General features: G+C 39.8%; 2 protein-coding genes across 3 annotated transcripts; one reads left to right on the top strand and one right to left on the bottom strand.

The window, feature by feature from the left end:
* Window positions 1-12,116: 12,116 nt before the first annotated feature.
* On the top strand, window positions 12,117-22,397 carry hlfa (HLF transcription factor, PAR bZIP family member a). Its single transcript, XM_033644102.2, has 4 exons — window positions 12,117-12,508; window positions 13,474-13,818; window positions 20,797-21,011; window positions 22,110-22,397. Exons 1-4 carry the CDS (start codon window positions 12,394-12,396, stop codon window positions 22,323-22,325), a joined length of 891 nt encoding a protein of 296 aa, XP_033499993.1. The 5' UTR covers window positions 12,117-12,393; the 3' UTR covers window positions 22,326-22,397.
* Window positions 22,398-37,515: 15,118 nt separating this feature from the next.
* Window positions 37,516-66,259, bottom strand: mmd (monocyte to macrophage differentiation-associated). Of its 2 annotated transcripts, none has more exons than XM_033645158.2 (7): window positions 66,083-66,259; window positions 48,646-48,727; window positions 48,329-48,489; window positions 41,936-42,010; window positions 41,741-41,842; window positions 40,263-40,332; window positions 37,516-39,346 (listed from the first exon to the last, which is right to left on the bottom strand). In XM_033645158.2, the coding sequence occupies exons 1-7, from the start codon at window positions 66,118-66,120 to the stop codon at window positions 39,143-39,145; spliced, it is 732 nt and encodes a 243-aa protein (XP_033501049.1). In that variant the 5' UTR covers window positions 66,121-66,259; the 3' UTR covers window positions 37,516-39,142. The 2 variants fall into 2 exon arrangements, with proteins under 2 accessions (XP_033501049.1, XP_033501050.1); XM_033645159.2 differs by lacking the exon at window positions 66,083-66,259 and adding an exon at window positions 49,854-50,309.
* Between the last annotated feature and the right edge of the window lie 5,830 nt (window positions 66,260-72,089).

Genomic DNA, 72,089 nt, shown 5'->3' with positions numbered 1-72,089 from the left:
AGAGGGCTAAATTAAAATGGCCTGCTGTGCCATGTGGACATTCTCTACCTGTTTTCTGCTTTCTGACTCACACTGCTCTTCTGAAAGAGGCATAAACATGGAAATACACTGACACACATGTCCATAACATCAACACAACAGGGTTTTTTTTTGTTTTGTTTATGTGATAGGAGCAGAGGATCGGGGAGAGACATGGAAACAATGCAAGGAAAACAGAGTTAGAAAAGGAATAAAAGAGAGTAGACAAAACAAGGGAGAGACAAACGGCGAAGAGAGACAGAGGGCATGTGCTTGGTAACGTGTCAGTCCATGCTGACAGCATGTGACTCCAGTCTGAGACCAGAGCACAGCAAGGGGGTGTGTGTGTGTATTGTGTGCCACGTGAAGGCTGGCGAGGTGACTAGGTGACATAGACAGATACACCAACAAAAGGAGATGATGCACATCAAATGACAACTCAGCATGGAAGACAAAGTGGGAGAAAATAGACACACATGTTTGACAATATGATGAAACACAGCTCTTTCATTGGGGTGAAAGATATTTTTACTCATGGAGACCAAATCTATAAATAAATAAGGATTACAGAAATACAGAAATAAATACACTGAAAGATAAATAAATAAAAAAAATGTTATTTATTCTGTCATTTATTAATGTATGCTTTTTATGGGGGAAATTCAAATGCATTAATGTTTTGCAAGCATTTTTTGTTTGTAGGTATCGGGGTCTCTTTTGGCAAACCTAGTACAAACCATAGTTCAGATAAAACAAAATGCATGTTGTTTTTTGAAATTCAAATAATATTAATAATTGACCAGGTCATAGAATATTTTGGTCTCTACATTTATGTTGAGTAAATTGTCACATGAAAAATCTTTGGCAAATGATTTTTGTACAATAATAATGCTAGCGTTGTAGTGTTGGGTTTGTGCAAAATGAGTCCTCGTATGTTTATGGAAGCATCTCCCCATTCATTTATTCAGATTCTTCCTTAATTAGTCACCTGTCTGTATAAATAGATCAATTTAATTTGATTGAACAGGTTAGGTCTACATATCTCATAAAATACAAAGTACACCTTTAGTGTTCAACACAAGGAAATGCATCACTTTATGGATAGAAACGCCACTGCAGGAAGTCCATTTTGAGTGGCTTTTTTTTTGCCATCCAGTCTTGTTGAATATGTGCACGGAGCAGTACAGAGACAAAAACAGGACCAATAATGCATGGCGACCAACAAGTTGTTGGCCTGTCAGGTGTGACAAGCCAACCATACTTGAGGCAAATTCTGGAGTGGAAAAAAAAAACGTAAGGAGTTTCACAAACACATCAGAGATCAGGGAGGTTCTCAGAGGAATGTGTGGACTGCTGGTTGACTAAGTACAAAGAGCTACATGTATGTGGAAATGAGGCGTTAAGCTATTACTCACAAGATCCATTGTGAATCCTGCACCCAACCACGATGAGCAAACATGCAGGCTGGATCAATCTCTGCATGCACTTCATGGATGCTGAAATCAAGTAATAATCATTGTCATCAGATCCTTGTTGTTATACAGCACACACAAATCTGAATATACAACATAACCAATATTTAAGATTACCAACAGCCATAGCAGCGGCTAATGGAGGCTCAAACAAACAGTCACAGCTGTCACTCAATTTGTTTTCCCTCTGGCTAATTCTGCATTTTTGGTAATTAATGCTGAGAGCAAAGTCCCATTTCCAAAGTTCTTTATGAAATTGAATTTCAAAATCGCTGTAAGTGCCTTGCTCTCGCCAGAGCTGCCAAATCACTCATTCAAGTGTCACTCTGCTCTAACAAAAATTACAGCGTTCTCAAGAATAATCATTTAATGGATGGAAATTCTGCTCACCTCATTTTGTTCACTGCTGTGCTTGGTTCAGGCAATCTGGGCTTGTTTTTTAAGTAGCAATGTGTTCTTAAAATGAACAGATTTTGGGAGAAATGCACTGAAAGCAAAATATCCCTTCAATAGCAATTTTTAATCTCATCAGACTAAACATTTCCTTATTTTGGGTGAACATTTTGACTAATTCATCCATCTGCATGTTAAACAATGAAGAAACCCAGCAGAGCATTATCCATTACTTTTCAATCGACCTCTATAAATGGACTCACAGCACATTACAGGCTCCAGGAATATACAGTATCTGTCAGCTACTTGTTTCACCTGCAGCCCTCTCGAAGTGTGTGGGCACCTGAGTGTATGGGATGTGAGTGTTTAATGCAGTGTGTGGGATGTGGAGATGAACAACCCTACACCTCAACATCTCTCACCTGCTGGCAAGAGGAGATGATGAGCAGGTAGGTGGAGAGTCAGCAGGAAATTTTGCTTCTGCTTCTGCAGAAAACCTGAAGCAGAGGGTTGTTTCCATTTCTCATTCAGTGTGGTTTGATGTAATTATTCTACCATACCGTAAATATGGATTATGTTTGGTGGGGGAAAAAAGGGAATCTGTGTCTCCAAAATAAGTCAAAAAAGCAAAAAAGTATGATGGTGAAGTTTTGATTTAGTAGCACATTAATTGTTGATTGACACATAAAGCAGATTGTGTTTGATAAGGAAGTTCTTCTTTTTGGCTGGCAAGGTTACCAGGAAACAAACATGCCATGCAGCCTTTGTGATGTTTCATCCTTTTTCTAAATCAAGGCGTTGCTGAAGACTTTCCCGTAAAATGAGAACTTTTTATTGTTATCTCATGGCCCAGTTTTATTGCTAGGGAGAACTGTCGCTGTCGCTTTAACAACAGCAAATCCATATCAAAACATCCATTTACAAACTTGTGCAATATAATCCAAGTCTTATGTATCCAGCCCTACGCTCAGTACTCCCCAAACACATGCATTTTCATTTTCAATTGAAAACATGTCAGTACAAACAGTCTAACTGTGCATTCACACCAAAAGCGTCATGAGCGTTATAAGCCACTGGCAGCCATTCATTTTCAATGTACGCTTGCTACGAAGGGCGTCTGGAGCGTCGGCAGCAGCGAGCAGCGTGATGCCAGCGACCGGAGCATCACTGTGAAATTGAGAGAAGGTCAACTTTATGCAAATGAGCAGCGCCGCTGCCGAAGCAGCAGCGAGCAGCAGCCAATTGCAGACCGTGAATATTCTCAGATGAAGTTAAAAACGTGGTGAAAAAGTACCTTAAAATAACTCAAAGTTCACTTTTTTTCACATGGTCCCGAACACCAGCCTCCTGAGAGAAAGTCCTGTGTTTGTTTGAGCCAACTATCACCCCTACCTTCTTACACAGTCTTTGGCTCTATATACTACTTCCCTCTTCACTCACATCAGTGTATTGGTCACGTGATCACAGTCTTCCCAGTTACATGGGTTATACATGGATTACTGTCTCATGATTATGTGGGTTATATATGGATTTTTGGTGGATTACTTTGCGTATAGGTTTATGTACAAACAGTGCATGAGAACGGCCTGGTTTGTGAAGTACTGTAAATTAAACGATGACATGACTCCTATTCCATCCCACAAAAAAAATCCTGTCCTGACTCAGTCCAGCAAGAATGCCCCTGTCCCATCCCATTCCCTTACTGTCTTGTTAAACAATAAAGACTTTTTTTTTTATATTCAAACTTCATATTTAGCCTATATATGAATACTAACCATATTCAGTCAACTATATAGAATAGTGTAATGATGAGATGACCCCTGCCTGCTGAAAGAGCTACTTTGTATATATTTCTTAAACATTTTTATATTATCTTTTCTATATTTTTATTGCAATTTTTCTGTTTTGTACATATGATCTAGACTGTTACAGTACTTTGCCTTCAGTTTTATTTCCACTTAAAATGTTTATTGTAGGCTATACACCAAACAACAAGGCAAATTCACTGTAAGTTAAAACCTACTTGGTAATAAACCTTATTTTGATTCTAACTGCTGTAACCACATAGCAAAGAACTAGCATGTAGTCTATTAGCTTGATGCTAACACATCATTACCAGAATTACCATTAATATGCTAAGTGAAATTAGCATCGTGAGTGTGGTCATATCTTAACAGACAATCCAGTTTACTTATTATGCCTAACATAAAACAACATGTATGCTCATACTTACAGGCAGGTATTTCCCATGTTCCATGGAAACAAACTAATAACTGTTGACTTCACATTGCTAACTTAATATTGTCATTATGAATCCTGTCCAGCCTGTTCCAGTAGACATCTGCAGGAATCCCGCATGACTCCCGTGACCCACAGGATTCCCGAAAAAATGTAAGCCTCTACTGAGCATATGACTGATTAAATGAGACTTGGGTTATACTGCTCAAGTTGTGTGAGAGTTTGTAAACAGATCTTTTGATACAGTTGCTAATGTTAAACACAGACCCCAATGACTTCCAGTCATAATGAATGAATGTTCTCCTTTTTCGGATTCTCTGTTCCTTGTCGAGGCACGCGAGAAAAACAAAGTTTTCTTTATGAATTACAGTGAGTAATTGATACATAAACGGTCATTATGTGGGTGAAGTATTGCTTTCGAGACCAAGAGAGCTGGTATCAGGGGTCGTCAACATGGGGTTAATATTGAGTACATGAGCAACAGGAGTGGACAAAACAACAAACACATGTCTCAGTAGATTAGGTGAACCTTAAAATGTTTTAAATGAGACTGTTGAGTCATATCAATGGTATTTTTTTAGTTGTGTGTAATATGATAACATCATTCTTTTATGTCTCTTGTCTTTTTCTCTTCATAAATGCAATAAGTAGTCAGTTGGTCAAGTCTTTTGCTTTGATTTAATGTCCAATATAGGTCTAAAACTAATATAATCTGCATTTTGTGCAGTTTCATCAACATCCATGCATATGTGGTGATTATATGAGTATTATGGAAATAATCTGCAAACAGCCTTTGATGGAAGCATCAGAAAGGCCTGAGTGAAGGTCTGACTGACTGAACAGGCTGTGTAGTTTCAGACTCAGGACTCTGCTGTTACGAGCGAGGGATAACAGCCTGAGTCCATGTAATTGCTTTGCTAAGTGTTACGTAACAGGAATGGTTCTGGTACAGATTCGGGATAATTTCAGCAGCAGCATAAGCTTAAAGCCTCTGTGCTGCTGGATTATTCCACTATATTTCATCAAGCTTATTTGTTTCCCCTCCTCCTACTGTTATCCCATTTCTCATAAAGAGAAAACTTTGTATCTGATATTGTTTGACTCATTTATGTCATCAGGTCAGGGTTTTGCTTTGTGTTATTTTCCTCACTCACAGTTGTTACTGTTTATCTGATTTTCACAATGTCAGAGTATAGTCTAAACACAAAGATCATGTTGTTGAGAGAGTGGGAAACTTTGTAAAGCAGAAGGACGACAAAGGACATTTTTGAGTTAGAGTTAGAGTTATTTTTTTTTCTTTGCCAGCTATCTGTGTTATGTTAATGAGTGTGACGCACCTGTCCACATACTTTTGGGCTGTGAGGCTGTTTTTCCTGGTTGGGTTAGACGCTTTAGTTCCAATGATGGGACTGTCTAATGCCTCAGCATACAATGATATATTAAACAATAATGTGCTGCAGCTTTGTTGCAGTGGTTTGGGGAATGCCTGTTTCAATATGACAGTGCACAAATCCATGGATGAATTACCAACCATCTGTCTGAGTAATGGTTCTCCTTTGCATTTTAGACCCATAGAGGCAACACCCCATTTTCCACTTAAATTGACAGATATTTTTTAATCATTAATAATAGTGGTTATGATTCATTTAAGTTGGTAAAAAAAAATGACAATCTTTGTATGTGTGCCATTCACAGCTTTTTGTGTTTCTTGATCACTTTTAGCATCAGTGTGTTAAATAAGTACATATATGCATTGTACTAGGCTGTACTAATTGGAAAGTTCACATTCTGGCAATAATTTTAGTGTCCTGCTTGACAATTGCTGTTCACTTAACGAATGCTTGACAAGCACTAACGCCACAACCAATGGCCGACGGTCAGCCATTGGTCAACAACGTCAGGCCATCTGTGAGGATCTGTTGCCCTAGTTTGTGTGGTGCGGCCCCCTTTGGCTTTTTTAGCTGATTCAGCATGTTGAATTGCCATTGGAGCCTGTGTAGGCCGTTGGTGAATGAAATCACTCTGACTGGCAGTTCAGCTCAGCGCACAAGAAGAGAAATAGAAGTGAGGAAAGTAAACAAATGGCATCAGTCAAGAGGGCATGAAACTGAAACAAACTTGCTGTATTAGGCAAGATTATTTTTTGAAGTCACTGAGCTCTTATGCAGAAATGGTTAGTAATTGTTGGGGCACAGGTAAGTTCCTTTGTTCTTTAAACATTGGTTAGTGTTGTTAATGTGCTAACTGGCTAACTAGCATCTTGAATCCGTCCTGTTAATCTTTTGCTTTCCCTTTTTGAATGACGAACACAGACTACCGCCGCCTGATGATATGGAGACTTATTTTGTGTCACGCAGGTGCAGAATGTGCATACCAGTTGGCCGTTGGCTGTCATCTTTGCAGTTTGTTCGAGTGCAACTTTTTGGCCAAGACACAGGCGACAAGAGGCAACGCCTTCGTCGCCACCTGCTCTTTGATGTTGGTTTGGTGTGTCTGGGCCGAAGCTGTTTCACCAAAAGAAAATTAAAATTGATTCCAAAGGTAGAAGATTAGGAATAGAAGGTAGAAAGGTAGAAGAAAGACATTATTTGTCATTTGCAAACAGTGTAGTGGCATGTCATGTTAGCTGTATGTCATGTTTAATGACATGCACGCTTGCTAACCAAACAGGTGAGAGCTCACCTGTTCCTGTCGCTGTGTTTGATAAGGACTGCAAATGTGTACATGCAATCATACTGTGAAGACTCACCTCCCATCTGGGGACAGAATTTTGGTCTACATATGGTTGGCCATTTCTTTCAGGGTTATGCATGCTGGGGTTATGGTTTAAAGGGCGGGTTCCCCTAAACGACAAAAAGTCATGTTTTGTACATAATAGTTGTTAACCGTGCAGATAGTTTTTTATTGTTGTTTTTGTTTTTTGCAAACTTCACCGCAACAGAGATTGAGAATATCTCCTTGATTAAAAAAAACTGTTCCTGTAGAGGCCTCCCGAGAGTGTGTGTGTGTTTGTGTTTGTAAGACGATGATGAATGAACAACCACACACTGTACTGGACAGCATTATATGTGTTTTTCCTGCAGGGTCTTTATGTGTTAAAGCTAAAATTAGCTCAAGAATTGTGTCTTTTTCTCTTAGAAACCTAAAGACACTGCAACCCAAGCTCACAGAAAATGGTCCCATCTCATAATGTTCCTGTGCTACTGCAAATCAAATGTCCCCCAATAACAGTATCATCTTCACAGAACTTTCTGCATGTATTTAAAGAAAAATCCTGCAAAATATACAGTTAAAGTCAGAATATATCAGAATATCTCAAAACTAACACATTAACAAATGGACCGAACTGTCCATAATCATGCAAGGACATTCTCCTTTAAAACTGTTTCTTTCTTTCACTTTGAAAGGATTTAGCCACAAAAAAGATTTTCTTGATCTATCTACGCAGCAAACATCATAATAAAACAAAACTGTCCAATCCTGACACTGAGTAGCAGCTAGCCTCTGTTAAACTGTGTAATCCCCTTTGCTTCCACACATAAGTCTTTGTAGTCCGCCGTCACAGCTTGAAATCACATTTTCATAGGGCTGGAGTTCTTTGAATTTTCCTTTTTATGTGTCCTTGACTAACTCCTCTACAGTGATTCAGGGCATGCTGCTCTGTTCAGCTGACCGCGTTTATACAACACACGTTTTGTTCAGCTTATACGTCACAAACGCCCCTCTGCAGCACTTTCTCACAGTTAAAAACACTTATGATTCTTACACATCCTGCATTAAAAAACATAACTGCATAGAGAGTTGGGGGCGGGGGGGCGGGTGCTCCAAAATATCAGCTATATCTGCAGCTGACTGGGCCCCTGTGACCCATCAGATACTCTGACCACCTTAACCTTTGGCCTCACTGCAGCTCTCAGTCAGTCTGTCTTTAAGAACTCCTTTTCAGTTTCTGTTGTTGAAGACCCAAAAAAAGGTTTTATCTTGAGTGAGTGGCTGAAAATTTAGAACTGCTCAGTGTGCACCCCATAAGTGAATTTGCTCACCATCTCCCTAAAACATCATTCGTTTTTAAGAATTTTAAGATAATTTTTTTTTTTTTTTTTACTGAGGTTTATTATCTGGCTAAGGCTCAGGGCCTTGGAAATCCTTCTAGGTGTGAATCAGTGCAGGACAGTGCTATTAGATATTCTTCAGGACTTGGCCACTTATCAGCACAATGAACAGCTGGAGCTGCAGCAGTATTTGTAACATGCCGCTCATGAAGGCAATAAAGGTACTTTAAAGGTTCAGTGTGTAGGATTTAGGGGCATCAATTAGCAGAAATGGTTTATAATATCCATAATTATGTTTTCATGAGTTTATAATTACCTTACAATAAGAATTGTTGTGTTTTCATTACCTTCGATTAAGCTGTTTATATCTGCCATGTTATTCCACAGTAGCCTAGAGAGGACAAATCAAACACTGGTTCTAGACAGGGCAACTTCACGTTTTTACATCAGACACTGTAGTTCTCCTACACGCTTGGCACACAGGGGAAGTTTTGGTTCTGCAACCTCACCACTAGATGCCAATCAATCCTACACACTGGACCTTTAAACCTTGAGTGCCTGATTGTTGCAATTTGCTCAAAAATCGTACTCCTGATCGAAGTCATACGTCAGAAAAAGGTGCTCCTTATAACACATTTTTAAGTTTTCTTCAGTATCTAAGAAGGCCTAATCCATTGATAGTTGTCTGTACATCCATGGGTACAATATTACTAGTTAATTCACTGTACTTTTGATGGTGCCAAGTTGACAAAATGTAAAATAAAAAAATAAACTAAACTGAATAGGGCTAACGTTACAGCTCACAGCATAACTCACTGAATCCATGACAATATTATTCTTTGTGTGCGTCCCCCAAAGCATAACAGAAATTGTGGCTCTAATACTAACAGAATTTTTACACCCCATAAAATAAAGACAGATAATAATTTTGTTCTGTATATTGTTTATCTGAGAAAACTTGGAGAAAGCCTTGGAGTTGTTACTAGATGTCTATCTGGTGTTTTATATGCAGCATATCTTGTTGTTTTGGCATACTTTGAAATAAATGGTTAAGATCATGATGACTAAGGATTAACCTTGCGTACTAAGGCACGTCCAGGCCGTCCACATGTAGAGTCTCATTAAGATGCATGATTCAAAAGGCAAAGTCAGAAGAGAGCAAGACCGTCTGACCTGGTTGAATTCAGGGGACAGGAGGATGTTTTTTATTCAAACAACTTAAACTTCTTGCCACAAAAAGAAATGCAAAAAGAAAAAAAGACTTGCTCTGATGTCTGGAAAAACAAGATCATTATGATATAGCATAACATTTTCATAAGCATGAGGTAAGTTTGAGATAAAAGGATTTGTCCCAGTCTGGTCTGCACAATCAGCTCCTTTCATAAGCCTCTTTTCATACATCTTATCTTACAATTAGTTTTTCTTCAGCTCGTCATTCAGATCTGTTTTTGTGGGATTGTTTGTGTCAAACAAGTGATGCGGATGATACAGACGAACTAATCATTAATACAAACAAATGGGCAGAGCAGAGTGAGGATTTTAACTATGACTCAGCCACTACTACTCTAGAAAGCATGAATTTCCATGTGCAACGATCCGCACAGATAGAATTGCAGTCTGACAACACCCATTGGCTAAAAGTAGGTCAAGTTTAGATTCACGTCATTCTTTGCTGTGGCTCTACAGTGTATTGTGCCCTCATTGCTCAGATTTACAGTTGTATGCAGCAGCCCTGGGACACTTACTCTGTCACGACTGTGACAAATACCTAAACACTATGCAAAAATTGCACTCATTTTGAAATGTGTCATATCTCAGTGGTTTTGGAAAGTTTGGGTTCATTTATGAACATATCTCAACTGAAAGAGAAAACTGTACCAGCAGGGAACCAATCTGTGTCAGTGGCACAACATGAAGCTGCTTTATTCATAAAGAATAGGACACAGTGTACCTTTAAGAGCAAAGTTTGCATCCAAATGAGTTTTAGTTGAAAGTTAATTTCACAAAAATGTACTCTTACACAGAGAAGCTATTAAATTATTGGTTGTATGTGTTGTTTTATGTGTTTTAATGGGTTTTGGTTTTGTTACTGTTATTTCCAGTTAATTTTAAGACTGGTTTTGACCTGAGAAAACCAGACCAGGAAATACATTTAAATTAACATAGTACCCAAGCGCAAGCTGACAAAGTATGATATCAAATTATATAGTATTTAAATCAGTTTTAGAGGAAATGGCCCACAGTCATAATTTGGGGGAAATTATGGATGTTTTAGTCGGGCTGAGAAAATAACTACACAACATAAAACTAAATTTTGAGGTCTAAACACAGCATAACTAAAGAGATAGTCTGTTGAGGGGGCTGTCCATTGCCAATTTTTAATGTTTGGCATGCCTACTCTAAATACCATGTGGTGCTGCAATCGCAATAAGATTACACAGGGACAGTTGAAATATGAAAGATTTTGGTACAGTTTATGGCAAGCAGTATATATGGCTCTGTTTAGACCTGGTGTTGACAAGAATTTGGTGATCTGAACACAGGTGGACAGTCAAGACATATCGCTGTTCACACCTGTGCCTATCAGGCGTCTCCAGCTGACCACTTATGCTCAGATTTCATTACTGACCCGCAGAGTTATTACATCAACACTTTTGTGGGCTGCTCTGTAGCATGCTTGCTAGTCACATTAGTGGTTGTGTCAGAATTCAACATGTCTCCTTCTATAGGGCAAAACAAGGGATGGTCCCACAACACTTGGTCCAAGTTATAGAGCTTTCGGCACACTGTCACCAAAACAACCACCATGTCCTTCCCCAACGATGTGGTCCTTGTCAGGGACACATCAGGAGGCATCAGAGGTTATACTACAAAAGACATGTGGTCAAATACATTCCAGACCACTGCAACAAGTGGTATGAGTGATTAGATCACAATGCATCTTAGTGGTCATTTAGACTTGTATTTAGCACTGTCTCCTTGTGATGGGATCATCCAATATGTTAATACCAGGTCAAACAGGGTCTGTGATTGATGTGTTTAGGGGAAGCAAGCATACACTACTCGGTCAGTTTGAATCATTTCATATATCCATAACATCCTTCCACAAATAATAAGTAAACCTGTTTGATTCAATAGTAGAGGTACATGGTATTACCAGCTCTGGAACATTTTGACCCTGATTTGATATTTACCCCTGCATATTCAAGTAAGAGCAAAAACTGTTGAAGAAATGCATATATGTACAGAAAGGGAACGTTCGGCACTAGCTTGCATCATGTTTGGATTAACCTGCTTGGAGGCCTCCAGAGCAAAATAAATTAACTGTAGGCCCCTTGTGTCTGTCCTCCCCACCCCCATTCCCAGGTCTGCTGTGTTGCATTTAATTTGCAGTCATTTCATTGGACACAAATGATTATATAAATTATACATTATATAAATTATAGGCAATGAAAGAAAACTGCTATGTTAGAATATGACAATGCTACTGTTAAAAATTAGAAAGGTGTCACATGGATATAAACAAAAAGTATGAATGGAAAAAGTACTAATTGTCATAAGTGGGGAATCAAATTGCAAGTAGGCTAAAACAGTGAAAACAGAAGTTGACAGCTACAGACTGAGTGTGGGAAGTTTTATTATCATGCAATATTGTGTATCTCAAAGTTTTATTTAAGGATAAATTCAAATCAAACGAAATAAAAACATTGTTACTTGACTGGACTAAATATTTTGCATTGTTTATACTTATTTTGGTCACCTCAGACGGTGAATCGGTCGCCTCACTCTTGAAAGCAACATTTCCGACTGTCAATGAAGCCAGCATGTTCCAAACGGTCGCCCATGGTAATGGAGTTGTTTTGTTCCCACGTCACTTGAACGCACCGCGATAAACGTCGCCGCCCTCCCGGTGCTTTGACGTCACCGGCGTCCGTCTCCGCACATGGATGGAGAAGTGTAGAGGCTCAGTCAAAGCTCCGCTCCCCCCGCCCTCCTCCCCCAGCTATTTGCCAGCCAGCTCTGCATACAGGCAGCCAGCCGCTCACCGTCCTGCTGCTGCGCGGAGTCCGGTCTTCTCCCTCCGAGCTCCGGTGTCGTTTCATCCCGTCTGAGAGGATCTATAAGGGGCCGGATAGCGAGTTCGGTCGTGTCTCTTTTTGGGGGGGGGAAATACAGTCTTGTCTTTGCGAGCGTTGTTCTCCAGTTGCCCTTCAAGACATATGGAGAAAATGGCCAGACCTCTTCCTATAAACCCAACTTTCCTGCCGCCGACACACGGCGTACTGAAATCCCTGCTGGAAAATCCGCTGAAACTGCCTTTCCATCATGATGAAGGTACGTGTTTTAACACCTGGCTAAACTTGACTTGAACGCCTCATGTCTGTTGTGTTTCTCCGCTGGCTATTCTCATTCTGGAGACATTGATGGGTTTTGACAGATAAGACACAGCTAAGGACACAGGTTAATAAATCCCCGGAGAGTGACGCCTCTTAATATTAAATGATTTTTGTTGAAAAAGAAACAATATAATGTCATTAGCTCGCGCGCGGCGGATATAAAACATAATGATTATTTGGGCTGAATGATAGTTGACTGACAGGCTGACATGAACAACGTCTTAAGCAAACAAGCTATTTTAGCTCATACTTTTTATCTAAATGAGCTAATACAGACACGTTATCGTGTGTTGTTATTGTGACTGCGCTGTTTTTAGCTTTGCAGGTGCGTTTATAACCTTTAAAGCCCCTTGTCTTCAATGGGATTTATATTAGTGATAACATATGTTGTCGGCAGAGGGCGTCTTTTCTGTCCTCAAGCTGTTTTGGATGTTTGCATGGCACTCTCTGTGTTGTTGTATTTATTGAGTGTCATTACATTACCTGAACATCAGTGGAGATCTCATGTTTAATGTAAAGGGTTAGTTCACACTGATATAAACCATACTGTGTTTTTATAGTTGCAGTTTTTTTGTCTTGGTTGGAAAATAGTTTGGGCTTTGCAGCCACCACAGTACAGTTGAGGATAATTTTAATTTAATTACCTTAATTTAGTTGGTAGAGGCCACTACATTGGAAAATGACACAACAATATTCCTTGAACAGAATGATTTAACAGCTTTCAGTACGGTAGTTTCCAAAGAAAATGTAAAAGTTCCCAGTTATTTGTTTTTTTTTGCCTTTAATAAATTAGTTGGACTGACCTTTTAAACCCCAGGCACACTTCCTATTTATACCCATGCAATGACCCGTGATCCTCCTCTGCTGTGAGACAATGAAATGACTGTTTGCAAACATTTGCAGGTTTTGGGAAAGACAAGGAGAAGGAGAAGAAGCTTGAAGATGAGAGCAGCGCAGCCAACCACCCACAGTCAGCCTTCCTCGGGCCGACCCTTTGGGACAAGACCCTGCCCTACGATGAGGACAACTTTCAGCTGGAGTACATGGACCTGGAGGAGTTCCTGTCAGAGAACGGCATCCCCGCCAACACAGCCCAGAGCGACCAGGCCCAGCAAGCGGCGCAGCGGGCGCAGGCGCCGCCACCCGCCCCACCCACGCCCACCGTAGTGGACCTCAGCAGCCGCGCCACCACCTCAGTTCACACAAGCATGGCGCCTCAGACCTGCCTCCGCAGCCCCAGCACAGCAGGTAGGAATCACATGCAGTGGCACCTGATGTGCACCTGAAACCTCACCTGCATGCTTGTTCACACCTCCTCTGCGAGAGGGGAGACTCCTGCTGTTTGCTCACTTGCTACACACACATACACGCCCTCCACCATTAGAGAAACAGCTAGCCCAGAGATGCTAAGAGAGAACAAGTTCTTGTGGTTTGTGTCTCCGTAGGCATTGCCACCAGGCGCTGATTCGGATCTGTTTCTCATCTAGCTCCTGCTGTTTTAGCTTCTGCTAGTTAGAGCTTTTGACCAGATACACACTGACATACTTAAGCTCTGATTTACAGCCCTGATCTGGACTTTGGAGTCCCAGAGTACTGTCTAAACAGGCTCAAGTTCAAGGATGCAGCACAGTCTCACAAAGCTCTGACTGGCAGATAATACTGCCAATGAGTCATGTTTACTTTGTTTATTTGCTGTTGTTATAAAAGTGTATATAAGTTTTTCCTCTGTAAGAGTTGGTTTAAATATTCATTTTCATTTCCAAGGATTCCCTTTAGGGTTTGGCAGCTGCTGATTAAAAGCGTCTCACATTAGTCAGAAATGTAATTCATCAATGACTACATTCTGCAGAATATTATTTAGCCTCTGTCCTGCAGCATAGACTCAATGAGATTAATTTCTGATGAATGATAAGGCGTTTTAAGATGTCTTTATATGACACTTTGATTTGGGGCTTGTGATATAAAATAGGATCTCCATAGAGCCATCTAATATTTTGAAATTTCAACAGAGGCAGTGGTGTGAACCTAAAGCTTATAGAGGCCCATTCATTTCATCATTTCAGCTTTTCATAATGTATTATTGTAATAAACTGACATTAAGTAGGCAGTTAGTATGTAGACTTAAGCGTGAGTTTGCAAAACAATTCACCAGACACCACAATGATTTGAATCATTTAAAGGGCCGACCCTCACTGTAAACATAAACAGAGCAAACTCTCCACAGGCAAATCCCAACAGGGCCCTGGAGATAGTTATTGTTTCAATTCCAAATGGTACACAAAAAGGCTCCTGATGCTGGTAGAAGATCTGACAATATGTGACAGATAAACAGATGGAGTGTTGTACCTGTAAACGCTGAAGAGGAGTCCTAATGAAAAGCACCATGCATTGTTCCACTGGAGAGTGAAGAGTTTTTTTTCGACCTCAGAATCAGCTGCTTATTTGTCTGCTTGAATACATGAAATGTGTCCTGGGTCCTGTTTTGGGTTGAAATCATCTATGACTACAGCAGCCACAAACACAAACCATCCCAAAATGACAGCCATTGTGGGTGTAGTTGTGCCAAATGTTGGCATGGTGTTTGTAGATCTCCACAGCTGGTGCACCGCTGCCACACAAACAATTCCTCTCAGTGTGTTTTGTCCTAAAGTTTGAAGATTAGGAACCTTAATGTGTTCAATCTGAAGTACTAAATACATCATTCTTGATAAAAGTCCAGACAATATTATTTGCATTAGTGATATTATGAATATTATCAAAAAAATGAAGTAACTAAATTGTCTAAATGCCATTCAGTTTAAGCGAGAAAAGCTACAATAAGCAATCAGCCAACTGTCCAGACCAAAAAAAACAGAATATTCAACAGGTCAGACTGTATTTAGTCAGTCAATTAAAGTCAAAGGGCTTTTACAAAGGTTGAAATGTACAATAAACAATTAAAATAGAAAATAAATAACTGACCTAACAGATAAATATTAAAAAAAAAAAACTTTAGGAACACATAATATAAACAGAATATGATGACAGACAATTTACAAGTGACCTAACATGTAAATATCATTCTAATATCATTCTAATATCATTAATCCATACCTTAATTTCTGTCTGTTCCTTTAAAAAAAAACTTAATCCTAACATCAGGTTAATTGGACATATGATGCCTAACAGTTCTGTTCCTGCAACCACAGAGGTGTGGGCTAAGCTACGAATGTTAGGCTCAAATTTGAGAATGGTGTATCTGAGGAGGTGTATCTGTACAGTACACTATATTCCAGCCTGAGTGCACATATGCGTAATTCAGACCGTGTGTGTGTGCGCGCACGCACGTGCGCATGTGTGTTCTGTTTTGGTCTGTCTCTGTCTGCATCTTCACATTTATCTCTCACGTGAACGCGACTGGGGTTTCCTGCAGCGTGCCGGGCCATGTGACGGACACATGCAGGCGCCGTGTGCAGCGCTGAGCTGCAAACAGGAGCTTGTCACGGCATGAACCTGCCTCCCTCCCTCCCTCTCACTTTCACTGTCCCCTCCCCTCTCTCTCTCTCTCTCTGTCTCTCTCTCTCTCCCTTTAACACTCTCCACTTCCCGTCCAGTCTTCCTCTCCCTCCCTCGCCGGGTTCGGCTCCGACACAGCCTGGACTCGGAGCCAAGGCACAGGCTGTACCCAGCAGAGATCACATGTACTCTGGTGTGCTTCTGTCACGTGCATGCAATATTGTTCCAGCGAGCCGAGCACCGTCTCGTCTAACCAGCCACTCCACCACAACCACCACCACCACCCACAACAACAACCACAATCCCTTTGTGCCTGCATGCAAGTGATACAGCGGGCAGCTGATAACATCGTTATCGCAACCAACTAAGCTATAGGGCTTAATGTGGGGTTCATATAATCGTCAACATGTAGAAGTTAGTGTCAGAGAGGGCTGTTGATGAAGCAATCAGTTTATTCTTACCAGATTTGCACTCTGAGAAGTATAAATGTTTATCTTCCTATTGTAGTAGTTTCCTTTGGCCCTTTTTCTTGCAAACAGAGTAGCTTTCCTCTCAAATGTCTCGTCATGTGGCCTGCAGACAGGATCAGCACGTCCTGCATGACTGACCAGGAGGAATTTTTATTAGAGGAACTGTATGTCGTGGAAACAAAACTAAACTTTGTGAGGTTGGTTGATAAATTAATTGGAGGACAGGTTAGGCTTCTGCAGATGATCAAGTGTAAGGCCAGTTTATTATTGTCAAAAGTCTCTTTAAAGGAACAAAACCAACAATATGCTCATCCATCTCTTCATGTTCAGATTTCATTCCCTATTGAAGTCGTAAATCTTTAAAAGCAGCTCATTTAGTTTCACTTTTGTTAAAGTCTAGTTCTCTCCTCAGTAACTTCCTGGTCAGTGTAGTTTTTAACACATGTTGCACAAACAGGAGGAAGTAGTGCTTTTGTTGGGGACTTTTTACAGCTGCGGATTAATACACAATTTTAATTCTAGTGAGTATTTGGGGCAGGAGGATGGCGTATGTGGGAATGAGCTGAAATAAACTGCAGTTTGAGTGTTTATGCTAACAACCTTTGAATACACACACACAGTGCTTGTTAGTTGGATCAGTGCGTTGTTGGTTTTGGTCTTTTCATTTGATTTATTGACGGTAAGAAAGTGTATCACTTCAGAGGTCATGTGAATCAGTTTGACCCTCTGACGGATGGGAAAAACTGTTGCATTTGTCTTTCGGGGCTGTAGGGCAAAATATGGTTTGTCCAAGCACATTCTCGGAGAGGCGGAACTGGCTGCTGTTGGTCCCGTGTTACGCCCAGTTCAGAGTTCAGCAGCTCTGTCCCTGCACACAGATATGACCAATAGCTCAGCTTATCACTAACTGTTGTATTATCACCCACACAGCTACATGATAACACTCACAGTAACTCCGGTACGATCATCTAGCGCAACACCGACCTGCAGCCAGCGGTGTGTGTGATTAGATACATACTGACACGTCGAGTTAAAAACAAGTTCTGTGGGTATTTGATCAAGTGTTTTTGTTGCTTTCAAACAGCTTTTTGTAGGTCAGATCAGGACTACATTTCCTGGTTTGTTAATTTTAGGTTTCCTTGTTCAGGACGGTTGGAGGAGGAGGGAGGGGGACTATTTTGTGAATCCACAATGTCTACTTCCTCTCCCCTGGAATGTGTTGCACATTAGTTGAGGACATTACATGTCAATGAACAAGCTTGTACAACTACTTTTAGCCCTTGACCATGCTGCTGTGTTTTAACTCCACTAATTAGGACTTTAAAATGACTCGTAAAGGTGATTAGGGTGATGCTGGCTATTTGCAGGTTTGAGTCTGACAGATTGTCCAAAACAGTGTCTAGTTTTAGTTTGTAAGTAGCTTGCTGTCTGGCTGCGCTGTGGGTATGAATGGTGCAGGGACAAGTTTGGTGGTACATGTCTTAAGCTTAGGGATGGATTACCAGTGTCAGGAGTCGTGTGATTCATCTTATAGTCAGACATTTTGACGGCAGAACATTGTTGTTGTGTGTAGGGCCGGGTATTAAACGCTGGAGAGATTGGTTGATTAAAGAAAAACTCTACTAGCAACAACTTTGATAACTAGTTAGTCATTTAAATAACTACTCAAACATTCTCAGGTTCCAGCTTCTCAAATGTGAAGCTTTTCTTTGATTTATACAATTTAAAGTTAAATATATTTGCGTTTAGTCCTTTCGGTCTTTGAAAACCTTTGACCGGCCGCGTGCTTCCCTTTGTGTGCAACAATGACCACAATGAAAATGTTGTTTTGGAAAAGCTAAACGATAAAGACATGTTTTGAATTTTGGAAATGATTATACATATACCTTTCTAAAATAAATCTTGACTTTTGGACTTTACAGCGCTCTGGACATATCGGAAATGTTTGGACCACACAAGTCAGAAACAATCCCTACGCAGCCCCAACTGGAATCGAATTCTACAAAAGTGTAATAATGTTAGTGTAGCCTAACATTTATCTGCAACTGTGCAGAAATACCAGGCTTAAAAAGGAAGAGTACACATGAAAAAATATATAATTAAAAAAATTGTGTGCAGTATTTGAATGTTGATTTAGAATTAGACTGTCAACATTATGAATGAAGCTTCTAACTATTAGTTACAGCCCTATTATCAAACTGTCAAGCACCCAAAGTCGGCGATAAATGTTTGAACACATTCGTAGTCTTGTTTACGTCAGTGCTTAAATTATCTATCAGTTAGCTGATAGATAGAAAATGAAACAATATTTTCAGTACCTTGGCTTGTGGTTGGCCAAAACAATACATTTGAGCTCTGCGATACTGTGACACATCATAGACTAAACAATTCATCATCTAATCAAGAAATAGTTGGCTCAATTATGCCAGTTTTAGACTGACAGTTTATGTATGGCACTAGTTATTGTCAAATGAAAAAGTGTTTTGTTGATATTTAATGTAAAATGTAGGATGAAAGCATGTCCATCATTACCAGCTCTACTTGTGTGTCGTTAGGTGTAACATCATCTGTTGAGGCATATATTTGAAATATATGTTGTTATAGTTAAGTTTTCTTTCACATTTCTGCTCATTTTATGATGTGTTCATTAGCAGTTATAATAGTCCCGCAATTTACGAACAAACACTTCAGTTTTCCTTGTTGTGGCGCTCAGTGAAGGTTTTCATGTCTGAATGTCTGAGTGATGAAGAAGCCCATCACTTCCTCTGGGCAGGACACTGTCTCCTGATGTTCAGACTGAACACAGACTTCCTGTTTGCTTTGTACCCAGAGAGCAGTCAGAGCTGAATCCGATGGCCACTTCTCAAATCTCCGCCACGGCCAAAAGCAGAAAGTGGTTTGACCGCGTACACTCTGACCGAAGGTCAGTGGCACTGACTGGCTGTCATGGCAGGCACACAAGTACAGAAATGTAGGTCATGATGTACAGGCTGCCAGCAAATCAGCAGCTACTGAATTCCCGGTTGCTGTGTTTCTCTTCGAGCCTTGTTGATCGAGTGGGGAATGCAGGTGCGATTTGTATGACAAATCAAATAAGGGCTAATGTAATGAATCGCAGAAACTGTTCCACTTGTGATCGGCAATTGAACTGAATCACCCTTCGCTGGCTGGCCCGCAGCCTCAGATCAATTAGAGAGGCTTTGCACAACAGACAAATAGAGGTGAAGGCATGTGACGAGACAGTTTAAAGACTAAAGCTGGTGGTTTGAAATCAGCTGACAGGAGCTGCTGATATCTGCAGAGTTTAAGATAAAACAGTCGGTGAGATGACTTCTCACTTGTGTTCTTAAAGCTTGTGTTAGAGCACCACCTGCTGAGCAGACAGGACAAACATTGCTCTGTACAGTATAATGTGGTATAAACTGTATCAGTGTTTTTCTTTGTTTTGTTTTTGTTTTTTCTAGAAAAGTAGTTACCTGTTCTCTTGATGTACACCAAAACTGGCTTGTACTAGTTCTGACAGGATCAGCCCTTAAACACACAAGCTCAGAGGGAGGAAATGTATGGAGTCACAGGAGAGCCATTAAAAAAAATCATACATTTGTAAAAGAATAAGAAATTGTGCATATATACAGAGGAATAAATAGAATAAAGAAATTTGAAAATACAAAGAGAAAATAATCAGTAAGGAAATAAAAAGATGTAAAAAAAAAAAAAAAAAAAAAGATATATTAAGAGAAATAAAATAATACATTTTAAACTATAAAGACAAATTATTAAAAAAAGTAATTTATTTTCACATTTATTCTTTATATTTATATTTTTTTCTCACTCTTTTCAGATTTATTCTTTTCAATGGCACTCCTATGACTCCATAGAAAGGCAGCACTCAGCTCCCCCTCAGAGGCTTCCTGTTCGGTACAAGAGGCTCTCTTCAGTTACCCATTGCTGCTCCTACTGTGTCCTCTGTCCAGCTTAACGGCTACACAGAGCAGATCTGCTGATAAGGGCTCACCCATGATGTTGCATAACCAATTACCCCAAATGGAAGTGCCACCTTGACCTGTAATGGTTCCATTTCTGTCATTAGAGTCCAAATGAGAGGTGTTTAGAGTTTGTCTCCTGCTGACTTTTCCCCTCTCTGCCCAAAAATAGAGGTTTTCAACACTCTTTACACCCTCTTTTTAAGAAAATAGGATGATTTTGTGCCCTTGCCAGTAGCTAATGTGTGTATTTTTTTTTTTTTTCTGTCCTTCTCCAGCACTGCCCTCAGCCCGCGACACCCCCAGCCCTATTGACCCAGAGTCCATCCAGGTGCCCCTGAGCTATGAGCCCGACCCACAAGACCTGGCTCTGTCTAGCGTGCCTGGCCAGGAAATGTTCGACCCCAGGAAACGCAAGTTCTCCGCAGAGGAGCTGAAGCCACAGCCCATGATCAAGAAAGCCCGCAAGGTCTTCATCCCAGAAGACCTAAAGGTAACCTGTTCCATCTCCGTCTGTCAGCCGGAGTGGGAATGTGTGCAGCGTTGTGAGATTAGATCTTCTGTTTTGGCCCATATGTTGGGGCCTCTTGTTATGTAAGCAGGTGAGGGTCTGAGGTAAGTCAAGCCCTGAGGGGTTAGGGGGAGTACTGATGCCAAACAAGCTGCATTCTTAAACATGGGAAGAAAACAGTCTAAACAAAGCTTAACAATAAAATCATGTGTTGTATCTCAACTCATGTTTTTAGCTAGCTGCTGTCAGTTATCCCCAACATGATGCAATTTGTTTAATTCCTTATTTACTGTAAAACTGACCAATACAAACATGGGAGTCTGGTAGAAACTTTAACAGTGACAGAAAATGGAGCCAACAGACCAAAAACATCAGGCACATTACAAAAACCACATGAAAAAATGGTCATACTGAAAGATACGACGACTGCGCTTTTAAAAATGTCAACTTATATATGTGGTGTTATTGTTTTACTTTTATGAACAGTTTTAGACGCTGCTTTACATCTTTTACAAGAGTACTAATCAGCAGGGAGAATCCTTGTTAATGTTGTTACTTTCATATTTAAAACTCCCCTCAAAGTAAAGACAGTAAGTATACAGCAGAGAAAAATCTTTCTTTAAAGCAGCTTCAGTTGAAAGTTATTTGATACATGTTGCTCTATATTTAGCAGCACGTTGTGTGTGTTCAGGTTCAGATGAATCATCTAGCATGAGACGAGAAAAACCTACACTCTGACGTGATACAGCAGTGAAGCAACATGATTGCCTTTTTTATTTTTAGACATGTCTAAAGAAATTAAGCTTCAAGGCTTTCAACAGAGGGTCCGCGGACAGTCTGCTGTAAACGTATTTACTGTTGATCATGATTTAAACTGACAGCGTAGGATCAGCAGAAATTTATGTCTTGACTTTGTGACCCAGCCCGCTCCTAAAGGCCTCCATCATGGTACATACTAGACCTCAAGACCAAGCATCAGATTCAGGGTCGATGAGGATAAACAAACAAATCCTGACTGTAATTTTTCGATGAACACTCCACTGTTGTATTCAGTGCTGACCCGTGTGCTCTGCTCTTCAGGACGATCGGTACTGGGCCCGGCGCAGAAAGAACAACGTGGCAGCCAAGAGGTCACGGGACGCCCGGCGGCTGAAGGAGAATCAGATCGCCATCCGAGCCAGCTTTCTGGAGAAGGAGAATGCCGCTCTCCGCGTGGAGGTAGCAGAGATGAGGAAGGAGCTGGGCCGCTGCAAGAACATTGTGGCTAAATACGAGGCCCGACACGGGCCCCTGTGAGCCCCCCCCCCCCCCCAAAAAAACAACCACCACCACCTACCCAACAACCAACTCACACCCACTTCACTCCCCTGACCCAACTTTCCTAGAGTTTGAAGGACAATGTGTCTCTCATGGTGGCACTGCCCCCTGCTCCTCCTCCTCCTCCACCACCCCCACCCCTTCTTCCTCCCTGACACAAACCTTCCGTCTCACCCTCCACCCTCCCTCAACACACACCTGTATGATTCTGGTATTGTAACTGTCATTTTGACTTCTATCATAAGCTTCAATTTGTCTGTTCCTTCTTTTATTTTTCTGTACACATTGTTTGACTAAATATATATATATATATATATACATAGATACATATATGTATTTACACACGCATACTTCCCACTTTAATGTACTGTGAGGAGTTATGAGCCAACCCACCAGCTGAGTCCCCTGCTACCTTCCACTTTTGAGAAACGATGCCATGCTGTTTTGTTGTTCACTTTCATACCAATTTTATACGTGAGATCAGGACTGAAAACTGTTGTTTCCTGTTTCCCTTCTTCTTCTTCTTCTGTGTTATAACGTGGTGTGTCTGAGAGCCTGCTTATGCCCCACAAATCTTGTGTTTTTTAAACCCTGTAAATGTTTGTTTTTCTCCCATCAGCAACTTGATCTTCTCTTTGACCCTTTTTAAAACTCTTCTCTTGATGTTCATGTTGTATTTTAGTTGTCAGCGCTCTAACACTTACACAACTTCCCTTCGGCTTCTTTAACAGCATTCTCGGTATTTTAATGTTCAGATAGCACTTTAAAAATACTTTTTTCCTGTGCGGTCGTGGCATAGATTTGCTGTTTTATTTGTTTTATTTTTCTTCATCAACTGGTCACTGAGCAATAATTCCTGTCCAGAACTAAACTGACATAACTACCTACATATTCCTCCCCCCGACCCCCCCCCCCCCCCCCCCCCACAGGCTGATCTCCCCCCTCTCTCCACCTCGCATTTCAGCTCACCTCTGTTAACTAAGATAACTTTATATAACCTCTGCACTAATGCGTGTCTCACAATCTGATCCAGTGCAATGTTTCCACTCACTCAAAATTTTCTCCGCCTCATATTTATCTACCTTTTATTTCTCAGATGGAAGATTGTTGTTTTTTTATATATATAAATATATATATATGTATTCTGTTAATATAATTGTTAGTATTAATACTACTCTTGACATTGTTGTTGTTTAGCTTCCTCCTTGTTTTCAGATTTAAGCATGATTTTCCTTTCACAGAACGAAAAAGCTATTCGCAAATCTTTTTTTTTTTGCAAAGTTGTTGATAATTCGTTTTGCTTCTGTTTAACTTAGCATGATTAATATGAGTGTTTTTATTTTAGAAATCAATACAGATGTCTGTAGTCTCTCATCGTAGCTCTATGTTTGCCCTCTTTTTAAAGATGGCTGTATGAATGTAAAAGATGTTGACAACAAAAAGGTTGGATGGTGTTGTCCAATACTGTGGTTAACCCAATCAGTTTGTTTACTGCAGACCAAACGATTCACAACAGAGATGATATATTGGTTACAAAAGATATGTTTATATAAACCTATTCTATAAGTTGTTCTTTTTGTACAGTATTTTTCCTATACATTACTGAACTATGTATTTTAAAGGCACAACAGATCCAGAATATTATTGAAGAATACAAGTACATAACTCAAAGACAAATGCATATAGTGGTATTTTGATATTCTATATTAGCTAGGATGTGGTAGTTTCACAGAGATATTGAACAGCACCCAAACCTCCTGGGCATTATTATTATTATTATCACTATCACTATGAGTACTATTATTATTATTATGGCAACACTCCTGCTTGTGTTGGCGCCGCATTTAGGCTCCCATATCATAAAAATCCCATTTAACTCTGAGGAAGCAGATGCTGAAAAATGCAGTCTGGGAGAGAGAATGTACAGTTAAGGCACTTTTTAAAACCCATCAACTCAAACACAACAAGGAAACGCACGTTTGTTCATCATGTTGAGTGTTGTATCTTTCCCATGACACGTCCCTGCATCATTTAATGAGTCGTCCAGACTTTTCTTTCAATTCTTACGTTTTTGAGGCTTTTTTTTTTTTTTTTTTAAACTGCGCAGCTTGTGAGTTTCTTTCTGATCTGATTTGACGGGATGAAGTTACTATGAAGGAAGGGAAATGGTTACTATTGCTGCTCTGTGTGTGATTGGTTCCTTCTGCTAATGCAGTTGTAGCGTGTCCCTGAACCTGAGTGATGGACACTGGGAGGCTTTCTTTGTTTTCTCTTAAATGAAGGCTTACAGTGGAGTTTCCCCAAATGTTAGTTTTGTCGGAGTGTAGAGCTGCATGCTGCTTTTTGCCCATCGGTCTAAGACTAGGATGCGACCAGTTCATGTTTTTAAGGGCTGACGTTGACATTTCTGATCATTTGTATGGAAGTCCAGGGCTGCAAATATAAAGATGAACGGTTAGACATTTTGGGATATTATCTGCTTTCTTTCTGTCAGTCAGCTGGGAATATTAATACCACTTTCATATGTGCACAATAAATAAAGTCACAGTTAGCAGCCGATTAGCTTAGCTTAGCTTAGCTTAGCAAAAAGACTTTAAACAGAGGGAAACTGCTCTGACAGATTTTTCAAAAGTGATAAAATGATTTTTATTTTGGTAATTATATGCATTTTCAAACCTAAAAATAAAAATGGAGCTGTTAACACATTTTTTGACATACATCATGCGCTCACAGACAGCAAATGAAATCTCTATTTAAGTAAATGATTTTATTTTAATAGTGGCAGCCCTGGACTTCCATATTTTGTGTTCATTCTTGAGGCATCAGTATCTGGTTTGCTTCAGGGTGGAAACAGGATTTCAAAAACCCAAATGAAACGATCAGAGATGCCAATAACAGCCCAATCAAACTGGTCAGATCCCAGTACAGACCTGGTTGACCATTAGTGATCCAACCCAAAGGTGTGTGTGTGACGGAAAAGGGTTATTTTCTAACCACAAACTATGGTCTTAGTATTTTTGCGCTTCAAAGGGTGTTGGAAGACTGGAACGATGCCTCCTAAATCTGTGGAGCATCTTTTTATGAAATCATATATATGTATGTATAATAGGAAAAAGCCAATAATTAATCCATGTGTATCCCAAAAGTACCTCACCGTCGAGTGATTTCACTACCTCACCCGGAAACGTTAACCATACTCCTGAGTCTATTCCAGTGCCTTGAATCCACTGACTGTTCCCCAGTCTCTCAGCAATGTAAAGCTCTCATCACTGCACCAACCGAATAGGTTCAGATCTGCACTGAAGGGCTTCTTAGTGCATCAAAAAGTATATATATTATACTCACTGACAACTCTCTTCATTTCTTATTTTGGACATTGCAATAGACTTGTAACCATTGTATTCATGGCAACACCAACGGACTGTTTCAGAGTGTTTAAAAATACAACTTAAAGGTGTATTCGGTCTTGATTGTCATTGAATGGATGCATAACATTTATTTGTGCTGTTCAGCCCTCGGCCTCTCCGTCTCTCTGTAATTTGTAGTGTCTAATAAAATCCCAATTCTTTTCAGCCGTGTCTCATTTCTCCGCTCATGCATGCAGAATGATTTTAGAAATTACACATTCCTAAAATGGTGATGGAGAGCCTAATTATCACTAGAGCTGGGTACCTCTTTTAGTATCAGCCAGAATGTGTCTGTAGCATCAAGTAAAGTCTAGTTACTGTTTTACATAGTTCCTAATCTGGAAATTTTGCAAATCAATGACTTTTTTTAACATAGGCAAAGTTTTTGTGTGGCTTCTTTGGGCATTTGATCAGGTTTTAGCAAATTCTGATAAATAAAAACATCACATATGTTACATTCAAACTAAGGTTTTTTTTTCTATTTTTTTTTTAAAGGCATCATTTTGTTATTTGAATGGAAAAGTGGGTAATGTTTGGCAGCTTTAGGGCTTGTATCAACTGAAATGTTTTGCTACTTAGCAGTTATTTAATAAATGCTTGGTCAGATCCTTAGTCTGGTTTACTTATTTGTTCATATATTTTCTGAATTAAAACAGGAACCTGGGCAGCTTCACAAATTTTTACTTTTTAAAAAGTTAAGTTCTTGTATGGCTGCTTCATCTAACAGATTTGTGAGAGAAATTTGGCTTCAGAAAGATTATTGTTTTAGTATTGTTTCTGAAAGTCAGGCATCATATGAGTAAAGTATATGGGTAAAATAAATAAATTTGAACCTCAGTATATTATTACTGGCTGGAATGTGTCTCTAGCAGTATCAAAACGTGTCAAATACCTAAAGTTGCCTTTGAACGCTTGGTCAGAATTTGTAATCTTTTTTAATTACCTCCGCCAAGGAGGTTATGTTTTTGCCAGCGTTTGTCTTTGTTTGTCTGCAAAATCACTCAAAAAGCTATGAACGGATTTTGATGAAATTTTCAGGAAAGGTGGATAATGGGACAAGGAACAGATGATAACATTTTGGTGGTGATCGGTTTAAGCAAAGTGGATAAAATAATAAAGCACATCTTGATTTCGGACACTAACTGAAATTCTGTCTTCTTCTCCTCTGGCAAAAGACAACAGCACTGCATTGTGGTATACGGGAGTAAAATGTAGGGTACATCCAGAGATATTGGATGAAGGGAGATACCCAAATGTAGGCTTATCCAATGTTAAGAAAACTGTTACTCTTCCTGTCTCCTAAGTGGGCATGGTTAGCTCTCCCTCCAATCAGAGCCTGTTCTCCCTCAACCCCCCTCCCCACCACCGTGTTGAACAGAGGCTCTGTGGATGTCTGTGTATGCAGATCGAGAAGCAGGTGGAATGAAAATACATTCTTCCTATTATTGCAGCCTATTGCTGCACAAAGCTTGGGCATTTTTTATTTATTACTAGCGGTAAATAACTGTTTGTAAACTAACTGTGATTTTACCGCCTGTTTATCAAGATCACGAGATCTCGCGAGAACTTGTTTTCTGAGACGGACAGGGCTCATGATCTGTGCGGATGAAAAATGCAGCTTTAGTGTCAGAATGTTGGTAAGATGTGTGGCTTGTGGAAAATGAACCCAATATTTACTTTACTGACTACTGGGAGAAAGAACTGACCATAAATTGTGATCACGTTCATTTTCCTCATTGACGACAATACATTCAGAGCTGCCGCAAGTCTCCTACGGGGGCGTGGCGCAGACGTCACTGAATCAGGAAGTGAACATTAGTATTTTCTCTGTGTGTAATTAATATCATGGTTATCGTAGATTAGCTGGGCTAACCGTTAGCTGTTAGCCGTGTCTGTAATAACTCACTAAACTCACAAAGTGGCCCGTGAAAAAAATTTTTTCTCCAGCGCATGTCTTAGTTACAACATGACTGAGCTAATTGGAGTAGTGTCATGTCGTATCCGACAACGGGAGGCTTTTAACGGATGACGATCCTGATGTTAACATTGCTGCTAGTGTTAACGTTAGCTGTCCCTGTCAGCTGCAGCCACTGATGCTTTCTAGACATCGTGATTTCCCAAAACTGAATAAATACCACACATAGCAACACAAAACTGCTTTGCTAGCTCAATCATGTTGTAACGGCTGGATGGTTGATGCGTACATGCTGATTCGGGTGCTATCAGAGCCGATCCGCGCATCACTATGGCTTAACGATCAACTCAGTCAATTAAAACAACCCGTCCTGTGTTAGGAGTGTATGTCGCTGACAGAAAGAAAGAAAGAAAAGGGAAAAAAGATAGAAAAGCAGCGTACACCTCACATATTTATTTCTCACAGTTGCGCACGTGTGGCTGGCATGCAGAAGCACCGTCTGTGTGTCTGTGTGTCGAGGGTGTGAGCCGCAGCTTCAGATGCTCAGGTAGAGAGGCTGTGTAGCCTGGTGTGTATTTTCGCTGATTCGGTTCTGCAGGTTCTCTGCTGGTACACTGGAGACGGGGATCAAGCAGTTTGTCTCACTCGGGATAGATTGTGCTTTTTTGGTTCATAGTTTATGATTGACGTGCGATTTATTTGCGTTTAGAGGGAATAAATTTCCGTTATAACGGAAACGTGGGCACAGTTATCTAACGTTATACAAAATACACAGACTAACTAACTAACTAACTAACTAACTGATTGACTAACATAAACAACTGAAAATTGAAAAAAAAATTAGCTTGCACCGTTAGCTCCGGTAAGGGAAAGCATGAGGGAAAGCGGCTGACCGGAAGTCACGCACAAAAAAACGGAAGTTGATCACTATTTACTTCCGTGTTTGAAAATAAGGTGGATAGTGAATGAAATTAACCGCGGAGAATTCGAACAACACTACAAAATGGCGAACACACGATATAGTGCACTATATCCGTGATGGGGAGCGATTTCGAACACAGCTAGTGTCTCCATGGTGAAGGCATATATAACCTAATAATGATAGTGATGCAAATAACCTAACTGTGATGCAGGCTGCAAAATCTGACGCAGAGGGGGAGGGAATATCACTTACTTGGCGGAGGTCTGCACTCTCTGAGTGCTTTTCTAGTTTATTCTATACTTATAAAATTCTCACACATAAGAGTATTATAAAGTGTCGAAAATGGCAATAAAGGCTTAATTAGATTCTTAGCCTTGCTTACAAAGTCTACGATCAGATATTTCATGATTTAAATAACAATTCTGCTCATGGGATGAAAAAATGAACTTCAGGCACTCATGCGTGGAGCAGAAACAAATGCACTTGAGTTAAGTTAAAATGCCTGTATTCCACAAACATGGCTGCTTACATTACAACACCGACTGGTGTCGACCCTAAGGTCTTCATCGGGGTGCAACAGGGTGTTTGCTTGACTCTTGTTCACCCTCTTGTACCCTGAGGAAGACCTTAGGGTCGAAACCAGCTGGTGTTTTAATGCACACAGCCATGTTTTAGGCTTAAATACAGGCTTTTAAACTTAATTCTGGTGCATTTGTTCTTGCTCAAGCACGTGTACCTGTATCCAGTCAATGTGTATCAGTCGGGTTCACACAGCTAGTGAACACACAAAGCATCAGGAAACGTTTCTGCTAAAGAGCTCAATGGTTAAAGAAAAATAATCTGACCTTATGGAACAAGTTTGTTTTGGTCTCACTCCCTCTGATTTCAGCTGTTTCTTTTTTCTTGATTTCATTCACCAACAGGCTCCGCCATCTCCCACTCAGAATCAACAAGCTGAAAAAAAAGCAGACGAGGGCCGATGAGGGCCAATGGTGCAGGACATATCGCAAAGACTAGGGTGACAGACACTTACGGACGGCCAACATCTGTCGCCCCAGTCTTCATGGTGTTGATCGGCAGTTCAGCTCAGAAAATGAGAAGAGGAACGGAAGTGAAGAAAGAAAGTAAACAAAGAGCTAAAGTCAAGAGGGCATGAGATGAAAACAAATTTGTTAATATTAGGTAAAACTATTCAAATATTAACTATGCAGTCTAAATAGCAATAACATTTATCCATGTTTCATCTACTTCTGTATAATCATTATCAATATCTACATTTTTAAACCCTGCATAGACTCTGCTCGGTTCCCACAAGACATTTCTTATTTTGTTCACAGCACATGATGGAATGACTGCGGATTCTTCTCCCCAGCCTGCCATGCATCCACCATGTAAACTGTCCATACGCGGCACATCTGTAAGACCTCAAACCAGAATTTTAGAAACAGATACACCACAAAGTTGTGAAAGAATTATATTAGTTGTTTGCCTTAACCTGTAAACCTACTGAAGCCTTCACACAAAGGACACATTGCAGTTCATTTTTTTCATCACTTGTGTGTGCACAGATGAACAGTTACAACTGAAACTACACAAACCTCAATCTCCTACTGTCTAGAATTGCAAACATACCACCTCAAGTAGGACAATAAAATGAAAACTCACATGAATAATTTACACTAACGTCTATGTTTTTCTCTGAGGACTTAAGATACTGAGGCAAATATAAAATGTTATCTCTATAGAAACACTATGTACGTCTCCTGCAGATATGCAAGATGTTGTAATCCAATATGTGCAAAATACCAGTAATGCAAAAATGCAATTTGGTGTCACGTCATACATTTTAATCTTAAAATTCAAGAATACAAATAACTAGGAATTACTGAATTTAATGCATACACACATTTAGCTATTCTGAAATAGACTACAAAATATGACAAAACACATGATACAAAATATATAAAATAAATGTAGAGAACTTTGCGCTGAACATGGGCTATTGGTGACCTGGTTCCAATTTGGTAGACCAGCACTCTCCCGGTCATGGAGGCTGATGAGGACAGCCCATAGGACATATCCATTGTGGCAGACTGCCTCAAAGTCCTCGTGCGCTGTGATACACGGGACATCTGTAAAAAAAAAACAAAGTCAACCCCATAAACATCTTGTCTGTGCGTTTTACTGTACATTATCATAACGCACCGTGCCTACAATACAGTAGAAGACTTTGAGAAGACTGAAATGACTAAATCCTCTCACATCTAAAGGCAAAGTGTCACAAGTCAGAGTTTTTAGTTACAGACTATAAGATTTTGAAACCACTGGGCATCTTGCAGACTATTTACAAAATCGCTATCTTTAAATAGGGAACAAGTGGACATAAATTGCTGCAGCCACTGAAGACTGCTACAATCTTCAGCTGAAACGTAGGGTTAGCTCGTAGCTTAACAGCAAACATCCCAGTAGCTAACATTACTTTGCGAGTGCGGTAGCCCCGTTCAGGACCGTGTTTAGCTAGCTAGCTATGGTAACTAGCATAGTATAATATAGCATAGCATAATAGTGGCGGGTGCTAATCTCTGAAATTATTAACACTGGAATACGTTTCATCATACAACGATGATATGATCCATATGATTACCTTCAACAGCTGCTGACACAAAGCGGAGCTCTTTACAACAAACACTCTTCCTCTCGGTTAGCATAGCCAGGCAGTTTTTTTTTAAGAAGGTGTAATAGTCATTTTGATCCACACTCCATACCAGTTGGTGGCGGTAATGCACCAATTCGCTGTTTGCCAACCGCCATTAAACAGTAGAAGAAGAAGAAAAAGAAGATTAAGTGATGTCACGTAGCTGTGTTAGAAACCGTCCACTCACTCATTCACTCACTCACTATTCCCTATTTCGTGTTTACTATATCGTGCACTACATGGGGAACGACTGAACGAGATTTCGGACACTAACTGAAATTATTTTTTTTTCTTCTCCTCTGGCAAAAGACGACAGCATTGCATTGTGGTATACTGGAGTTAAATGTAGGATACATCGTTTGTTCACTCACATTTGCTGTGCATTTTGGGTATTTTATAGTTCACTATATAGTGAATGAAATTAAGAATTCGAGAATTCGAACAACACTACAAAATGGCGAACACTATGGCAAGCCGTTTGAGCATTTATTCCATATCCTTGATATCAGGTGTCAGTGTCGTTCACTAGTTCGATCATTGTCAGCACTAGTTGGACATCTGGTCACACTAGTTAGACATTTTGTCCAACTAGTTGAACAAAGAGTCTTACTAGTCACTCTTTTTCAGCAACTAGTGACACTTTTGTCAAACTAGTAACAACTTAAACCTGACTAGTGAAGCCACAGAGCCATACTAGTGGCACCAAAATCCAAACTAGTCAGCTTTTTGACAGACTAGTGGTCCACTGGGCTGAACTAGTAATGCTTAAAGTCTTACTAGTGAACTAGTGAGCTGCAAAAGCTCTGACTTGTTAACTAGTAGCAGCTATTCGCCTCACTAGTTTGCTAGTAACCTCAAGTTTTTTACACTAGTTACAGTCTAGGCTGACCAAACGTCCTCTTTTGCCCGGACACGTCCACTTTTCACGTCCCGTCCGGGGCGTCCGGGGTGGGTTTTATAAACTGATGATAATGTCCGGTTTTCCGTGTGTTTGTGTGTGTGTGTGTGTGTGTGTTAGAGCGCGGCATATTTCTGCCGAACCCGAACCGAGCCCGACATTATTTAATGACCAAAGCACTGACTTTGTGTTGTTGTTGTTATGGTTACAGGTTATTTAACAGGCCGGGTGTGCTCAGCGGAGAGGGAGACCTCATGTTTGAGACGGGAGCGGGAGGCGGGAGGTCCGACGCTTCTAGCGAGAGGAGAGGGAGAAATAAAACAAAATAAGATAAAACAGGAAAAACCTGTCTCCCTCTTTTATTTTATTTTCAGCGTTTAATCAAGGCGGAGGCGGGCGGCGGGAGGTCCGAGGTTTCCAGCGAGGGGAGAGGTAGAAACAAACAGCCAGTGTGTGTCTGTGTATGTTATGTTCAGGTGTTGTCACGTAAATAACAGCGCCCAAGCAATAAACAGGACAGACAATAGGATTTTATTTATTTTTACACTACATTTTTACTAAAAGCTGACCGAATCCGACCTGAGCCCGAATACAATTTATATAGCTATAACGGGTCGGGCCGGGTTTGGTCAAAAATGTAGCTCTTCATTTTTGACCAAACCCGGCCGACCCGTCGGGTACCGTCGGGCTTGGATCACCACACTCTAGTGTGTGTATGTGTCCCTATTGGGGCCTATCTGAATTTCTGTCTTTGAGAGATATTATTTTGTAATAAAACTGAATTTTCTATCCATAGGCCTACATATAAATTTTAAATATATTAAAATTATAAGGCATCTTTGAGTAAACTGCGAGTATCATTTAAGTAGTCGTGGCCAGCCGAGTGTCCTCTTTTTTTGGAAATCAAAATATGGTCACCCTATGTAAGACCCAAAATCATCACCAGTGTGACTAGTAAGGATTTACACCTTACTACCTTACTAGTTAAACTAGAAAAAGTCTCATTGACCTTACTAGTTAACTAGTGGGGCTTAAAATGTTTACTAGTTGAACTAGTGGAAGCTGAAATACTCACTAGTTATACTAGTAACACCTTATTGAGCTCACTAGTTAACTAGTGAGATCTAAAATGTTTACTAGTTGAACTAGTGACGCTGACATGCTTACTAGTTGAAGTGTATTTTGACTTTTCTAGTTAACTAGTGAGGCAAAACACGTTACTAGTTCTACTAGTGGAAGCCAAAATGTGCACTAGTCACACTAGTGACACCAAATGCTAATGAGGAGGTGGGTAAACACATAAATTGAGGCTTCCTATTTGCTCTCCAGTTCAAAATAAAAGATACCTACGAATCAGGACACAGGATTTTGTCCTTACTCCACCCACTTTTAACTAGTTAACATGTTGACCTGAGGAATGCAACTAGTTAACTAGTGGCAGCATGCTTCATCTTACATGTTAACTTGTCAAGGCAAAACTGTGACTAGTCAACTAGCTGAGGTCTCGTTAGACTCTACTAGCATAGTGGTGCTAAAAGTGCTCACTAGGTGACTAGTAGAATCCAAAACGTTTTCTAGTTACACAAGTAGAAGACAATTTGACCTTACTAGTCGACTAGTGAGGTTCAAAACCTGCCACTAGTCGACTAGTAAGACCCAAATTGGCCACTAGTAACACTAGTTTGTGTCTTTTCGACTTCACTAGTCAACTAGTTACACATGTCCTCTTACTAGTTAACAGGTTAGGTCCAAAAAGATTCACTAGTTAACTAGTGACACTCTTTCCGTGGCTCACTAGTTAACTAGTGGATGCTATTTGTTGTCACTAGTCAGATTCTGCACAGAACATGTAAAGACTTTGACCAAACATGTTGGACATTCTTCTTAGATGTGATGCCTTTCCTTGAACTAGTAAAGCCTTGCTCAGTACTAGTGAACAACTGTGCACAGCAAGTGAGACATTTTTTTAACACGTTGGACTTTTTTTCGCACTAGTTGACATCCTCATCACACTAGTTGGCATGTTCATATTACTAGTTCAACAAAGCTGCTTACTAGTCATCATGTTCATCCTACTAGTACAACTAGTACGGTGATAAAATTTCACTTGTTTAACATGTATGGCAGTAGCAGCATTCACTAGTTAACTAAGTGACATGCACATGTTAACTAGTAAGCAGCTTTGTTGTACTAGTAAGATGAGGATATCTACTTGTGTGGTGAAGATGTCAACTAGTGCGACAAAAAGTCTCACATGTAAAAGAAATGTCTCACTTGCTGTGCACAGTTGCCCACTAGTGCTGAGCAAATCGTTACTAGTTCAAGGAATAGCCTTACATGTAAGAAAAACTTCCAACATGTTTGGTCAAAGTCTTTACATGTTCAGTGCAGAATCTGACTAGTGACAACAAATAGCATCCACTAGTTAACTAGTGAGCCACGGAAAGAGTGTCACTAGTCAACTAGTGAATCTTTTTGGACCTAACATGTTAACTAGTAAGAGGACATGTGTAACTAGTTGACTAGTGAAGTCGAAAAGACACCAACTAGTGTTACTAGTGGCCAATTTGGGTCTTACTAGTCGACTAGTGGCAGTTCTTGAACTTCACTAGTTGACAAATTAGGAAAAAGACACCCACTAGCATAACTAGTAGACATTATGCGTCTTACTAGTCGACTAGTGGAACTTTTTGAACCCCACTAGTTTACAGATGAAGTTTAAAATATTGTCACTACCATCACTAGTTAACATGTTAAATTCAACACACAGCCAGTAGAGTTGCAGGTGCCACTTAGAAGTCAACATGTTCCACTAGTAAACTGCATGCAAATTACATAGGCGGGATAAAGACTTTTATTGGTCAGTATTCAAATGAGTGCTGAAAAGCCTTAAAGTGCCAGCTCTGGATATTGACTTTGAGCAGCAGTGGTTGCAGGAGATGTGTACATTTATTTTATTGTGTTATTATAAAATGTAATTAATTTAATGAGTTCATGCTGTAAATATAGTGCACAGATGAAAATCAAACAGATCTTTAACAGTTTGATTTAAAAATAAACAAATAAATAATAGCCTAAATAAATAAATAAATTCAAAAAAGAAGAAATATTAATATGCAGCTGATATCATAACGCACCATGACTATTTTGAAAAAGAAAGTTTTCTTCAGTTACCATGCACTGTGGAGTCTGCTCTCAATTATGAGAAACTTCAATGTTATATCAAAAGTGGAGGTTTTTTTTAAAAAAATGCCCAGCAGGTGTCGCACTGTGAACATTGACAGCATTAGGGTAGGCCTACGTGCTATCTCAAAACAGCCAGGATCAGAACAGCGGAAAAGTGACCGGACCTGCAGTTACGCTAAATGAATACAATTGTAGCCTAGGCTATGGAATTTATAAATTGATAAAAGTCCTGTTTTGATCACCATTATGTATCAAATTAATTATTTCACTCGTAGGCTGTTTGATAAGCGAGATAATGTCAGTCGGTTGTTGTGGAGAAATAAACCCCGACAGGGTCCCTTAGTCTACATCCAGGAGGACATAGGCTATTAAATGTGGAAACTGTGTTTCTGTTTTATGTCTGTGCTGTCCATTGTCTATTTGTGTCATTTTATGTAGCATATCAGGTCTTTTTTCCCCTGTATTCTTTTGTGGTCTGTGTCTTCTGTGTATTACATGTTTGGACTGCAGATGGAAATCTAATCTAGGCTAATATAAATCTGGTGCAACCATCTCTTCATTTTCTCACTAGTGCACTAGTTGCACTAGAGTCACTAGTGCACTAGTGGCAGTAAGTGACACTAGTGTCACTTACTGCAACTGGTAACACTTGCTTGAGCCAAACCTTTCTGTGGGGAGTTCTGATTCTCACAAAATGGTACAAAATAATGCCATCATTGGTGATTAGCAGTGGCACCCCACAGAAAGGTTTGGCTTGAGCCACGTGGGGTATCACTGCTAATCACTGCGGGTTTTCTCCGGGGTGTTCCGGTTTCCCCGCTCAGTCTAAAAGAATTCGATTAATTGGCTAAAACAAATAAAGAAATAATTCATAAAAAAAACTGAAGTCAAGACAATGTTTATTGAAATCCAATATGACAAAGCATGCCCGAAAGGGCTTGTACAAATATTAAAAATAGCAGTGAGCAGCTCTATCAAAACATGAAATCACTTAAAGATAAACTGCATACTTTATGGACAGAATATTTGACCCACGCAAAACAGTATTGCGCAGTATTAGAAACTGATCAAAACATGGGATGTCATGAACCACCCCAGCCAGGAAAACTTAGACATTGGGGCACTGCATATTTGGCCCCCGGGGGCCATGGCAGCCATATTTTTAAAATGACCACAAAATCAGCCCTGAATATGCCTGAATGTTGTGGAAAACTTTTTTTATGATTGCCAAGGTGTGTAAAAGCTGATTAGATCACATGATAACTGTTAGCCCCCTTTAATGTAAGGGTGCTTTATCATAAGCTTTTAATCTGAAACAACAACAAAAATCTTAAAATAATAAAGAATTATGAAGTTATTTTGAAACATATTGCTAAACATTAGCTTATATTTAGGTTAGTTTGTGCAATGATGTTTCAAGATTCATGTAACGTGATCAATGGGAATCTTAGGTTATGGCTAGCTAGCTTTGGTTACCACCGTGCCATGACCATAAAAAGTTCCACCTATTATGTCTCATCATATTTTAAAGGGAGTGAGAAAGGCCACTGATTTAAATTGCAGGCAAGGAAAGACAGTGCTGTTTTATATCAATAGGCTGCAGTCTTTTTTTTCACCCATTATTCCTGTCACTGTCCCATAGTAACAGTATTCTCATGACTTGTCCTGCTCTCTCTATGTTCATCATGAGACCCCAGCGGTCCCTTCTTTCTTGAGTCTCATATGATAAAGACAGTCCTTGAGTACACCACTACCTCATTATTTTATGGCTGTCTTGCACATCTTTGCTAAATACAAAAAAAATGTTTGTCTATAAATCTTCTTATGTTTTCTTCAAATATTCCTAAATGTGCGCTATCTAAAAATGTATCATTTTTCCTAGCTCTAACCTAGCAGTGGTTAATGCAGCAGCATTGTGGCTGCTGCTGCATTGACCACTCGGTTTTACATATGATCTATCCAGATGTAGTTGTACATCCTGTCAAAAACATTCTTGAAGATGGTGTTTTTGTCCCTGTTGGAAATGAATGTGTCTGATGAGAGCATGATTTCCCTGATAGCAAAAGACAGTCAGTGCAAACAGAATTTTAAAGGAAACCTCTGAGTGCTCATGATGAATGAGGGTCTTTTGTGGAGGCTCAGATGTGGGGCATTATCATTTTTATTGTCACATTAGAAAGGTGATATTCAGTATAGTGGAGGAGCATTCATGTATATGCAGCACCATTAACAGCCAATGGGACAGACAAGAAGCAGTTTTTTTCCCTGCAAAGGCCAGGATCATGTAATCAACGGAACAAACAACAGAATATACAAACATTACAAAACAGAGTGGTTAAGGAAATCATTTCAACAATTAAGAAATATGCAATCATTCAGCTCCATACATCACTAAGAGGAGGAGAGCAACAGAAAGGTCATGTTTGGAATCTGGAGCCATTAAGCAAATTTACAAAAACATGAACATGAGGTTTCTCCACTGATCAAACCCGCTTCAGAGCACAGACAGGAAACACTGTTTGTCCTAGTGGTGCAAATCAAAAACACAGAGAGAGACAATCAGTGGAAATGTAATACTGGACTACAGTATGAAGGTCTTGCATGTGTGCGCGCAAAGACACAGACACACACAGACACACAGACACACAGACACAGACACACACACAGAGTTCACAATCGGTCTCATATAAACCTGAACAGATTTTCTCTCATCATTTGGCTCATTACCAAAACTCCACCTCATCTGTGTCACCTCCACACACCTCCTCACCTTCTTACAACACCAGCAGGGGGCGCTAAACACTTACAGGAGAAACTGTTGATCCCTGAAACCTGAGGACTGCATTTGGATACTGGTCAGAAACAAAACATGTACTGGTCAAAAACGTGTGATCACTGTAAAAAAAAAAAATAGGAAAATAAATCACTAAACTTCCATATAGATTTTTTTCTTGTCATTTCTTTCCTTCCTGATTGACTTGAAAATGCACCAGCAGCACAAAACTGACTCCAGACACTTCCAATCTGCATCAACTACTGACAAAGGCTGAGCATAATACAGCATTACTTTTTGGTAAAGAGTATCAAATGTTGGCATCAAATATCTGCTCAGATTCTTGCTCTAACTGAATTTATTTTTCGATTATATAGTAACTGATCTCAGAATTTTGCTGTGGCAAAGTTTTTGTACAGCTGTTTACATTTGTACATTTCAGACCTTTGGTTTCGTATTTTAATAAATTAAAAAAAAAAACAATTTCACATTTCTCAAGAGTAAAGTATGAAAAAAGTAATCATTTTGGTTTTAAATGATACCCAGCCGTGCTACTGATATGAGCTAACTTAAGCACCTCACTCAATATCCCTAGTGTTCAAATAACCAGCTGATATAGATGAATCTCCAGGTTTTGACACTCACATGGCCCCAATGTGGAATGTAACTCACTTCAAGTGATACAAAAGGCTGCTATCAAATTTCTCAAATACTCATGAATGTGCAGGTTTCACTGTAAAAAGTCAAAATTCCCTCGCTGTGTTTTTTTAGACTGAATTTGTACAAAACAGCTTTGAAAGTAGCTTTTGTTCATCAGTGAGACACTGAAAAATCTGTTCTCCACGTTAGAAAACAGTAAACAATTCATGGTCATTATTTTCGTAAACTTTACGGCTGTTGCTGCAGCTTCAGCGGGCAGTTGAGGGGGATCGGTGTGCAGGCGCTTCTGTTCAGAAGCGCGCAGTGAAGGTGGAGAACCGGCGTCTAGCCTCGGTTTTGGTCACGACTGGAGGAGGGCGTCTGCGCTGGGGGCCTTGTAGAGGTATTTCCAGATGGCGTAATAGTGCACAGCCGCAGCCAGCGCCACGAACACATGCCAGATGGCGTGGGCAAAGGGGATGACGCCGTCGCTCTTGAAGAAGAACACACCGAGGCAGTAGATGAGTCCACCGCAGGCCAGCTCCTGAAGGCCCTCTGTGTTGCTCTGTGCAAAACAAGGGGACAGAAATTAGATATGGTATGTTACAAAACAATCCTCCAGGTATCTTCATATTAAAATCTACTGACCAATCCACTGATGCGTGATTGGTGGAGTTAAAAAGCCTCCGACAAGAGAAAACAAAAGAAAACTATTTGTTTTTCACATTTTAAATTGTCAGTAGGATTTAAGGACTTTTCACATGCACAACAGAGGGGAAAAAACAAAAGATTTCAACAATATGCCAAGGAGGATGGGCTTAACAACAGCCCTTTCTATACTGAAAACTACGCTGAATTTATTGTGCGGAAAGCTGGTGTTAAACTAAGTGCAGAAGTAAATACTCTACAGACATATGTATCGTACATATGTACATGTTTACTGGGTGTGTCTTAAAAGGAATGAGAAATTTAGTTTGCTATCCATTGTGCACATGCAATAAATGACTTTGTTCTGTTACATAAATTGCAAAATGAGCACAGGGCTGCTTCTATATACACTGAAACCACAGGAGGGCAGCAGAAATAAAACAGATTTGTTGAAGCTTGGTCAACAGTGGCAGCATCTTATCAAGCAACAAGATTCCTGCAAAACCTCGTAGAACAAAATCTGCACTTCACACAACCCTAAAAATGCTATGTTTGTTACAGATTTAGTGCCACGATGTGCTGCATAAACTCAGACATTTCTTGCTTGCTCAGTTCACTTTCTGATATGGATTACAATTCGCCTATCAATAAAACTAATCAGCATTTTGCTGTGAACTCCATGAGACGTGCCGAGGGGCCCTGCAACAAGAAGAGGAAGTAAAACACATTCATAACACCTCGACCCTACTGCAGCAGCCTGTTGGGCGTGGTGATATAGGACATGCAAATAAACTGTATGTGAGTGTAAATATATAAATAAATATTATCATTACCATTGATGTCACTACTGATGCAGGGAAAAAACCCATCATCAAATAGAAGGCCAGCTCAACAACTTTATACCTGTGAAGACAAACAAATACAACATGGTCACCGGCATGGTCGATGTGATGCAAATTCAAGAACGTATCAGGCATAAGCTAAAGAGGAGTGGAGAGGAAAACAAATCTTCATAAAAGTTTGGAACAATGTCGGCTATTTTCTGCTTTAAATAAGTGATTTTTAAGCCAAAAAGAAATTCAATGTTTTAAGACCTTCAGACTGTCTCTTAGCAGCTAAATGAGTGTTGTGACAACTTGGTGCACAGGGCAACGCTCAGGGCGTAAAAGGTGTCAACACTCTCAGTAAGGGTGCATTATAATGACTGAGCACGAACAATTAAATAAAGCACTGAAAAACTTGACAGACCTGCTTTAAAACTTTTACTAATCTGCTGAATCTGAACAGATCAGAACTTGATGTACGTCTAAACCAAAACTCACATGCTGTTTAACAGATATGCTTCAAAAGATACTAAATTTAAGACTAAGGCTACGTCCACACCGCCTTTGCCTTAGAGTGCAATTCCTTTTTATTGCTCAGATCTGATTATTTTGTTTAGCTGTGCATATTAAATGTGGTGAATATCAGATTCCAGTGTGAACTGGTCATGGTCCTGAACTGACCTGCATGAGCAAAAAAACAATAACAAAGATGTCACGTGCAGCACTCTGTAGTAAGGAAGTAAGCATGGGAGCCACTGAAGTCAGCGCTTACAATTTCATTCATAAATTGATATAATATGAAAGTGTGCGAATTCATTAGCAGGTGATAACAAGGATGAAGAACAGTGAGCCAAATTAAAAAAAATAAAATAATAATCATGCCATTTCATGGAGCAATGGCTGTTACTTATGGATGTAGTGGTGTGTGGATACGCAGTCAGAAACAGGAGGATTGTGATGTTAATGGCCTCTCTTACAGAATTCACCCAAAAATTTCAGGATGGCAAGAGTCACTTTTAACTACATCTGTCAGCACCAGTATTCACCGACTGACCCCTGCCAGAGCAGAAAAGTCATGAATGTTGATCCAGATCGACGTAGAAGTCGCATGAATCCCAATATGACTGTTCTGACTGAGGTCACAGTGCAAAAAATCAGCCCTGCATCTCATTTAGGACCACATATAAAAGTGACCCAAATCAGAATTAAAATGATCAGATTCCATGTGAATTGAGCCGTTCACCTTAGAAAACGAGATTTCACGTTTGAGCTGCAATCAGTGATATTTTGGTACTTCCTCTTAAAGCAAGTTTATTCATTTATTTCTTGTTGGGATTGTCTAATCAAATTTTTTTTTACAAATTTGTGCAACACAGTTACAATGGGATTTTGTGACAGTACCAACAGATGTGTAATCCCAACTCTAAAATTCCAAATATCACACACATACACAAGCACTTGGTGATGCACCTGTAAACTCAACTCACTTTTCATGATAATTGAAGACATATATGGTTCCAGCAACAGCCATGAGCCACACAAACCAGCGCATGTGTGCTGCTAGTGGGCCCAACTCACGCAGGTTCAGCCTGAGTAGAGAAAGAAAAACATGCATCTACATTAAACCTCCATTTATAACAGCAGCCCCTCTGAATACGTGCTGCCCTCTCGCTGACACTCACCAAGGTGTGTAGGAGGCAGCAATGAAGAAATAGATGACCACTCTGTCACACATGTGGAAACACTGTTCCATAGACCTAAAACAAACAACAAACAAGTTACTCCTTATTTACTCAAGGTCACACACAAGCTGGAACATTATTTGCATGTTCTTATGGGGAAAACCCTCTGCTTTAGAGGAAGTGACATCATGTTTCCACAGAGGGAGTAAGTCAAACATAGGCTTTTTTTTACAGCAGACATTTTGACTTGGCTGTAAGAAAAGCACAGATGTTGTCAGTATGGCTGTTTAGCAATTCTTAATACTGTTTTGGAGCTGAATGTATTTCATTTAATGTTTGAATGTCTGCTTATGTTTAGACAACATTTAACATTTGAGAGCTTTGGCTTATTCTGGAAATTAAAAAAGGATTTTTGTGTTATTAAAAGTAAGTACTGACAAACTGTTTTGGCATTGGTACTAATACAAAAAACAAACATACAATACCCAGCCATACTCGTTAGGGTTATCAGTATGTCCAATATCATGCTTCAATGAACTAATATCATCTGCCATTATGGCACTGCCTCTGTATGGAGGTATTTTTGTGTCTTTTTGTTGCAATCAGATAAAACTGTTTTGAGAGCATATTTCTTGAACTGCAATCAAAAATCAGGTTTGTAAGTAAAAACATATGATCATTCTGCTTATAAATCAGTACTCTTTGCTTGCAAGTTAAAAAGTTTTGCTTGCAGATCAGTCCTCTTTGCTTGCGAGTTAAAGTTCTGCTTGCAAGTTCAACTGCACTTAATGGGCGGGGCCTACGTTGATGGATGAGAGAAGAGTTTCTATTGGTGGGTTTGACGTGGCTCCATACAGAGCGGGCTACACCCATGATTCCCTCTCTCCCACTGGAAACGACAGTCAGCATTACTGCTACACCCCGGGGCATCGACGGTACTGACCGTTACGCCGTTGAATAGTTCTGCCCTGGCTAAACAAAAGCAATCTACATGCACCAGTTCAAATAAAACATATGGTGCTATTATTAGGCCTAGTCCACATGGACCCGCGTACTTCTGAAACCGTGTATTATTCTATGCGATTTGGCTGTTTGGCCACACGCAACCGCACTTTTGGGCCCCCGAAACCATGTTTCTTTGAAACCGGAGTCCAGGGTGAAGTTTTTGGAAGACTCCGGTGCCAGTGGTTGCATATAGCTAGGATAACCACAGTATTTTATTACCTGTCTCCATTGTTTGTCTTTTCTAAAAGTTTACTAACTACTAAAATCCCACATCCTGTGTTAAATACAATGGGTCTCATTCATGAAACGTGAGCAGAAGGAATTTGTGTGTAAACTGTTCGCAGACGGAAATTTACGTGCGTGTCCGCATTCATCAATATTTTAGTAGCTCCGATCTTTTCATAGCTACTAACAAAATCTACTCCTGCTCCTGACCACTCGTAGTGCTTGTGTAAATTTAGTGAAGCACATAAATATTGCTTGTCACTAATGGAAATTACAATTTTAACTCGTATTGCGCTCCGTTATGCACATAATACACAGATGCCTTTGAAACACGTAATCTAAACATGACAAAATATTAAAAATATAACACATTTAGTTAAATTAGTTGGCAAGTAGCAGGTTTAAGATCCAGATTAGGTTCATGATTGTGAATTATCTATGTAAATCGACTCAATAGATTACACGTTCTTTCTACATGTTGAATGATGATAATAAAAATATCCGTAAGGACGACAGCTGGATCACAGCCTCTTCGGCCTCGGTGCCTGGGTTCAGCAGGGGCAGCTGAAAGAATTATTTGAGACAACACGTGTTTTTGTTTTGTTTTGTTTTTTTGTGGCTTTTTGATCATTTGAATGAATAAATCTGATTTGAAAAATGTTTAATTTACATTGTATAAAACAGAGCTTTAGGCTATTAAGATTCAAATAATCTGAAGACAATGCATACAAAACTGCTGTAGGCTATATGTTATCCGTATCATTTGTTAAAATAAATGTTAAATAGCTCTACATTCCGACAGCCATCACTGATTTAGAGTTTATCCATATGCACAAAATAATCTCTGGTTTCCCGTTCCCACTTCATTCAAAACCCCACAAATGAATCTTCTGTTTGTTTGGTGACCACTACGCTATCAATGATGATTTTCAGAATGTATTAGGCTTGTCGCTGTCCCAATTATGCCAGCGATGCGCTTGTCTGCAGCAGATAGTTGTGACTGTGAGCCTCCTCCTCCTGTGGCTGCTGTATTTTTTTGTGTGTGTGCTTATGCGTTTCTTTGCCTCCAGTTTCATATCAAACCATTTACGCTTCACCTCTGGTTCTTTGTACGACGGAGACAACATTAACAGCATCTGTTACCTTCCTCCAGGCCTTCGCTTTGCCTGTCACACCACTACTAACTGAAGAAAATAAAATGTTTTTTCTTAAGTCCACTTCACCCAAAATTATTTCAATCTCCGCTTCGGAAAAAGTCTTTTTTCTTTCTCTCTCTTTCTTTCTTTATGCCATGACTGACAGGTCGACTGGATGCACCTACACCTCCTTATATGGTGGTCAATGGCTATTCATGGGCGGGGATTTATGCTAATTGCTGATTACCGGGAGCGCGCTGTCACTTTACGATGGATTGGCATTCATGATCATACACACGTGTTTACGATCAAATCTGAGTTTCCCGCGGCGTTCCTGAATCCAGAGTAGGTTTTTAGTAGCATAGGCTTTTATGTGCAAATCTACACACAGATTTACTCACTTTTCATGAATGAGACCCAATGTATCTTAACTATATTTACAGTGCAGCTTGATTCTGCACTATGCACTTAGCCCCTATGTCAATGTTTACCATTGCTATGGCAACAACTGACAGCTGACGTTAGCGTCAGTTAGCTTAGCTCAATCGTCCGACAAACAATAACCCATAAAATTATAATTCAACATATTTAAACAAAATCAACAACAGCTACCAACAGTTACAGTCCTTACAACCTTAGCTAATGTGTTGTCACAGGTTAAATTGTCAAAATTAAATTAATAACAGCTTAAATCCCTGAGGAACTACGTTAGCATTAGTGACGGTTGCATCCACTCTTATGCAGTTACCTTACGTTACAGTTCCCTCAAACAATATCACGAAGCACAATACAAACTATATAAACAAGTCATCTATTAAGGGTACACTACTGATAAAATCTGAAGGTGCTTAGGTGACATTTACAGTAGCCTACCCACCTGAAAGAATAAATGAAAACAAACAGTGATTTTGCTGGTCTTCAGTAGCTAGCTACCCCAACTACACTACCACGAAAGCAGTGACGGGCCTGCCAACGGAGGTTCTGGATCCGGCCAGGTCGGACCTCTATTGGCAGGCCCGTCACTGCTTTCGTGGTGGTGTAGTAGGTCGTTCAGGCGCCTCTGAATTTGAATTAGGTCGCGCTATTTTTGTGGATCAGGTTGTTTTTATTTTCTGCACTTCCCTATTCCGGTATTGACTCTGATTTCTGATTGGTTAAAATGGCCTTTCCGTTAGAAGTTACATCGCCACCTACTGCTTTGGCATATGTATCATATTTTTTTAATCACACCACTCGTATTGATGATTTTTTTTTGGAAATCGGAGCCCGAAAAACTTCAGTTTCAGAATTGATTTTTGCCACAACTCCCGCACTGAATTCCCAGTGAACTACAGAACTCCCATATTGCTTTGCAAGCGTACTAGGCTGATGAGTAGAATTTAAGAAACAGACATGATGTTGCACACTCTTGTACAGTAGGTGGCAGTATGCACCTTTAAATTGTTTGCAATCCGCCAACCAAGAGAAGAAGAAAAGAAAATGCTTTGCAAGCTGTCATTCCGATTGAGACTGGCCAATAGAGACGTGTCTTACAGCTTTCAGTTTAGGCCCCACCCACCAGATTCAACTTTTTACTCGCAAAACTTTTTGACTTGCAAACGAAAAAAAAAGACTCGCAAACAAAACTTTTGGATTTGCATTTTTTAATCAATCATTTTTTACTTGCAATAAAACATTTTTTTGATTGCAATATTGATACTTTTGCTCTCAAATCTTTTTTTTGATTGCAAACCTACTGTTTGATTGAATAATAAAGAAACAAATGTAGCTCCATACTTCTGACAAGCTTTTAAATCTATTAAACCAAAGTGGAAACAAAAACAACAACCATGGTAGGAAACAGCAGAAAATTTTTGTTTCTTTAACAAATACAAACTTGCAAGGTTTCTGCTCCACAGAATACCAAAAATATGGCAACAAACTATGAAGTTAACACTTCATCATTCACAAGAAACTTGAAACCAAAAGAGCCATGGAGGGAAGCTAAAAAATTTAAAGAGATGAAAATATCCATGTCAACAGAAAGTTTTCATTGCAGTGTCTATATTCCCAGAGGGGACTAGTGATGTGTTGGTCGTGAACGAAACGACTCATAGAGCCGGCTCTTTGAAGTGAACGACGGGAACCAGCTCCTGCGGGGTATTCCAGGTAAAAGGTTCAACAAACTCTGAGTCTAATCCTGAACTCTGAGTTGACATACCCTGAGCTGGGAAACTCTGAGTATCCGGTTCCAGAACAGCTGATTTGAATTAGTTCAATCAACTCTGAGTAGGTACACCTTGAGTTAAGCGCGTGCACAACCACAATACAAAAACCATCATCAGTGGAGCCCCGATACCTCTCGTCACCATGGAAACCGGAGAGAAAAAGCGATCAACTTATTTCACACCTGTGGAATTGGAGGTGCTCATGAATGCCTACAGTGAATATGAGCATATATTTCGTAAAAAACGTAACACCGCTAAAGCTGCCAAGGAGAAGCGGCATGTGGAATTTAGCAAGCAGTATCTCCTTCAAAGGGATGTTGGTGGCTTAGTGGATAGAACAGGCATCCCATATGGGTTTTGCTGCAGCGGCCCGGGTTCGACTCCGGCCTGTGGTACCTTGCTGCATGTTGCTCCCTCTGTCTCTCTCCCCTTTCACGCTTAACTGTCCTGTCAATTTAAGGCAAACCCAGATATTCATTGGGGAAAGACAGCACATCTAAACGGGGTCTGAAGATCCTCTCCCAGCATAAAGCATTGTGAATTAATTCTGCCTCGATATCGATGGGATTTCCTACATATAGACAACCCATGTCTGTCTGCCAGCTTGCTTCAGGCTCGGCAGTAGGGAGGAGACAGGGTGAACTCAGGGTTTCTTATAGAAAACCAGGTTGGGTTCACAGAGTCAGTTGCCATGGTGATTGACTCAGAGTTTGACTTACCTCTCTTTCTGGAACTGAAAACCCAGAGTTTCCCTCATTTCAGGGTCAACAACACACTCACTAAAGCCGCTTTCTGGAATACCCCTCTGATTGGGAGCTGCTTTGGGGGTTTTTTTGTTTGTTTTTTCTGTTCAAGCTGCACATGATTGGTCAATATGTGTGGTGTTGTTTGTGTGTCCGTGGTGAGCAGAAGGCGGAGGCGCGGAGGTTACAGACACACACAGCACAGTGAGCACATGAACAGGAGGGAGGGAGACAGAGAGAGAGAAAGAGAGCAGGCGCTACAGAGAGACAACATGCTGGAAAGGTAAAAAAGTTGAGAAAATTAATACAACAGGAAAAGCAGTAAAATTTGGAATCATTTCAGTTACATTGACAATACAAGGGCAGAGTGTCTGCAAGATTAAAATCTCATATCCAAACAACCTGCACAGGCACATGAGAACTGTTCATCCATCAGTGCAATTGGAAGAAAAAAGACAAGCAAGCGAACCTGCTATTAATGAAGGTGCCAGTGTGTCTACTGCAACTGCTGCTGCAGCTTTAGTTATATTCTGTTGTGTGATTCTGTAAGCTTCTCTATGTTGTTTCACTGTAAATAGTTACAAGTTTAGGATAGTATAGTGTTTAATAGTAAAAAGCTAAAAGTTTAAAATAGTTAATTGTTTTTTTGTACTTTATAATTTATTTTTTGTAGCACTCTGTAGAGTATATAAAGCCATATAAATAATAAACATTTGATATAATGCTTTTTTTTTTTACATTAGTAATTCATTTTACACATAATTTTACATTATTGTTGGTAATAAATAAATTTAAGCAACAAAAATCTGAGGAGCCTCTTGGGAACCGAAAGAGCCGGCTCTTTTTAGTGAGCCGAGCCAAAAGAATCAATTCCCATCACTAGAGGGGACGCTAACATACTACTCTGAAAACTCCAAATTACAGACCAGCTGCGCTGTATCATTGCATTTACTCTAAATATTACAGATTGATCGTGTCACTCTTTTGTCTGTGTCCTCATGCATTATGTACATGTTTTTTTCAAGTCAGCCTTGGTTCTCTGCCAACATGGTGATTCATCATGGCGCTCCTCCTCACCTCATGTGGCTCTTCTTCCAGGTGATGATATGAAACACAGTGGAGACCAGGAAGAGGGCACACAGTCCCATGCCGTACACCCAGGCAGTGATCCTCTCCCAGCCGTTATCGGACAAACGATGCAGCAATGCCATGCCCACGAAGGCCGGCACAATGAGGAGCTAGAGAGATGGAATGAAACCATTAAGACAACATACAGATCAGTTTCTAGTTATTCTAAGCTACTGTAATATTTATAGAGAAATAATGAGGCGGAGCAACTCTGAATTTGAGATCAAGTCATCTACATTAAAAAATAATTAATTCCAGCCACTCACAGCATGGGTGTAGCAGTTTGCAGCATGCTCATAGCAGGTGGGCTGGTAGCGGCAGTTAGCAGAGGCCCGTCTGTTCATGAACCTGAAACACACACAAATGCACAAAACAAATATAAAATAAATAAGAGAGGGCTGACTGAGCACTGTATCACATCTTACCAAGAAAACTGTCATTCTGATTCTGTCCATATCATAAAAGAACTGACAGACTGAATTGTTGATTAAAGCACCTTAACTGTATCACGGTGCTTTGCACAATGAAGGAAATAAACCATCAGGGTAAATATATAAGAGATGTGTGATAAGGTTTAATAGAGCAGCCAGGTCATATTAATCACAAAATCAAACAACATGAGAGCACTCGAGGAGGCAGATAAGAAGTGAAATAACAGAGAACATAAATAACAACTATAATCTTTACCGAGAAATTAATTCTATACAGTGGTAGTGCCTTTTAATGACATGTACCCTTTGCTGGTTTTAACTGGCCTGAGATGTAATGACTTGACCAAAATAATACATTTATAATGTTATGCTAATAGCATATTCATAACTATGCTTAAGATAACTATTCTTGTGTTGACAGACTATATTAAATGCATTACCATTTCACATAGTACAGGTTATTGTGCTTACATTGGTTAACATTGCATTTAGAGCTGAAAATAACAATTGCCATGATCATTTAATTGTCATTTGATGATATAATCACTACAATTCAATTTCAACAATTTCCTGAAGCCAAAGATGACATCTGAAGGGTTTGTTTGGTCCAAAACCTAAATAAACTCAGTTTACAGTGATCTAAACAGAGAAAGGCAACAAATCCTCTTGTTCCAGCTTCACAGATATCAGAGAACAAGCTGCACTTTTCCTTTAAAACTGACTTTATGATTATTATAACTAACCGAATTTATGCCATTTCCTGTAAGTGAGTCGTTAATTACAACCTATTTTATTCTGTTTTATCTATGATTGTCTGCATTGATTTTAACTTCTTTTGTTCAGATGATACAGCTACACAGCAACTTAAATGATCCTGTTCCTCCACCTGAGAGGAAAATAGGTTTATGCTAACGGACATGAAGAATGAGGTAACATCAACAAACCACCACTGACATTAACATGATCAAGTAAAAACAGCAATCCTGGCCCGACAGCCCAATATATCATTTTTACAGTCAGTGATATTTTAGGATTTCACAAACCTCTGAAAGCTGTTCACTCTCTTCATTTCAGTGCCTTGTTCACCACAGGAAGCAAAGGGGAAAAATCAGCAAACGCCAGCAAACAAAAGAGCTACAGAGCTCTGCTTTACTAAGGGAGGAATAAAACAATAAAGTGTCCTGACAAACCAAAGGAAACGGAAGGCCTAGCATTAGCTAGTCGGCTAACGTTATGCTACTCATTAACGTTAGCTAACTTTCACTCCAGCTACAAGGCACCGGCAGCATCAATACTCCTACTACAAAGGCACCATTTTAGTCTTTTTCTTAATACCATTCTGTCACAAATACTGGCTCACTGCCTCGTCTTTGAGCTAGAACTATCCATGAGCACCGAGCGGCAACCAGGAAAAACGAAAAAGACCCCCACAAGCGAGCAGCTCCGCCGGTCAATGACAGGCAGCTCCCCGCTGAGCCGCTCAACAGAAAATGTGATTTCTTTTTGTGCCTCGCTACCAACCAGTGGTGAGATGTTGAGTGACAGCGGTTTGAGCCAATGAGCAGTGAGACGACCGGCAAAGTGGCCAATCAGAGGTTAGATAGGCGGTGTCCTGTAGGGGAGCGTGACAGTGACATTCTGAATATGCAAATATTAAAGATTGAAATAAACATATAGGCCCAGCTATATACATAAACATAGAAATACATAGAAATTGGTTTGGTTCTTCTCAGTTTTCCGTCATTTTCTTCACCTCGTTTTCTTTTCTGTAGTTGTCGGTCGTGATTTCTGTTTGTTGTGATGTTCAGTGACCCGTTTGTAATTGTATTTACATGTTTTGAAGACTTTACCACCCCCCACTTTAAATGTTATGTCATGTGTACAAAGCATTCCTTTACAGAAGGAAAATAAGAAAATAGATGCAACAACAAATAACACAGACATATTGCTCTTATTTAGCCTGCATAAGTTATAATTATTTTACTATAGTCCAGCCAATCTAACTAAAAAATGGGCCCAACCTAGAGGAAATGGCAGTAGAAATGTTTCATAGATTTTGTTGGTTCATCATATATTAAAAGTATACCTTCAACATTCTTTTTTTCAAGGTCACAAGCAAAGTTTCAACAATTTACAGTAAGATGGTCTGGGTGATGATGTTAACATTGGGTGGTCCATGTATCCAACATATTTAAATTTTTTATTGATTTTTTTTTTTTTTTGGATTTTATATACTTTATTAATCCCCCTGAGGGGAAATTCAATTTTTTCACTCTTGCTGTAAATTACACACAGGTCCGAAAGACACACACATGCACAAACAGGACCTATACATGCACAAAGTGGAGAGATGTCAGAGTGAGGGGGCTGCCTTGGTCAGGCGCCACGAGCGGTTGGGGGGTTCGGTGCCTTGCTCAAGGGCACCTCGGCAGTGCCCAGGAGGTGAACTGGCACCTCTCCAGCCACCAGTCCACACTCCATATTTTCTCCGGACGGGGACTCGACAGGCGACCTTCCGGTTCCCAACCCAAGTCCCTATGGACTGAGCTACTGCCGCCCATTCTTGTGTGTTTTCCCAAGTTTTTTGGGGTCAATCCTTTCAATAAAACCCCTTTAAGAGGATATTCTGATGTATTATACCTGTATTTGGGGTACTGCTACCCAACAACCAATTTTTTTTGTCAAACTTTCCACTTACAGTTTGTGCCACACTGTTGCTATGGGTGTATCAGCATCTAAACTAGGTATAAATTATTTTGTATATATTTTGTATCTACAACTTCATCATTGTAAGTTATTGTTGTAAGTTTGTAATGCACAGGAGGTGAAGGGTTGGGTTTATGTGGAGACACAGAGTGTGTGTGAGAGCTGACTGGTTCTATTACCAACTTTTCTGCTATATTCTATTCAGCTAGTCTCTCAGTATCTTTACTCCTATGTCATCATCTTATTTTTTTCATTCACTTTAAACAATTTATTTAAAGTTTAATAAATTGCAAAAGCAACATGAAATGCTGTGCCTCATGATGATATACTAGAAAAATACATCCTGTATATCTTAGATGGGATGGGATAGGAAACACTTTCAGTGCAATACTGGAAACTTCTATTTGCTTCGATCGAAAACATTATGGGAAATCGGTGGTGATCGTGATTTTATGGGTCCATGTCAGAATTCTCACTAATTGGTGCCACCCAAGGGCGCAAATTCTAGTTTGGTATATGAAAAACTATTTATCTCTACATGATATTTCAACATAATAGCCATTCCCAAGTGGCAGCTTTGTCACAGATATCAACCATCAATGGCACCAACAGTTAAAGCAAAGAATGGAAAAGCCAAGACGTGTTTCAAGTTTGGTCTCCTTTAAGGTTTCAGTCTGAGTGCTCACAAACAAATTTGTATGTGCAGAAAATGTAATGAAAATTTGCTTTATTACCTCATTTCACTGACTTTGTTTGGATTCAAAAAAGCACATAATTGCACATATACATTTAGAAAGAACATCTTAAAAACAAATGTTTAGACATAAATTATATTAAAATATCATGTTCAGAAGCAGAGATATGCACTTCTTTGTGTGATGCTATGACAATAATGACACAAATTTTGAGCCCTGACATTACTTTGATCCACTTAGTATATAATGGTATACTTTTAATACTTTTAATACTTTTAATATATTATTTGGATGTCCCAAGAGATCAAAAAACTTTGAATGATTACTATTGCAGTTTTCCTTGGGTCAAACCAAAGATTGACTGGACTGCTACTGCTTTATAGGTCAGATGCCATTAGTAAGATTTTTAAATTCAAAATCCTCCTCCACCCCAACACTTTTATTGTCTTTACATCTACAACTGCAGAATTGATTACTTTATAAAATGTTGATAAGTGAGTAGGAAAAACAAAACAAGAAAAAGGGGTTTCTCACAATCTGTTAACTTTAAAGTCACTCTTAATAATGACTGATAAGTAATCTACGAAGCATAAGTAAATGTCTCATTAACCTTTAAAGGTTAAGTGTGTAGGATTTAGGGGTATCTAGTGACAAATACAGGATCTAATATTCATAATGGTTTAAATTAGTGTATAATCATCTGAAACTAAGAATTGTTGTGTTTTCGTTAACTTAGAGCGAACCCTTTATATCTACATAGGGAAGAGGTCCTCTTCCATGGAGTCCACCATGTTGCAAACAAACACTGACTCTACAGAGGGTCTTTCATGTTTTACATGGAGATAAGGGGAGGCAGGGGAAAGGGTATACAGTTGCAATCTGCAACCTCACCCCTGGAAGTCCCTAAATCGTACACACTACTCCTTAAATGAAGCTATTTTATAGTTCAGGGTGTACTCATGCACTGTTTGTATGTTTACTTACAAACAGTAATGTACCACAATTCATATATATCCCACATAATCATGAGTCAGTTATTTGTGTATAACCCACGTAATCGTGAAGGCTGCGATCATGCAACACATTCTCACTCTGACTTCATCATATACAATTGCTTGATCATGGACGTCCACATTGACATATGGTGTCCTAGGTACCCTGGGTGCATTTGTTATTGACGTTCTGGGATGCCGTGTTAACTTCAGCCTGTTGCATGCATTGTGTCCTGTCAAAATACACTTCAGTTTTCACAGAGAATGTACAGTTTGCATAGAGTCTCTTTCAAAATAGATGTACTAGGTCAGTACAACACCCCAAAATGACTTGGTTACAACTTATAATTCACATGGTTACATTTAGCCAACACGTACACATGGTTGGGTTTAGACAACAAAAGCACGTAGTTAGGTTTAGAAATAGATTAGAAGGCTTGGCTTTACAAAATAACAGACCCATCCACCGGCCCTCCTGCCGGCCCACCCAACTCAGACTTTTCGCCCCCTAGCTTATGTTGTTGTCCAGCTGCATTTCCCCCTGATGCTGTCAGTCGCCCTTACACAATAATAGAGACCAATCGTTTATCACACTGATGTAAAAGGACAACCTTTTCATAGGTGTCTCTTGCGGAAGTAACTCCCAAAGCGCCAGTATCCACCAACTTTGGAACAAGACTGGGTTGGATCATGGAACCAGTGCGCTGATGTGAGTAAAGAGGGAAGTAGTATAAAGAGTGTCACAACAAGTTAGGATGAAGTATGGGTCAAACAAACACAGGACTCTCCCCCAGGAGACTGGTGTTTAGGACTGTGTGAAACCAAGTGAACTTTGAGTTATCCTAAGGTAGGTCATAACCATTTTTCTTTTACTGAACCCAACCTATGTACCTTTACTTGCCTAAACCTAACCTACATAAACCTACATTATCAACTTAACTTTACGCTAAGTACATGACGTCATTCATGGGGCATTAATTCGTTAGATATCATACAAACCGTTGCATTGTGAGATATCATAGGAACTGTTGTATGAGGATACCTCGATTATTTACAATGTATAAACCCTTTATAAAGAGTGACTTATTAGGAAGTGGTACCCACATTATTCATGTGTCTTTTCCCAATCACAAAAAAAGCCAATACAGTTTAGATTTGCTCATCAACAATAAGATTTTAACAGAGGTCAAAAGATCAGTTTAGACCAACATTGCATAGCAAGGTCCAAGGTATGTCAGTTCCTGAACTTCATGTTGAATACAAACAGTGAGACAAGTATCAAATTTAGTTTGAATGTCACAACACAATAGTGAAAAATGGAAATGAGTCCTTTCCAAAGTAACTGACCTTATACTGCATGTTGGATGTACCAAAAGTTCCATGTAAACGAGATGCCTTCTTGAAGATTATTTGTTGTCTACAAGTGTTCAACATGGTCTTACCTAAACAAAACTGGATGATCCTGCCATTTTTGACCAATTTTGTGAGCTACATACTGTATCACACAGCATGTTCAATTAAACAAAGCTTGTTTTTGTCAAGCACACATATTATGTAAGAAGGTCATCTCTGATTAAGGATGCAACATAGACCACACTGTTTGCTTACACTCACCATGAACTGAAATTAACCATTGCTCAAATTTATCTTTAATTTGTTTCACAACTTAACCATTTGACAAATTTGTTTGTTGACAAAAAGACAGCTTCCTGCAGTGGGTATCATGTACAATGGAAATATAAAAATCTGGTGGTCCAGCGGGAGTTGTGGCAATGATGTGAGTCTGATGTAGCAGCAGACAAAGTGACACAGTCAGACAGTGAACTACATAAGCAGTGTCATGCTGTAACAGCTCAGTTACATAACAGCCCTGTAACTTGATCAGTGTCTCTTAGATATAACAGAGGGTTTATGTAAGACCAAAGTGCAATCCTCAGGCTTAATGAAGTTCATGCTGTACGCTCTGTTTTTGCTGTGGGTGTTGATGCACACAACAGGAAAGAAACCCTGAGTGTGATTTCTCTTACAAATGTTTATCCTATAGGCACTTGAAGAATGTTTTTCGTACAGCAGAAACAGATAACAACTTTCTTTTAACTTACAAACAGTGAATTACAAAGATAAAAATCATATCTGAAATTCATAGAAGAATGGTGCCTATTGAATAACGGTAGACTATCTGGGCATTTGTGGTTCACATAGCAGTTACTGTACCAGTGAGAACAGAGAATGGGATTGATCCAGACAAAGAGAGAGCTTATTGTCATTGTTGGGGTTTTAAAAAGGACATTAGCAGAGACAACAGGGGAATGCCAGAGGCCATATGTCAGGGGACAGTGTCTCCTTGTTTCTGGCTTTAGTCTGCTTTTTCCCCATGCTGCTTTGCTAACACCTCTAATGTGATACAGACCTGAGAGCTGCAAGCTGGCAGAGCGTCACAGCAGCTCAGGATATCTTTCTGTCCTGGCCGTAAACAATCCCTGTCTGTGTCTGACTTGTGATGGTCACCTCCTGTGCTTGGTGGTGGATGGAGTTTCTCTGGTGTTTAACCTGTACCCTCGCATCACACAAGCAGCTGTATCACTTTACACTTACTCCGATCTCTTTATGCACCTGTGTTGTACTGTTAAGAGCAATGGTTTGATTTAAAGCTGTAATTTAAGACTCCAGGTAGCCGCAATACTTAATATATTTTTAATGGTAAAATGTGGAGGAGTTGGGTTTTCTGTTAGACTCACAATGGACTTTTTACAAAAAAAGTCAAGATTGAGGCAGCAGAAAAAGAGATATCAATAAGTCCTCCAACCCATAAGACCACATAGATCGTTGATTCCAGTTGTCTAATGCAACCCACAGGAGCATATCCTAAATCCTAAGGTTGTGAAATGGTCACAGTTTGGTTAGGTGTAGGCAACAAAGCCCCCTGGTTAGGTTTAAGGAAAGATAATTTAAGTTATGTATTTATGTAACGTTACTTTAAGTTAACTTACGTCATGTGTGTAGCGTTACAGTTGCATTACATAAGTTCAGGGTACTCAGGGTTGAGTTTTTGCTTCACCCGGGACATGAACAGCAGTCTCCTGGGTCAAAGTCCTGTCACAGATGTCATATTACATTAACTGATGTCATGTACACATCGTTACACCCAGTTACATCACTTCTATTGATGTAACATAAAATAACTCAACGCTGACTTTTTTCTCACACAGGATCCAAATTCTCATACAACAGTTTGTATGATATCTAACAAACGCCGTTGTCACATCACATACTTAACGTAAAGTTGCGTAAGTGATATTAAGGAAAGTAAAGTTATGTAGGATAGGTTTAAGTAAAGAAACATGGTGACAACGTACCTTAAAATAATCAAAGTTGACTTGGTTTCTCCTGGGGGAAAGTCATGTGTTTGTTTGACCCATCCATCACCCCAACCTGTCTTTACATGGACTATTGCTCTTTATACTGCCTTTCTCTTAACTCCCGTCAGTGCATTAGTCATGTGATCACAGTCTTCCAAAATATGTGGGTTCTACACCAAATGCTACTTCTTGATTTCGTGGGTCATAAACAAATTCTGGTGCATTACATTTGCTAATGTAGTTGCTGATGTAGCCTGGAGCCTCTAGCCTGCAGAGGAATTGATCAGTGGGTTACAGAGGTGTGGGATGCTCACTTCTTTCCAGCTCTATAGACCTAGATGTGATTTAATTTTCAAACTTCAGCCCCAGCTGACGCTGACTCAAGTGACATCACATTTATCAGACATCATACAGCACAAAACACTTTATATTATATGTTGTTGTACGTTCATATGTGTGGTGCCACTTCCCAAGACTTATGAACAAGTCCTGCCAGTTTATTGGAGCTTGCTGGGGCAGAACAAATTGAACCTTTATCAGTCTGAAGGTCACACCCCTCATTCACTTTGATTGAATCCTGTATGAGGGACAAGTTCAAGCATGCGTTTCATGTTTCCATGTAATCTCCTGGGCAGCTCCCATATAAAGTTGCAAAACAATTTTTCTTTGTTCAACTCTGACCTGCACATTAATATCAGTCAATAGAAACAATCATGCCCTCTGTTCAGAAATGAAGAAGTTATTATTCGTTTAACGTGCCATCACTCTGTTTGGTACAATATTAAACTACCAGCACCACTCTCTCACACACACTTTACAGTTTGGTAATGTGACAACACCTTTATCAGCACATGAGCTTCCATGATATCATGTAATTCCCTGCCCGGCTCCACCCAACCACAGCCTGTCAGTTTAATTAGCCAGAATAACTGAAAACATGTGTGCGTAAACACAGAATTTAAGGTAGGGCTTTAGACATGGCTTCACATCTTGACTCTGAAAAACTGCCTCAATCTACTGTTTTCTGTTATATAAAGATGTGACATTTGTCTGAATTCCCTTGGTTCTTTTAAAAGTTTAATCTGGATCAGAATGATTTGGATTTGGAAATGTCATTTTGGCTATCCAGGATCATCTTATCAAGGGGTTTTCAATGTTTGTTCAAGGACTCCTCAGCTAGAAGAGAGACAGAGCAAGAACCCCCTACTATGTATATAAAATTAAGCTGCACTTTAAACTGGGCCTACTCTAATGTGTTGGTTGACCTAAAGTGCCATGTATAAACATACCTTCATGAGGTGCATACCATACTAAACTATTAAAATAATAATTATTGATAGATCTATACATTTTTCCATCATGGATTTATTTGACAATGATTCATGGGTAACAGTCCTATTAAAATGCTGTGTAATGGGTTGTTTGTTTTAATGAATAAACCAATTTATCTTTGCTTATAATATGTTGGATTCATTTTAATGTGCATTTTAAGATGTATTTTAATTTTGAAAATAATAAAAATAATTTCAAGAAATCGTTAAAGACCCATGATTTATTCCATTTTAGTTTTGTGCAGTTTTTTTAACATTGGATTGGATCACCTTGATCCAGATGCAAACTTTGCAGATAGAATAACCAGCGTAGGGTCACTTTTAGTGGTTTTGTTTTAAGAGACTGAAAACAGCATGGGGGATGCAATTGTTCTAAACTACTTTTGACTGCGTCATTGTGATTAATATGAAGTGTTAAATGAAAGTTTAAATTAAATCATTTTTGTTTGATATTGACAGCTATTTGTGGGATTCCTCTATGTGGAGAAAATCTTTTTTTTTTAACTTTACTGTTCTATAAAGGCTAAACGGTATCCCAGTCCTACCAAGAAGTTGTATTGCTGCTGCCCTTATAAAGAATGTACTGTTGCATACACTTACATACTACTTCATCATAAAATTATGCCTTGAAATAAAAGTAAAAACAAAAAGTATGCAATGTGGAATGCTGCCATACTGAAGGTTTGATCCAGATCAAAACAAAAACTGGATCACATCTAATCCAATTTCAGAACCCTTTATTTCTTTTGAACAACCCATTTTCAAGATTTGATCCAATCCAAACAACTGAGCCATTGATATAAGACACATTTTTGCATCTCTTACATTTTATTTTGAGGAAAAGAAGAACTATGATTGATGGATTGACAAGTTAATGTCAATTTAACTTTTAACTTTAACAATTAGCAAGAAAGAATTAGTTATCCATAAATGTTAAGGGAAATATATGAGGTCACCAAACTCCATGAACCAATAGGGACGATAAAGAAGTAACATCTCTGCCCTCTCAGGTGCAGCAAAGCTAATAGACTGTTTCACTGGACGGTCAGCTGGTGTCATTCATGTACCCAGCGTTCCAACAGGAAATACAAAGGGACCTATCTAGAAAGTTTATGTTTCAAGTTTGAAAGGGTCAGAAGGATGATTGGGGACCTATCAATCAAATGGAGTGTGTGTACATGTTCACACAGTCCTTAGAAGGGCTCCAATTAGGCTAAATAAGTAAAAAAAAAACACCTCTGTGGGTATATAGTACCATCGAACACTGAAGTAATGTTCATAGTTCTATACTGACCCTGTACAGTACTTCTAACCCTCACACAATTCTGTAATCATACAGCTGCCTTCAGTTTTCAACTTGCAAGTGGGACATGGGAAGTTTTCTCATCCCAACCTTCCTTCCAGCCCGAACATGGTGTTAGACCTTCTGTATTCATTATAGAGTCTTCTAGCCTCACCTGTTCACCAGTCCCCTCCTCACCCTGCTCCTCCTGTCACACATGTCCCTTCTTCTCTTATCAAGCCGCACTTGTCCTCCATCAAGCCTCAACACATACCTATCAGCCACTTGCCCACACCCAGTTGGCAAGTAGCCTGCCTGCCACAGTGGTCTGTTTTCCTGCTGTCTGACGCACATTCTGGCCTTTGCCCATTTGGACTTGTTTGCCTGTGTGGGCTGTCCTTCCAGTGCCAATTCTGAGCTTGTTCATTGACTGCTGTTTCATGTAAAGTGCCTTTAATTCTGCCTCGGAAGAGTCTGCAGGTGGGTCATCTTCCCTGTTGCCAAGAACCACAGCTGTTACTGACTGTATAGCAAAAAACTGAAAATACCACACTGACAGAAAAAGTAGGTAGAAGCAATTAAAGCATAGTCAATTGAATAATCGCATGACATGTTTGATTCTGCATTCATGAAAAAAGGAGACATATGGAAAATATGGAAAAGTAGATTAAGAGCACATTTCAGTTGGGTCAGTCTGCGATTTGTGCAAAAGGATACAAATGGACACTATCATGGCAGAAGATCCTACTGCACACAAGACAGGACTTAGAAAGAGGATCAAGAATTTAATAGAGCAACGCGTTTCGCTTACAGCTTCATCAGGCTCAGGCTTTTGTTGTTCAGTGTTGACGTGTAGACTGGGAAAACTGAGTTTTTGGCTTGTAATATAAGCTCCTTTGTGAGACTAGGCCATGTTGTTGCCTGATCTGTACCTGAAACCCAGTTTGTTCGAGGCAGTTGCAAAGATGGTTGGGCTTAGGTATTGACCTACAGAAGTACAGTCTGGGGTAGGACTTGAAGAAATCAGGTTTCCAGTATGGATCATGTAGTGACAGGCCAAAATAGCGCTGGTTCTAACCATGATTACAGAACTATTACTTGTTTAAATATAAATGTATAGTTACTCTTCCAATACACTGAGGAACAGAGGCATCAGAATGACCTCAAGGTCATATAGGACACCTGCTGACCTGGCTTCAGCACCCCAAACTGTACTACCTTTCAGCTGCTTAGATATTATTTCATCCTGAAAACACAAACAGTAATATTTTCCAAACTATGGAGACACATTGGGTTTTAGTATAACATCTCCTACTGGTCTTATAGGACAGACATAAAGGTGGGAGTGACCTTAGAATAAAAGAGGCTTTATGTACACGCGTGACACAGAGTTTAACAGCTTTATAATTGGTTTACTGTTTCATGCTAGAATGCATAGCCCATAGTTCCCCTCCAGTGGGGAAGGTTAGTGAATGAATGCAGAGGAAATCTATCTAATATCACACCAGCTATATGGCAAAATGAAGACTATGAAAACGATGGGAAAGTAACCCTTTAAAACACCACTGCTTCTAAAAATGGCTTCAACGAAAGGTGCTACACAAATTCAGAAAATAAAACATTACAGAGAGATTTTAAAAAAAATCCCAACTTTTCATAAAAGTCTTCTTTTTAACACAAAAATTCAACAGTGTGTTTAGGTCAGGAGCTTTGCTACTGCAGTGTTTTGTCATACCCGAGTTAACTAATCTTGCAGCTAACATACTGAGCCTAGCATGCTCTGGTGAAAGGAAAGGACACACTTGTGCTTCTGGTTGAGGATTACATGGTTCATTGAGGGATGGCTGCTTTCCTGTACTCAGTGTCACAGGCAGAAGTCTACCTTTTGAATTGAAACAAAAGCCCCATTTCCACCGAGCAGTACAATAATGTCCAGTTCAGTTCAGTTCAGTTCAGTTTGGTACACTTTTTGTCTGTTTCCACTGTGAAAAGTTGGAGATGGTACCAGTGAAACCGTTCTGCACTGTCTCCATTTTTGGTCACCCCTTTTTTGTGTTACCTAGCACACAGATCCGGTACTAAAAGATGGAGCTGTGATCCCTGTAGTCTGTTGATTGATCAATAGAATACGGTCATGCTGTCTCAGGTGTAAGTTTGCTTGCTAGATATAATTAATGTTGTGGGGTTGTTTAACAGAAAAAAGGGTGAATCATGTTTCCATACTGTGTTGACAAAAATATCATTGTCACATGGGCTGAAGCAGCCACTATATAGCCATGCATTACTCACAGCACACAAACAGGTCTTAGAAACTAGAGTCATTCTTTGAGTATTCACATGGTGTCAAGATGAATATGGTACTTTGTTTTTTAAAGGACTCCTTTGGCTGCTTGTATACCAAGATGCGGGGTTGGGTAGAGGTAAGGTCAGCTGATCATTCACAGTAACTATTGCTTGGTTGGTCTTTAGTGGAACAGAAAAATACACAAGAAATTGAAAAGGGAGAGGATCCAAAATCAAGAAGTAGCAGCCACTTTGTAGTCTACACATATATGTTAGTGCTCATGGACATAGATGCCAGGGGGGCACACAGGGCCACCATCAGTATTTGAAATATGTGCATTGTACCCCCACAAAAAAACAAACAAAAAAAAACATTAGGGGTGGACTTTAACTTTGACGAAACTGAAGATATTTCCTATATAAATTGATGTAAAAAGAATTCACCAGAATGCAGGACATTAAATGTTTGACTCAAAATTTTCTGGTGGAGACGAAATGTTGGAACAAAACCTATGTCCTTGATGACGTCAAGACATTTAAAGCTGTTAAGAATAAGATGTAATTTGCCCTGATTACATAATGTATTCACCATCTGACTCATCTTTACAAACTTCACAAAAATTGCCATTGACCTCCATTTTATGAATGAGATCCAGTTTCTGCAATTTTTCTCAGAAGCTGCAGGATTACACTGAGCTCCAGGTTTCTCTTCATGTTCACTGTGAGACTTCTCAGAGCTATGTGATCTATTTCTGTGAGTGCTGGCAGCTCAGAGTGAAAGCTGTAATCACAGCAGGTTGAATAATCTGATACTAGGCCACATAGTTTCTATATTAACCAACAAAGATTCATTTTTCTGCTCTCCCTGTTCTTATCTACTGTCTCTGATTCAGACTGTAGTATTATTTATACATTTGTTCCTAGAAGGCAGATTTGTTCTCCAGGCTAAAAATATCAATAATGGATCCTCTAGGCAGAGTTAAAGAACCATAGTTTTTGCAGCAAACATGAATGCAAAGATATCAAAAAGTAAATTAGAAAGAAAAAAGTCAGAATTCACTACCTCTATATTTTATTAATTGGCAAAGTGTTTGCAACTTGCAACATTCACATCATCAGAAAAATCAAAACAACAGTCTGACTGTTGAGTTGATATACAGGTAAATAATACTTAACATGGACAAAACAGCACAGTATGGATTAAATTTGGCATTTAATTAATAACCTGGCTGACATCATGTGTCCATGTTTGTTTGGTTTTAAGTCACTTCAGTATTTTTTAGCTCTGAGTCAGATATACTAGAGCTTAGCTTATTCAGTCATAATAACATCTTGGATGCTGACATGAGTGGTAGCCTTTTTACAAATTAGAAATTGGGGATTCAATCAAATCCAACATGGCATGAATGTGGTAAAAACCTAATCTAGAATTAAGATTGTTTGAATTGGAAACTGTTCTGCCAAAAAAAATCATAGGCCGTTTGTTGAAGCAGTTTATATTGCTAAAGGGATGACAGATTTTGTAAGCCAACACAGAAGGTAGCATTGGTCTGGATCGCTCATCAAAAAAGCCAATGGGATACTTCCAATGGAAATAAGCCCTGAGGCAAACAGAAGTTTGTGATTTACAGGGTTTGTTGGGCAAGATAATCTTCACAAATGAACAGAATTTTTGAAGTGGAAATGCAATGGCCAATGTCAGGCTATAAACAAACCACACCACATTCACATTTTCTCTTTATCATCTTTAACAACTCCGCCACATCAAGGCCGTAAAGCTTTGTATGACATGATGACATTCTGTAGTCTCATTTAGCCATTTAGCAACACCTGAATGCTTTAAAATTAACAAACTGGGTTTGACTAATGTATTTTATGTCATACAACAAATCTCTTAAGCTTGTGTTAACCACAGACCTTATTTCAGGCATCTAACCAAAAACCCATTAAAAGAAAAAACATTAACTTCAAGACAAGGGAACCGCAAGTGCAAAAATGCTAACTTAAGTTTTAGGACTTATTCCTGCAGCACTCAGATAATGTAGTAAACAGAGTGAGAAGGGAGGACGGGGTTGATGAATAGGTCAAACAAACCAACACATCCTCACTCTGACCTTGTATCATATCAACGTTTGGTCATGGACCTTCCAGGTCCATATCCCATGTGAAAGGTACCTTGGGTGCGTTAGTTGTTGACGTTCTGGAACGCCGTGTCGAGTTCTGCCTGTTACATGCATTGTCGACTTTCAAAATACACTTCCATTTTCACAGGAAATTTACTATTTACTTGCAGCCTCTTTCAAAGTAAACGCACTACGTCAGTACAACAGCGCAAATTTACATTTTTTTTTTTCCAACACAGTTAGGTTTAGGCAACAAAAAGACGTGGTTAGGTTTAGGGGAAAAGAACAGGGTTTGCCTTTAGAATCTTACAGGATTGGTGGAAGGTGTTTGTTGGACCCATTTACCACCCCTCCCACCTACCCTATTCAGATGTTCACCGCCTTAACTTTCATTCTTGTCCCGCCGCATTACCCCCTAACGGTGACTGGCCACATATCATGCAGATGTTAAAGGACAGGTTTTTTTTTTCGCCAGTGTCTTAAGTCCCTGCCCACGTGCTGGATTTTGATGACTTCAGCGTGAGACTGGGTTGAACAAACACAGGACTTTGACCCAGGAGGCCACTGTTTGTGTCCCAAGTGAAACCAAAAGTCAGCATTGAGTTATTTCAAGACAATGTCTGAGTTATTTATGTTGTGTATGTAAGGTACTATGTAACAAACTTATTTAAACCTAAACCATGATCTTTTCTGAGACCCAACCAAGTTTTGTTGCTTAAATCTAACTGCAACTGTTTCACAATGTTCACCACATGTTCAAAACTGTGACCATTAAAATGATTTTGTGCAGACCTCCTGCTTCCAGTAGGGGTGCTCATTTAGGAGTTGCTCCTGTAGGTTGTAGAGGGTAGGAACAAATGACCTATGTGGTCGTTTGGGTAAGAGAACTTGTTGAATTGTGATGGCACGCCTGGTTAACCAACTAATGAAGGTTAATAACATAGCTTAGGCTTTATTTCAGTTATCAGCAAATGCATTATGCTATAATACTGTATATATGATATCAAACATCATACGCTCCCTGACACTAGTTTCCAGCTCTCTATGTTTTAATGCTCTGCTGGATCTTTGGCTCAATCCACTGAGTCTGAACTCAACCAATAGGACTGTTTTTTGTCTCCATGAAACATTTTGTCGGAATAAAATTCAATCAGGGTCTTTTTCCAAAGGTCTGTTCAATGGCTTTGTTGAGTAAAACCTGGCAAATATTCTTCTTTTAGTCCATGTTTCAGATTGACAGGCTTTGGGGTTTCACTCAGCACAGTTATCCACATAACCCAGTAAATCTGCTCCTTGGAAAAAAGCCCCTGCTTTGATTTCAGACCCTCTGACTGCTCTGATAGGCCCAGCTAATCAGTCTGATTATAGCATAGCCCTGCACGGAAGATCCCTTTCAATGGGTGACCTGTCAAACTGCCTGGACAGAGAAGGCAGGATCATAAAAGCCAAATATAACCAAAGTGAAGCAGAGGCCATTAAAAGGATAAATACTGAGCACATTAGAGGAGAAATCGATGATAATAAGCAGTTTATTCATCCTGAACTGAGGGAACGGCCATGCAAGACCCACAACACCACTGCAGCTTTATGTCAACTATACTGTTTACTCATTAAACACACCTATCATGTGCTTCATTCTTGTTTGCACAAAACTTTGTTTGCATATTTCTACAGACTTGATTTACCATATCTGCACTTGAGTGATATGAACGATATGAGAAACAAAGGAAAAGCTTTTCTTCTCGCTGGTAATGTGTTCATCATCCCTGTCGAAACGGTCAAGATGAACAGTCTTTTAGCCACAGCTGAGCTTGCATTGGAGCAGGTAAGTTGAGCAATGGATCAATCAAAGGGTTAACGTCTTCCTGTTGTGTGGGTGGGGTGATTAAAGGCACACGTCTCAAAATAAGAATGTAGACGTTGCAGGTCAGGACCTTGATCAAAGAGCTTTCGCTCATCTGTCTGCTGCTTTGATAGCCACATCCATGCACATCACACTTCCTCCAGTTATGCAAGAGTTTACCGTCCGTCCAGACTTAACCAAATGTCGCACACTAATCCTTGAATCGTATCCAATCAAGAGCAATACACCCTTGATTTCAATAGAGTAGTTAAAGTAGAGATAATAGTTTAATCTACGTTGTTGGAGAAGAGGAACAAAGTCCAAAGACATAATGGCACAACAAGTATTTCTCTGGCTTAAAGGGTGTTGTTTGTCTTAAAAGGCCTCATTTAAAATCTAAGGAGAGCCACAGATGTTAAGACTGTCCCCGTAGTTTCTCCTCTACTACACTTCTCTGTGTTTTCCTAACCTTAACCTTAATCCTAAAGCCTTTCTGTCAACACAACACAACAGAAATGCCCTCTTTATTCCTTGTGCTTTATCAGTTGTGACATTTCCTTTCCAGAGTGGGCTGCAGGCTTTGGCCTGAGATCCTTGAGATAAAGGGGATTTCACATGCATACACACAGCACTTAAAGGCATCAACACTCCCCCTTACCTTGCAAGTCTGGTCCTGTGTAGGTCCAATGCTAGCATTGCCCCAGTGAGAAACAAGGAGATGTAAAAAGAAACAGCTGTACAAAAAAAGAGTCAGGTATATACAAAAGTGAGTCCACTTATACTCGCTCAGACCATCGTGCTCTTCTTCTCCCTGAAGTCTGAGTGCGTTGGCTCGTGGTAGGTCGTGATCATATTTGCTGTATCCCACCGTCCCACTGGAGCTGGAGAGCTCTGCATCACCACCAGCCTGATGGGAGACTGAGTCGGCTGCGGGTCCGGGGCATACTCCTTGGTTGGATCTTTGCCCCGACAGTCGTACATAATACACGATATCAGGAAGACCAGGAGCAAGATAACGTAGCTGGCAATGAGGATGCAAAGGTTCAAAGTGACAGGGTCGATCTCCTGGTAGTTTTCCAGAAAGCCCATGGTGCCCGCTTCATGCTGGGTGGCCCTGAGGCCTCGAAGAACAAGCACCTCAGAAGAAGGGAATGGAGAAGGTATTGATGGCCGCCACAGACTGAGAAACACTCAACAAGCCCGGTGACAGCAGGGCTTTCTCCCTCTCTATCCTTTTCAATCTCTCTCCCTACTGTCCTCCCCCCTCCCTCCACCCACCTCGCTTCTGTCTCTCACCTCTCTGTTTCAGCGTCGTGGATACGTGGCTTTGTGGTAAAAATACTTTAATCCGCACCACTCCTCCAACCTTGAATTTCTGCAATCAATGGCTCCCTTTAATAACTTAAGCTTCAGTTGTAAGTCAGCAACCAGGACAGACTTTGTGTTATATCATCTGCTAGCAAGTGGACATTAATTACTGTGACGTATTTGAGTGCATTTTGTGTGTGTGTGTGTGTGTGTGTGTGTGTGTGTGGTGTAATCTTAATCTTGATTGTAAGTGGGGATTGACGGAGGAAGCCATCTGGCTAAATAGAGGCCAGAGAGCGCAACTAAAAAGCTACTCAGAAAATGCTAGCATGCTAGCAGAAGACTTTATTAACCACAGGACATGAAAAAGATATTTCCCTCTAAAATATATGACCTTATATCATTTTGTAAAACTTGCAATCTGGACAGATTACAGCAGCCTTCTTCCTCTGTGTGTCAAACTTCTCTTTGCAGGCTACCAGGGAATCAGAGACGGGATTATCACGTGGACAGCAAACTCCTCGGGGTTATAATCTCTGTCAATGCATGACAAAGCACGCCATGATTGCGTGGGTTCGCAGGCTTGAAAATGTGTGTTTGTGTGGAGGTGATACTTTGGTGTCTCAACAGGTCAAATGTACTTGTTGTGGTGAAGTTGTTTGGGATTAATGTGAGGATGATGAACAGCAGAGGGCAGCAATTAGCAACGTTAGCAGTGGGAGTAGAATCAGAAGAAGCAGAGCTGGAGGGTGAACTTTGACGGAAACAAGCACTTCATTAGACAGGGAGGGGTGGAACACACAGAGCACGGATAAAGCATGGAAAATAAAGACAACAATAAATAAATGAATAAATAAATAAATGAAGAATGGAGGTTTAAACAATGATCTCAGAATATAGAAAAGTATCTATTAAGTAAAAAAGAGTCACTTTAAGACGAAACTACTGTTTTGTTTTATTTTTTTATGCACCAGTCAATTTTCAGATTTTAGATTTTAGATTTTTTTCAATCAGTTTTGAACTGCAGAAAATTTATCTTCTTTCAGGGGTTAAATCTTTTGCAACACATATCCTTGATGGTTGGCATCTTTACTTATAAAACATAAAAACTTAAACAACTGCACCAGAGGAGAAAAGGACCAACAGGGCAGCACACTGGATTTTTCCCTTACAAAAAAAAGTATTCATAACATAAACAGGGAGAGCATGAAATCAGGCACTAATCTCCTGCAGAACAAACTGTCAGTCGTGATGTTTCCTGCCTCCTGGTGTAAAACACTGAGAGTGGGCAGCAGATGTACACATTACATCTGCAGAGCACAGAATGACCTCACTCCTCTAGTAATGTTAGACTGTAATCCCCCTGCATGCTCAGGAAACTGATGTTAGGAGCAAAAGGCTTGACCCCGATCCTGCCTGACCTCCACACAGGACCACCGCTCTGGCCTCAGGATGAGAACTGATGCTGGAGGGTTGTCGGGCCAACACACAGCAATCTGTGACCTCACTGACGAATCATCTGTCAGTGAAAAATGATGACCCACTCCAGCAGTCAGCATCTGGAGGAGTCAAAGTGCACTCAGCATACTGGAGTCAGCGATGACTGTAGCATTTCCACTCAGAATATTTTCATAACATGTGTCACTACACTCACGATGATTGATAGCCTTTCATGTAACAACAAGGATATTAAAAGGGCTTTATAATACATCAATCTGGATTAACTGACGCCAGGAGGACAGATTTCTGTCTCCAGGTCATAAATGTTGATATAATTTACAACTTCAAAGGGAACTATGCCTATTTCAAAAATTCATACATCTTATTTCCAGGTGTGAGACAGTCCTAAAATATGAGTAAATATGAACAACTCTCTCCCATATCCAAGAGCACTTAAACTCAAATTTGTGATGTCACCAAGTGTAAATTCTGGAGCTGCTCCATAGACAATGAATTAAGAAAGATGTTCTAGATGACACTGAGAGCTCCCAGGTGAATGATCTGAGTATATGGGTACGTTTCCTGTGTCAGAACAGAGAACACTACAATGCATTAAAGCTCATCTGGGTATTAAAGAGAAACAAACATTCTGTGGGTTCACAAAATCAGTCTCCCATTCACTGTCCATGGAGCAGCTCCAGACTGGATTGAACTTAGGCCATAGAAATAACATATGGAAATTCTTAGGTGTTGTTCCTCTTAACTTACTTTTTGTTATTTATTTGTGTAAGAGGCTACACAGGCTCTCTTCCCAGACAGCTTTCTTCCCTGAGCATGCATCATGATTCATCTTTATGTTTTTAAATGTGCTTATCTGGCACTGGCTGCCAGGAATTACATTACCAAAAACATATTAAACTTATTATTAGCACTTTAAATGGTGACAAGGCCTTTTAAGCTATTTGTCTCTTCGCAAATCTGACAGTAAGAAGAAACCTCAACTTTCAACCAGGAGCTCGCTGTTTGCTTCCCAGGTGAGTTTTGAGCCAAACCCTGATGGTTTAAACCTCACCAAGTGCCATTGTTGCCTAAAATTAATCACTTGCTTTAAAAAAAACTGAAAAATGAGATGTTTTACCTAAGTGATAAAGACTGTATGCATCTCATGAACAGAAACTGTGCATTTCCTGTGAAAACAGAGTGTATTTTGAAAAGAGACAAAACATGTAAGAATAAATTCACACGCTGTCCTGGAACGTCAGCAACAGACGCAGAAGGTTACCTATAGCGCAATATATTTAGATGTGAAAGTCCACTGACAAAATGGCATTATTCAAAGAGTTTGGATAAAAACGCAGAGGTATTTTAGCAAGACATTGCAATATTTCCAGCCGCAATTGTGGCACCAACACTGGATGTTTTATGGCAAGACATCTGGGCATTTCCAGTGATAGCTGCAGCAACAAAATTGGGTATACAAAGCCAAGATATAATCTTTTCCTATGCCTATACGCATGGTTTTTGTGCCTAAACCTAACCAACAGTTAACCACAGCATTGTTGAAATGTAAAGTTTCATCATATCAACTATGAAACGTACAAATGTTACATATCTGCAGTTTGCAGAAACTTAAAATGCCAACATTTATTCTGGCTTGGGTAAGTAAATAAGTGATACATAAACTGCTCAAATAAAGATTACAAGTACTGTGGTACATTCTCCAGTGTTTTACAATCCTAACAATCTAACGTGAAAAAAAAAATGATACTGGTTTTGAAGACAATTTTGAGCTCAACTGTTACAGACCCTCTTCTTTTAGGTGTGACAGGTTAATATGAATAAACAGAGGGAAACATCTTGTGAGATTTCAAAGAAAGAGTTGCATTCTTTAAAACAAGAAAATGCCATAATTTGTGTGAACATGGACTGTCAGATTATCTAAAGATTGAGAGCTCTAAAAACAGTGGCACGTCAGAGGAAGAGTGGTGTTTCTGTCCTGGGGATGTTTGTGTTGTTGTGGTCTTGGGGAGTGATTAGCTCAGAGGATGTAATAGGTTTGTCTGTGTGTATACCAGGCCTCCTGGGTGGAGTTTCTCCTGCTCATATCTTGGAGATAGATCTTCCCCAGCGCCAGACACATGGTGCCAGGGAGTCCGGCAGCCTCAGTGGGACCTGGAGACAGACAGCAAGGAGAGATGGGAGAGGATGTGTTGACAAACTCTGCAGGAGCCTTTCACAGTTTGAGATTGTAAGGCGAGGATGTTAAAAGTTGGTCTCTGCTTTATATTCTGGCTGGGTCTTTCAGGCATGAAGCCCCAACAGGTTGTTTGTTCATTTTCACAGTGTGAAGCTGAGCCTCCCCGTGGTGATTCTACCCTCGATCAGACACACTGTGACCTCACCTCTTGATCTCCCACAATCACCCATCCTAAAAACAAATGAGGGGCAAGAAACAAACCATGTTCCCCCCACTGTGGCCATTTGATGTAACCTCACACAGGAAAACATCTGTGACTTTTTAGTGTTTAAGTCTTGTAGTTTTCCCTGGATAACAACATATGTGCAATAAAAGGTCTGATATATGAGAGAGAAATAGTGAATAATGGATGGATTTCCTCTTTTTATATAACTTGTACAAAAAGTAAGTTGGAAAGATGTTAAAAGAAATAACTACACTTTGACAATACCAAAACAATAACGCACCAGTATTAGCACAAGTAGCCTACTTAACAACATCCTCTAGAGAACGTCATTAGTTTTAGAGGTATTTGGTCATAAACCAAAGTACTGAAGGAAAAAGATGATTTACTCAATGATACCACTGCATTAAAAGTCAGAGAATCACCAAAGTTATTAAAATACCTCCCGAGGGGAACATGAATGTCTGTTTAAAATTTCATAACAATTAATCAAACAGTTGTCGAAACTTTAAATTTAAGCCAGAAATGGAAACCTCTTGGTGGTGGGGAAAAGTTCAGGGGATCATTTAAGTCATTAGGGATTCATCCTCTGGTGAACCTGAAAGTCTAAACTAAATTTAATTTTGAATAATCCAGTAGTAGTTGAGATATTTTAGTCTGGACCAAAGTGGTGGGCCAACCAACACTGTCATCCCTAGAGCCGTAATACTAATGTGGCTAAAAAGTGTGAAATGCAAAATTTAGGGAGTGACAAAGGCACCAGGAGCAGTTGCGAATTTTTCATAGGATGGCCATGGGACCACTGAAAATCTTGGGGTGGCACACCAAAACCCAAAGTCATAACTGAATTTCAGGAATGCTATGATGGTCTTTTAGTATATGGGCTAGTTGGAGACTATCAACATGAGTCAAGGAATCACATCATCTGATGTGCATAGATTAATACCGGTACAGTTGACATTTTGAGTTCCACAGCAATCCTTTTTTAATGTGTAACGTATGTGTGGAGCCCATTTTACTCCAAAGTCGTCGATATCCGGAGCTTAGGCAGTGACATGCAGCATCAGAAACCAACGAAAAAGGCATCCTTTAACGGCTTGATATGCAGCCGGTTGCCGTTACAGTTTAACGGTGCCTGATGGCATCAGGGGGAAACGCGGCAGGACGAGGACAAAAGTTAAGGTGGTTAAAGTCCATGTGGGGCGGGTGGTAGCGGTGGTGGATGGGTCCAACAAACAGCGACTTTCACCTGAAAGAGTGGTGTTCACGTCTCATAAGATTCTAAAGCCAAACCCTGTTCTCTTTTCCGAAACCTAACTACATGTGTTTGTTGCTAAACCTAACCATGTCTGTTGTTGAAGGGAAAAAAAACTTCAATTTGTGGTGTGATCATTTTCAAAAGAGACTGTATGTTAACGTTAAATTTCCTTTGAAAACTGAAGTGTATCTTGAAAGAGGACAATGCATGTAACAGGCAGAACTTGACATGGTGTCCCA

Source organism: Epinephelus lanceolatus, chromosome 18 (genome assembly GCF_041903045.1).
Source record: "Epinephelus lanceolatus isolate andai-2023 chromosome 18, ASM4190304v1, whole genome shotgun sequence".
Taxonomy (NCBI): domain Eukaryota; kingdom Metazoa; phylum Chordata; class Actinopteri; order Perciformes; family Serranidae; genus Epinephelus; species Epinephelus lanceolatus.
The sequence above is the reverse complement of the archived record's forward strand: the minus strand, read 5'-3'. Positions and strand labels throughout refer to the sequence as shown.

Coding starts and splice junctions, on each gene's coding strand:
- hlfa (XM_033644102.2), top strand. CDS start 12,394: ATGGAGAAAATGGCCAGACCTCTTCCTATAAACCCAACTTTCCTGCCG. Junction 13,819..20,796: donor CCGCAGCCCCAGCACAGCAG/GTAGGAATCACA, acceptor GTCCTTCTCCAG/CACTGCCCTCAGCCCGCGAC. Junction 21,012..22,109: donor TCATCCCAGAAGACCTAAAG/GTAACCTGTTCC, acceptor TCTGCTCTTCAG/GACGATCGGTACTGGGCCCG.
- mmd (XM_033645158.2), bottom strand. CDS start 66,120: ATGCTAGCATTGGACCTACACAGGACCAGACTTGCAAG. Junction 48,490..48,645: donor CAAACTGCTACACCCATGCT/GTGAGTGGCTGG, acceptor CCATCTCTCTAG/CTCCTCATTGTGCCGGCCTT. Junction 41,843..41,935: donor GCTGCCTCCTACACACCTTG/GTGAGTGTCAGC, acceptor TTCTCTACTCAG/GCTGAACCTGCGTGAGTTGG.